The 72,089-nt window shown below is 35.4% G+C and overlaps 1 protein-coding gene and 1 long non-coding RNA gene across 3 annotated transcripts in view; one reads left to right on the top strand and one right to left on the bottom strand.

The window, feature by feature from the left end:
• The first annotated feature begins 36,742 nt into the window (after positions 1–36,742).
• Positions 36,743–38,062, top strand: LOC122297743 (F-box/kelch-repeat protein At3g06240-like). Its single transcript, XM_043107893.1, has one exon. It carries the CDS (start codon positions 36,813–36,815, stop codon positions 37,890–37,892), a length of 1,080 nt encoding a protein of 359 aa, XP_042963827.1. The 5' UTR covers positions 36,743–36,812; the 3' UTR covers positions 37,893–38,062.
• A 22,694-nt stretch (positions 38,063–60,756) lies between these two features.
• Positions 60,757–72,089, bottom strand: part of LOC122297780 — a 14,393-nt gene continuing 3,060 nt past the window's right edge. For both annotated transcript variants that reach the window (XR_006238893.1, XR_006238892.1), the window contains exons 3-5: positions 63,516–63,606; positions 61,191–61,429; positions 60,757–61,103 (exon numbers count right to left, since the gene is read on the bottom strand). This is a non-coding gene — a long non-coding RNA (uncharacterized LOC122297780). The remainder of the gene's footprint in view (positions 61,104–61,190; positions 61,430–63,515; positions 63,607–72,089) is intronic.

The following is a 72,089-nucleotide window of genomic DNA, read 5'->3' as shown; positions in this document are numbered from 1 at the left end:
TCTTTTGCTGTTGCTGGAAATTGGAACTCCATTCTCTTTTTCTTCCTCATGGCCATATCAGTCTTCTTCATTTATTTAGTTTTGCTTACTAAGAAAAGTCAAAGTTCCATACTCAATAGCTCTAATTAAGATTTAAATGAGTTGTCCACCTTACAAAAATGTAAGAGTTTAGTGTACGAATTTATAGCATTGCTTACACAAATGATATGATGACGACATAACAACCAATTATGGATCTGCTTAAGGTTTAAGGAAAAATATGTACTGCAAAACTTTAAATTTGTAAATAAATAGGAAGATTTAATTTGAATTGATACTAAAAGCAGTATTTAGTTGGCACAGAAAAAAGTACACATCTTAGCTATGTTCAAGTTTGCTTTTAGTAAATATACATCAGCTTTTTAGTCATTGTGATTAGGAAAATGATTTATTTCCGACTATTTTAAAATTCTACATAAAATGGAAGATAGTTGTATAACATTAAATCTTTTTTTAATGCATTGGCAACATTTTGGTAGTTGTTTAGAAATGAATTGAAAAATTATTGTAAGTGTATTATTACTGTTGTGTTTAAATTTAATATTTGAGAATTAGAAGAGAAGACATGATGTTCATTATCTTATTTAGTTGGATTGAAAAATTTAGAAAATGAATGATATCCTATATTAATTAAATCTGTAATTGTGCATAAAATATCATAATTATAATAAAATTATAATTTAAGATAAAATTACATTTATAATACAATTTGATTTTGAGTTAAAAGAGTTTATTGGAATCCATTTATATCAACTTTCAACACATTAATTTTATATTGTATTTTGTATTGAATTCAGAATTCACGATGATATATAACATGTTAAAACTGAAACTTTATGTGATAGTGACCGTACTTGTCCCTTGCCTTTTAAAACCAATAAAACAAATTAAATTAATGCCTCAATAAATCCAAATCATCAAATTGTCGACTCACACATTAATACTATATTATGTGTGGATCTGGCTTACCTCCTGTGCACAAATAATAGGACATCTCTTATTATAAAATTTAATGGACAATATTGCTTATTGACAAGCGAACCTCTTAAGTTTTTCCTCTTATGTTCTTTCCAGTTTTCCCCCATTGCGGTGTACCATTAAACTCATTTCAATCAAATTCTTCCACGCTTCCACTTACAATGACTTTACTCTCTTATGTGCCTAAAATATTTCATCCACTTTTTGTAATTTCAAAAAATAATATTTAAAGTCCTACTTGTAAGGTGTGCAAATTTGAAGTGATTTTCTTTAAAAAATTAGATAAATTTAGGATTCACATAAAAATGATATATTTATAATTGTAAAATATACTTTTTTATAAAAGAAATACGCGATATTTTCAAATTCTATAACTATATCTAGTATTACTCATATATGTTGCTTGTCTAAATTTCAATTTAGAGAGAGAGAGGCGTGGGATAATTTCCTATACAATATATAGTTTTTTAGAATATAAATCTCTAATGTTGGTAAGGAAGTTATAAAGTCGATGAAGACAAAAAAAAAAAAAAAACAATAGTATGTACTTGGACCCAAACTCATTTACGCAACATCCCGAAACCTTATAAATATTACTAGACCCGCATGACTGGCTTGAAACCTTATAAATATTACTAGATCCGAAACCTTGTTTATAAAATTTATTAAACCTCACTCTCTTTCTCTTCCCAGTGCTTTGCCATGGAATTGATAATCATATCACACTTTTGCTTGCTACTTTGTTCTTGTTGCTCACTAGTCCTGTGTTTACAACTACCGCTTTAGAAGATAATGCTTACATCTAAAACCCACTTTTCCCTTTTTTGACGAACAAAACTAGCCGAAAAACACTTATAAATCGCCAAGAAAATTTATTTCTAGTGAAAATTTGGTCGCTAAACTGTAGCCACAATTGTCTATATCAAGAAACTATTTCCCCGCTAATATTAGTGAGTTAGTCGGATTAAACTTTTTACCACCGAAAATGGTTTTCAAAAGCGCAATTAAATATGGTTTAAACCATGCTTAAATGTCTCTGGCAGTCTTTTCCAGTATTTTTGAAACGGAAAATGGACATTTCCCGCTATATGAAGCCCTGGAAATACGATATTTGAAAATTCTAGAATTTTATATAGTATTACTTATATATGTTGCTTGTCTAAATCTCAACTTAGAAAGAGAGAGACGTGGGATAGTTTCCTCTGGAATATATAGTTTCCTAGAATATACATTTCTAATGTTGGTAAGGAAGTTATGAAGCAGATGAAGATAAAAAAACAAAAACAATACTAAGTACTTAGACCCAAACTTGATTACCCAACATTCCGAAACCTTGTAAATATTCGAAGACCCGCATTACTAGCCCCAAAACCTTGTCTGTGAAATTCTTTACAACTTTATCTTCCCAATGCTTTGCCAAGAAAGTGAAAATTACACTTTTTCTTACTGCTTCAATCTTGTTGTTCACTAGTCCTACTTTTACAACTATAGTTTTGGAAGGTAATGCTTACATCTAACCCTCATTTTAGCTTTTTTCTGAGATCCAAAGTAGTCAAAAAACACCTATAAATCTCCGAGAAAATTTATTTCTGGCTAAAATTTGCTCGCCTAATTGTAGCCGCAATTATCTAGTACAAGAAACTATTTCCTGGAAGATCTTAGTGAGATAGTTAGAACAAGTCTTTTTCGACAATTTTTTACTACCAAAAATGGATTTCAAAAGCGTTACTAAATATGGTTTCAACCATGATTAAATGTCTCTGGCAGTCTTTTCCAGTCGGGTGTAATCACTGAAAAAGAATTTTTTCGTTAATGTTTGAAACTGGAAATACACATTTGTCACTATATAAAGTTCTAGAAATATACTTTGATTGGAAATTCTAGAACCGCATCTAGTATTACTCATATATGTTGTTTGTCTGAATCTCAACTTACAAAGAGAAAGAGACATGGGATAATTTCCTAGAAAATATATAGTTTCCTAGAATATACATCTCCAATGTTGATAAGGAAGCTATAAAGTGGATGAAGACAAAAAAACAAAAACAATATTATGTACTTGGACCCAAACTAGATTACCCAACATCCCAAAACCTTGTAAATATTCCTAAACCCACATGATTGGCCCCATAACTTTATCTGTGAAATTCATTACAACTCTCTCTTTCCCTTCCCAATGCTTTGCCATGGAAGTGAAGATCACTATTGCTTGCTGCTACGTTGTTATTGCTGACTAATCCTGCTTTTAAAGCTATAGTTTTGGATGGAAATCCTTACATCTAATCCCCATTTTGGCTTTTTCTGGCCATCAAAAGTAGCTGCAGAACACATAAAAATTGCTGATAAATCTTATTTCCAACAAAAATTTACTCGCTAGACTATAGTAGCAATTGTCTGGTACAAGAAACTATTTCCCAGCTAATCTTAGTGAACTAGTCGGAAAAATATTTTCCCTACAATTTTTTACGTCCATAAATGGTTTCCAAAAGCGCCACTAAATATGGTTTAAACCATGGTTAAATGTCTATAGCGGTCTTTTCCAGCAATTTGTAATCGCTGAAAAAATTCTTTTCCGACAATGTTTGAAATAGGAAATAAACATTTGCCGCTATATGAAGCGTTGGAATACCTGATGTTTTGAAATTCTAGAACTGTATCCAGTATTACTCATATATGTTGCCTGTCTGAATCTCAACTTAGAAAAAGAGAGAGACGTGGGATAGTTTCCTGTAGTATATATAATTTCATAGAATTTATATCTCTAATGTTGGTGAGGAATATATAAAATGAATAAAGAAAAAAAAAACAAAAACAAAAACAATACCATGTACTTGGACCCAAACTCGATTACCCAACATCCCAAAACCTTATAAGTATTCCTAGATCCACATGATTCGCCCAATAACCTTGTCTGTGAAATTCATTATAACTCTCTATCTTTCTCTTCCCAATGTTTTGCTATGGAAGTGAAAATCATACTTTTGCTTGCTATTTCGTTCTTGTTGCTGACTAGTCCTACTTTTACAGCTATAATTTTGGAATGAAATCCTTACGTCTAAACCCCATTTTGACTTTTTTTCGCCGATCAAAAGTAGCCGCAAAATACCTATAAAACACTAAGAAAACTTATTTATAGCGAAAATTTACTCGCTGGATTGTAGCCACAATTGTTTAGCTCAAGAAACTATTTCCCAGCTGATCTTAGTGAGTTAGTCCAAAAAACCTTTTTTTCGGCAATTTTCTACCACCGAAAATGATCTTCAAAAGCACTGCTAAATATGGTTTAAACCATGCTTAAATGTCTCTAGTGGTCTTTTTTGACGGTGTGTAATCGTCAGAGAAGAATTTTTTTGGCGAAGTTTGAAATGGGAAATACACATTTGTCGTTATATGAAGCGCTAAAAATACGCAATGTTTGAAAATTCTATAACTGTATCTATTATTACTCATATATGTTGCTTGTCAGAATCTCAACTTAGAATGAGAGAGACATGGGATAGTTTCCTATACAATATATAGTTTTCTAGAATTTACATCTCTAATGTTGGTAATGAAAAAACCAAAAATAATATTTTGTACTTGAACCCAAACTTGACTACCCAACATTCCGAAATCTTATAAATATTCCTAGACCCGCAAGACTGGCCTCAAAACCTTATCTGTGAAATTCATTACAATTCTCTCTTTTTCTTCCCAATGCTTTGCCATGGAAGTGAAAATCACACTTTTGCTTGCTACTTCAATCTTGTTGCTCACTAGTCCTGCTTTTACAACTACAGTTTTGGAAGGTAATACTTACATCTAACTCCCATTTTGGTTTTTTTCGAAAATCAAAAGTAATCGCAAAACACCTATAAATCATCGAGATAACTTATTTCTGCCGAAAATTTGCTCGCCGCACTATAGCCCCAATTGTCTAGCGCAAGAAACTATTTTCCAGCTGATCTTAGTGAGCTAGCCGGGAAAAAATAAATTTCGACAATTTTTTACTGCCGAAAATGATTTTCAAAAGCGCCACTAAATATTGTTTGAACCATGGTTAAATGTCTCTAGCAATCTTTTCCAGCGATGTTTGAAATAGGAAATACATATTTTTCGTTATATGAAGAGCTGGAATACAATATGTTTGTAAATTTTAGTATTGTATCTAGTATTACTCATTTATGTTTCTTGTTTGATTCTTTGCTTAGAAAGAAAGAGAGACGTGGCATAGCTTCCTATAGAATATATAGTTTCCTAGAATTTAATTATCTAATGTTGGTAAGGAAACTATAATGTGGATGAAGACAAAAAACAAAAAACAATACTATGTACTTTGACCTAAACTTAATTACCCAACATCCCAAAACCTTATAAATATTCCTAGACAATTGTGTTTTTGTCCAAGTACATAGTATTGAATTTAATATCTATTAATTTAAGTTCAACATTTAGCCCAAGACCTTTGCTTGCTTTTTGTCTAATCAGGTTGGTGCATTAACATATATACTAGCAGGTTGGACCAGTTATACCTATCCTAGTATGCAATATCTGCCACTTACATTAATGTGATGCATGCTTTCATTCCAATGATACTTGCATGTCTTACCAATATTGATATAATTCCACATGAGGATGAGGCTTCAATAAGTCGATTCAATAAAATTTAATTTGACTAAATATTAAGAATAAATAAATATATTTTCAACTTGTAATATTGGTCATTGATCTTCGTAATAGAAGATATCCATCGTGTGTATGTTAGTTGCTTTCATTTACTTTTACTAACTTTTAAGGAAATTGGAGAAAAGACAAACTTTTATTCCATTTTAATAAAACTGAACGTTTTCTTTTCTTTTGTTATGTTTTCCTAAAACCTTCCATTCTATTTAATTCTAGAAAAGTTTGAAATAGTACTATCCAGTAGTTCATAACTATTTGACAACTCTATATTTCTTATTGAGTAATTTTATAATACTAAAAGAAACAATTTATAATGGAATGAAACAATTTTATTGATTGTTTGAGAATGAGTTGTAAAAGACTTTTAATTATATCATTATCTGTATTTAAAGTTAATAGCTGAGAATTAAAAAAAGAAGACATGATTTTCATTATCTTATTTAGTTGGGTTGAAAAAGTACCAAATATATGATACATTATATTATATTTGTAATTGTCTATAAAATACTATAATTATAATAAAATTGCAATTTTGATATAAAATTTAAACGAGTTATTATGTTTTGATTTTATGTTAAAAGGGTTTACTCTATTATTAATCAGGTATTAACGAATCAACCTGTTTTGACCCAAACTCATTTATATGAAATCCAAATCTACTAATTTCATGTCGGTATTAATTTTATGAGTCGTATCATATATTAATACCCCTAACTTTGATTTGATTGCTTCTGACATTATTTGATGCGGACTTGTACCAGCCACATTCCTTTTCATGAACCCAATAAAACAAATTATTACTTATAAAAAGCTTTATGCAATATTTAAAGATATTTTGATAGCACATAAGTTTCAGTACAACCTTTTCACCATGAAGATGCTTCCATTTTTTCTTTTTGTCTTCATTACCTTTTTTTCTTTCTCTCTCTTTGAAATTCAAGCAATTTTAGTCATATCAAAATCCTCCATGCTACCAATTCTTTTTCTAAGCAATCAAATTTTTATTCAGACAAGGTAAAGATTATACATGAGGAGCGGGTAGGATTCCCCAGTAAATGTCCCAGCACAATAACCTGTTAGAGTTCTTTTTAGAGTGACCCTCTTGCCTATCAAGTTTTGATAAGATTTTATATGTTAAGAAGATAAGATTTTATCTATTAAGAAATTTAAATTTAAATTTAAACTAGGGGATTAAGAATTTCATTTTGAACAACTAGTAATTGATAAGCCCTATCCTATTTTTTGATGGGAGGAATAGTTCAAATTGATAAGACCTATCCTATTCCTTGATGGGAGGAATAGTTCAAATCTAACTTTGTTCAAGAGTCCCTAACCTAGCCTATAAATAGATAGCCTGTGTACACCATCAGTATGGCAATAAAAAGGCATAGGCCAGAAGATTCTTTTCCCACTCAAATATTTCTTTCTGTTTAAGTGGGTTTTCTTTAGGCTCTTGCTAGTTCTTGAATCACCATGGCAGAAGGTATGCAATTTAAATTTTTCATTGTTGTCTATTATGTATTTTATTATTCTTACATGTAGTATCAGAGACACCTTCATGCATGTTGATTCAAAATTTTGAGATATATATATATATTTTCTCATTTGAGCATGAAAATCTAATATTATTGTGTTTTCTTTGTGAGATCAAATTTGGTTTGATATGAGAAATTTTATGGCCTTTTACTGTCGGAGTGAGGATACGTACAATCTAAGGCGGTTCTATTTAAGAGATTGGAACTTAAGCGGGAGCATTATGACCCTCTAATCTTTGTTAGGAACCTTGAAGTTCTGTTTAGGAAAAAAGCATCTTTCCTAGGAACTTACGTAATAGTACTATTCATTTTTACGGTAAAATTCATCAAGGCATTGATCGGAACTACTTATTTATTTAGTTATTTATTTATTTATTTTTAAGTATGAACCTCAATTATGGATTTACTTTTGGTTTGTTTTTGCCTTCTATCGATTTTGGCCTTATTAGGCCTTTGGCTTTTAAGAAAGATTTTTTCTTATTAAAAGGCACCCCATAAAGGCAAGCTTTCGGAATGGGCTATATGTTCAGTAAGTATTGATCCATACAAAACAATTTTGACTAACCCAATTTAAAGGAATAAAATACTATTTTTTAAATAATATTTTATTTTATTTTTAAAAAAGAGGGGGTTTTATTCCTAGGCTTGTTTTTGCATTGTTTATTTATTGTATTAATTTTTGGTAGATCAATATATATTATTTTTCCTATGGTAAGATGTTAGAGGTTATGATTATTTGAAATATTTTGGGAGTAGCCAAAGCATCTTAATTTATAACGATAATCATATAAAGTTTTAAGTTCATAAAGATATATTAGCATCTGTGTTGTGAGTAAATCATTGTTTTAGTGACTCGGCCTCAAAGGGAGGTTATTATTTTGTGGTTTAATTAGAATAAGATAGATGGTTTCATGTTGGTGGTAGATTTTTTATGCCCAAAGGTACGGGGGATTTATTCATTAACATTGAATTATTCTAGTCTTATTATTTAGATATTTAGTAAACTTTTATGTGATGCAACCACTATTTATAGTTGGTTAAAACTTACTATTGGTTAAATTGACATTGGTTGATTTAAATAAAGTTAAAATTCATAGCATTAAAGTGTTTCTTGATTATTGCAGCTTTAACATTTCCCACTTTATATTTTGATGATATTATTCGTATTTCGATTCTAAATAGTAATAATTTCTCTAACTGAAAAAGAAAATATTCTTCTAAAATTGGGATGCTTAGAGTTTGATATGGCGCTCTGTGTAGACGAACCACCCGCCCTCACAGAATCAAGTACACCAGCACAGATTTCTAAAAATGAATGGTGGGAGCGATCTAATCGCTTATGTTTGTTGTTTATGAAATCTCACATCAACAAGAGAATTCGGGGTTCTATCCTTGAAACTAATAAGGCTAAAGCATTCCTAAGAGCTATTGAGGAACAATTTCTTCACTTTGACAAGGCTTTAGCCAGCACCCTAATGAAAAAACTATCAAGTAAGACTTTTGATAGTACTAAAGGTGTGCTTGAGCACATTATGCAAATGAGGCATATGGCAGCTCAAATTAAGTCCCTAAAGATCGAGATCTCTAAGTCATTCTTGGTACATTTCATTTTGAATTCTCTCTCTTTTGAATATTGTTCTTTCAAAATCTCCTAAATACACATGAGGATAAATAGTCGGTTAATGAATTATCGACCATGTGTGTTCAAGAAGAGGAGAGATTGAAAAATGAGAGGCCATAAAGTGTTCATGTGGCCACTCTTACTAATGGAAAAATCAAGAAAGGCAAGAATGCCCAATTGCATAAGCACAATGTGTTATTTAAGAAAAATGGCAATGAGGATTCTTGTTTCTTCTGCAAAAAGAAATGGCATATGAAGAAAGATTGCCAAAAGTTTAAGAGATGGCTCGAAAAGAAAGGTAATCTTCAATCTTTAGTGTGTCATGAATCATTTTTTGTAGAAGCTTTCAGAAACACATGGTGGATTGATTCTAGTTGTACAATCCATATGGTTAATACCATGCAGGGATTTCTCAAAACAAGGAAGCCGAAACCAAGTAAACAATATGTCTATTCACGAAACAAGATGTGTTCACAAGTGGAGGTTGTTGGGATCTTTAGATTATTTTTAAAAGTTGGTCTTGTTTTAGACCTTGAAAGAGTATTTTTTACTCCTAATTTTTATAGAAATTTGGTTTCAGTTTCAAAGTTGATTGAGATTGAATTTGAGTTTAGATTTGTTAATTCTACTTCCAACATTTTTAAGAATAGTTTTTACATTAGTGGTGGAATAAAAGTTGATGGTTTATTTAAATTTGACTTAGATCCCAATATTGAGAATAATTATTTATCCTTGCATATTTATGTTGGTATTAAACAGAGCATCATAAATGAGAACTCATCCATGTTGTGGCATAGGAGATTGGGACATATCTCCAAAGAGAGAATTAAAAGGTTGGTGAATGATAGAGTCTTACAAACTCTTGATTTTACTCACTTTAGGACTTGTGTGGATTGCATAAAAGGAAAGTAGACCAACAAGACCACTAAAGGTGCCACAAGGAGTTTGAGTATTTTAGAAGTCATACACACTAATATCTGATGACCTTTTTCCTACTCCCTTCCTAAATGGTTAGAGATATTTTATCTCATTCATTGATGGCCATACAAGGTATCAAGGTATATGTATCTCTACCTTCTAAATGAAAAGCCTAAAACACTAGATACTTTCAAAACTTATAAAGTTAAAGTAGAGAAACAAAAGGAAAATAAAATCAAGATCCTAAGATCTGATAGGGGAGGTGAGTATTATGGAGGTACATAGAAAATGGACAAATGATGGGTCCATTTGCAAAATTCCTTGAAGAAGAGGGCATTATTGCACAATAGACAATGCTCGGCTCACCACAACAAAGGGTGTAGCTAAAAGGAGGAATTGCACGCTTATGGACATGGTAAGAAGCATGATTAGTAATTTTGAATTACCATTATTCTTATGGAGTGAAACCTTGAAAACTGCTGTGTATATCTTGAACAGAGTTCCATCCAAGGTTATCTCTAAGACACATTTTGAGTTATGGGCTGGACCAAAACCAAGTTTGAGTCATTTACACATATGGGGTTGTCCTATTGAAATGAGGATTTGTCATCCTCACTTAAAGAAATTGGACCCAAGAACAATAAGTGATTTTTTCATTGGCTATCTGGTAAACTCCAAAGGTTTCAAGTTTTATTATCCTTCAAATAGTCCTAGAATTATTGAGAGCAAAAATGTCAAACTCCTTGAGGATGCTGAACCTAGTGGAAGTGTTTATCCTCGTAAGTTACAATTTGAGAAAGCACAAGAGTAGACTAAAACTCCTTCATATGAAGGACATATGATTATGCTAAGAGAATATCAAATTGATTACTCTGAATAACAATCATTTCAAAAACAATCTACTCATGAAGAACAGGTTCAAGCAGAACCTACTCCTAGTTTACAAACTATAGAGGAAGTAGTATTAAGGAGATCCTCAAGAGTAAGGAGATCAGCAATTTCTAATGACTATATGGTTTACCTTCAAGAATCTAACTTTGATGTTGGACCTAAGGAAAACCCAAGCTCGTTTTCAGGGCCATGAGTGGAGATAATTCCACATATTGGCATGATGCCATGAAAGATGAGATGGAATCCATGGCTAAAAATCAAGTCTGGGATCTTGTTGATTTAACTAATGGAACAGCAGCCACTGACTGCAAATGGGTTTATAAAATCAAGAAGGATTCATTCAGAATAGTCATAGTATTAGTAGCTCATTTTGATCTAGAGTTACATCAGACGGATGTGAAAACAATATTCTTAATTGGGGATCTTGAGGAGGAGGTATATATGTTACAACTTGAGGGTTTTAAATAAAACAGTCAGAGAGTTTGCAAATTAAAGAAATCCATATATGGACTTAAATAGGCCTCCCGCTAGTGGTATATAAAGTTTCACAAGGTTGTTAACTCATTTGGATTTATTGAGAACCTTGTTGATTAGTGTATACACCTTAAGGTTAGTGGGTGTAAATTTATCTTCTTAGTCTTATATGTAGAAGATATTTTGCTTGCAAGCAATGATTTAGGCTTGCTTTACGACACCAAGTAGTTTGTTTCTCAAAACTTTGAATTGAAGGATTTAGGTGAAGTTTCTTATGTCATTGATATAGAGATTCACAGAGACAGAGAACAAAGAATTTTGGAATTGTCTCAAAGGGTCTACATTGAAAGAGTTTTAGAGAGATTCAACATGAAGAGCTATAAGGCTTCAGTGACACCTATTGTCATAGGGGATGCATTTAGTAAAATCGAATGCCCTCAAAATGCATTGGAGCAGGAGCAGATGAAAGGGATACCATATACATCTGCAATAGGAAGCCTAATGTATGCATAGGTCTATACTAGACCTAACATTGGCTTCGCAGTGGGATTATTAAGTCGATATCAAAGTAACCCAGGATTGGGCCATTGGAAAGCTGCAAAGAAAGTTCTATGGTATTTACAAGGAACCAAAGATTACAGATTGACCTACAGACACACTGACTAATTAGAGGTGGTTGGTTATTTAGACTCGGATTTTGCCGGATGTGTAGACACCAAAAAATCTACTTCAGAATAATTTTCTACTTGCTGGGGGTGTTATATCTTGGAGGAGTTGTAAGCAAACTATTGTTGCTATGTCTACTATGGAGGCATAATTGCTATGAAGGTACTACACAAGCATTATGGTTGAGGAATTTCCTCAGCGGTTTTAAGATTATTGATTTAGTAGAGAGGCCACTAAAGATTTTCTATGATAGTACTGCTACAATTTTCTTCTCCAAAAAGCAATAAAAGCAGTAACAGAGGTATGCATATCGACATCAAGTACCTCAGTGTTAGAGAGAGCATTAAGAGGAATGAGGTGTTTATTGAGCATATAAGTACTGAGTTGATGATTGCAGATCCCATGACCAAAGGCTTACTAGTACTACAGTTCAAAGGTCATGTGGACTTGTCAACTTATTTTATGTTTAGTTTCTCTTTATTTGGTCTATAAACATACAATATTTATTTTATTTTGGAGAATAAAGTTGTTTTGCACATATTATTGTTATCCGTGGCGATTATGTAAAGTAGGACCTGAATGACTTATTGGAAGGGATGGCTTAGCTTCATAAAGGCTTTACCATCATGAATCGTATATAATATTCTTTATCTGAGGGGGAGTGTTCTATAACTAGTTGAAATAAACAATGTTTGGCCATATTTAGTTTTCTAATCACCCTATATGGAAACTTGTGTGACATGAGGGTCAAGTGGGAGAATGTTAGAGTTCTACTTAGAGTGACGCCCTTGCCTATCAAGTTTTGATATCTATTAAGAAGATAAGATTTTATCTGTTAAGAAATTTAAATTTAAATTTAAACTAGGGGATTAAGAGTTTCATTTTGAACAACTAGTAATGGATAAGCCCTATCATATTCCTTGATGGGAGGAATAGTTCAAGTCTAACTCTATTAGAGGGTCCCTAGCCTAGCCTATAAATAGAGAGCATGTGTACACCATTAGTATGACAATCAAAAGGCATAGGCCCGAAGATTCTCTTCCTACTCAAATTTTTTTTTTTTTTTCTGTTTAAGTGGGTTTTCTTTAGGCTCTTGTTAGTTCTTGAATCACCATGGCAGGAGGTGTGCAATTTAAATTTTCTGTTGTTGTCTATTCTATATTTTTTTATTCTTACATAAACACAATACAAATGTGAAGGAAAAAAAAAAGGATTTTGGGACCAATTTCTTGGTCCCCACTCATGCCCTACAAAGAGGACGTTGTCTTAAAAGACGGCTTTTACAATTTAGCTATGCGAACTGTGGAACCAGCACCGGAGGCGCTCCACGCTGCCACTTACAATAGCTTTATTTTCTCCCAACACATTTAATCAACTATAACGTTTTCAATAAAAATAAATAAAATTGTATATTTATCCATTAAATACACTAGTAATTATAAAAAATAGTCTATTTTTCATTAAACACTATAACTAGAATACTTTTTAAAAAATATTTATAATAAATACCATATTACATACCATCACGTAGGTACAATAACAAATGCAAGGACATTCTTGTTAGTCTCTTCAAATTTATTTTTAATAAAGTTTTGACAAAAAACTTATATGAATAATATTAAATACAGTCCTAGAATCTCCTAATCTCACATATTTCTTTTTAAAAAAGTATATTTTACTATTATGAATATAAAATTTTTATTTAAGTCCTAGATTCATTTATTTTTTTAAGAAAAATACTTAAAGTTTGCACACCTTATAATTAAGACTGCAAATATCACTTTTGAAATTACATGGAGTGGATGAAATATTTTAGACACGTAAGAGAGAAAAGTCATTGTAAATAGAAGTGTAGAAAAATGTGACTGAAATGAGTGTAATAGTACACTGTAGTGGGGGTAAACCAAAAAGAACAAAAGAGGAAAAACATAAGAGGTCCAGCTTGTTAACAAGCAATACTGGCCATTAAATTTTATAACAAGAGATGTCTTGTTATTTTTGCAGAGCAGGCAAGCCATATCCATATGGGATATAGTATTAGTGTGTGAGCCGACAATTTGATGGTTTGGGTTTATTGCAGCATTAATGTAATTTGTTTTATTGGTTTGAAAAGGCAAGGGGCAGGTACTGGTCACTTTCACAAAATTTGGGATGTAACATGTTTTATAAAATTATATAAAGTTAATGTGTTTGAAATGGATTCAGATCGGCTTGCTTAAACCAAAACCAGACTACAATAAGCTGTTTAAATTTTATTATAATTATAATAATTTATGCACAATTATAGATTTAATACATGGTATAATTTATTTCCTGATTGTTTCAATCCAACTAAATAAGATAATGAAAATCATGTCTTCTCTTTTAATTATCAATTATTTAATTTAAATACGAATAATGATACACTTATAAGTCTTTTACAACTCATTCTCAAACAATCAATAAAATTATTTCATTCCAGTATAAGTAAATTTTTGTATTATAAAATTACTCTCCATGAAATGTAGAGACGTTCTTAAATAGTTATGAACTATTGAATAGTACAATTTTAAACTTTTCTAAAATTGCATAGTTTTAGGAAAACTTAATAAAAGAAAAGAAAAAGTCCATATTTATCAAAATGGAATAGAAGTTTGTCTTTTCTCCATTTTCCTTAAAAGTTAGTAAATGTAAATGAGGGCACCTAACATACACGCGATGGATATTTTCTATTAAAAAGATCAATGGCCAGTTTTACTTGTTGAAAATATATTTATTTATTCGTGGCATTTAGTAATCTCATCCAGTACCCATTTATTTAGTCCAATAAATTATACTGAATCGACTTATTGAAGCCTCATCCTCACGTGGGTTTATATCAATAGTAAGACATAGAAGTATCATTGAAATGAAAGCATACATGAGAACATTAATGTAAGTGGTAGATATTACTTATTAGGATAGACATAATTGTTTCAACTTGCTAGTTTATATGGTAATGCACATACCTGATTAGATAAAAGGAAAGTAGAGATCATGGGCTAGCTGTTGAGTTTGAATTAATGGATATTAATCTCAACTTAGAGAGAGAGAGAGAGTCATGGGATGGCTTCCTATAAAATATATAGTTTCCTAAAATATCATCACTAATGTTAGGAAGGGAGCTATAAAGTGAATGAAGACAACAAAATAAAAACAATATTATGTATTTAGACCCAAACTCGATTACCCAACATCCCGAAACCTTATAAATATTCTCATACCTGCATAACTGGCCCTATAACCTTGTTTGTGAAATTCATTACAACTCTTTCTCTCTCTTTCTCTTCAGAATACTTTATCATGGAAATAAAAATCACACTTTTGCTTGCTGCTTCGTTCTTTTTGCTCACTAGTCTTGCTTTGTAATACTCGGATCTAGTGCCAAGCTATTTTAATAATTTTTGGATTTATTTGTGTGAAAAACTCATTTGAATTTTCAAATATTTGTTTTTAAATAGACTACGGGTTTTAAATCTGTGTTTTGGTGGATTACGTTTTTCTTTTGATTTGATATTTAAGTTAATTTATTTATTTATTTTATGGGTAGAGATAATTGCTTTTAAACAAGTTGGACTATTTTTTTTATGCTATCCAAACAATGAGCCCAAATATTTTGAAATGGAACAAAAAGTCCAAACCAATTCCCGTGAGAACCACCATAATCTTTTCCATGCACGCACGTCTCTCATACGCCTATCCTTTTTTTTGTGGTTCTCATCTAGGATTTTCAATCACATCTATAAATACACATCACATATTGTCTCTCAAAGAAGTTGCCGCATCCTTAGTTTTCAGTGAATCAAAAACCACTGCCTAGCCCCTATTTTGCATGAATAAAACAGAGCATGGCCTTCCTCCTCCGTAAGTTTCCAGCCACTCGCTGTAAGCCTTTGTCTCTTCCTCTCATGTTCTCATGCTTTCTCTCTCGTTAACTCTATTTTTTTCCCTCTCTTTCATGCTCAACTGCCACAATTTTCGCCACTAGGGTTCTGCCTTGACCCGTCTGGCTTAGTCACCTTTGTTGCCTTTATGTAAGCCTCTACAAACTGCCGCCGCCTAATTTCTTTTTTTTTTTTTTTTTTGAAAGGGTCATTCATTCATATACCGTCAGTTACACATAGTTTTTCGACGTTCAAGACTACATGTACAAGCTCAGGAGGCCCCTCCTCGAGCCATATCCTCTCACTCTCCGAACATTTTGCCAACTTAGCTGCTTCATGAGCAGCTCTATTACCAGACCTGTGAACAAAAGCCAGCCTCCACGATCTATGTCTTTCCAATATTTGCTGGATATCATCTGTTACTTGTCCTCTTCATGAGTTGTTCACCAAACCTGAATTGACAGCATCAATAACTATCTTCGCATCACCTTCGAACTCCACCAGATTAAGTCCCAAATCATGACACAGTTCCATAGCTCTTAGTAGAGCATTGCTTTCAGCTAGGAAAACCGAATTAACACCTTCCTTAGGAGCGATCAAACAAGCTTGCAAGTCCCCTTTGCAGTCTTTGATAACAATTCCCATACCCATCCTCTCATTCTCCTTGCAAGTCCTCACCGCCTAATTTCTTCTCTCTTGCTGTTTCCGTGTTTTATAATAATTGTTTAGATCTAAAAGCCTCCGTAAGCCTAGTGTTTGCTAAGGGTGGATCTTTTACCTTGTTACCCCTAATTAGTGAACTTGGCAAATTTGGAGTTTCCGATTATTTTCTTTTGGGCTTAATTTTATTTTATTTTCGGTTTGAGTTAACTCTTTTATTTTGGACTTGGACCGTCAGTTATTTTTGGGTCACGTGGTATTACTATAGTTTTACTATTCTAATGCCTAAGTGGATTGGACTTAGGATTTATTTCAATGGACTTGTCTTTTTTTTACTGGGTTTCTTTTTTTATTTTTGAGTTTGTTATCTTGGGTTATTTTGAAGTAAAATATTTTTAGGTTCTAAATTATTTTGGATTGGATAATATTTTTATTTCAATGACTTTTTATTTTTAAATGGGTTGGATTTTAATTTCTTAAATAGACTGATGTTTGAGTTAGAATTAGATGAAGTATATTAAGTGTATAATTGATCGTCTTGGAAAAGATGGTGTTTTAGGAATTTTGAGAATTTAGGTTCTTGAAGAATTAAAATAGGTTATTCTAGAATCTTAGACTTAAATATTGAAATACGTGATCGATTGTAAATTTACGGGAATTACGTGACTATTTTATAGGTAATGATTAATTTTTGCTCGATAGTGTTAAGGAAATTTTTGGAAGGCTAATGATGTTAAGGAAATTTTTGGAAGGCTAATGAGTTCAGGTAAGCGGGGTTCCTATGCTAGACTTTGCATAAAAAGAAAATGAAACGAGGTTGACTTTTAAATATGTATATTTTGGTTTTTGAAAAGAAATATGAAAAACAACCTCATTTATTTGTTTTAGCATTACTCAGGAATTGTGTATAAAAGGGAAAGTATTTTTGTCATGACTGGTGTAGACATGAACTTATTTTTTGACATTTTGTTTCTAAACTATGCAAAATAGAGCGAATAGGAAATTTTGTGCATAAATTATATTTTGTGCTCTGATTCTGTTCTGTTATGAAGATGTTATGAATTCTGATATGATATGATATGATTTCTGAAAACTTTTGGCATGACATTCTGAATTTGGGATGTGGTTTGTGGATGGTGATCTATTTGACCTACCATGGGTGCTAATAGTGGCTTCTATTTGGTTTGATACCAACCGTTTTGTTTCTGGTTCACCCACTTTGGAAACAAAGTGATTTTCTAGTAGTCTTTCATGTATGCACACTCGGGGTTCTGAGAATAATAGGGGAAGATTCACATTCTATTTCTGCTCGACTAGCTATCGGAGTTTGCACAACCCTACCACCAGGATTAAACATGGCATCTGATGTGATATGATGTTCTGGTATGATGGTGGCCAGTTATCCTATGCCAAAGGAACTTTGAATCAGAATATTTTCTAAAACTTTCGCTCTGATATTTTTGATAACATGCTCTGATTCTGCATTTTGAAAATAAAAAGTGTTTTTATTCTGCATTCTGAACTCTGTAAATGTTCATGTTTGCACACTAGTATATGATATTTGCTTACTGAGTTGTTAATATCTCACCCCCTATCTCCATAATATTTTTCAGATGATTTTGGAATAGTTCAGCTGAGGATCAGGATTATGGAGCATGGGCAAGATGATTATTTAAGCATAGTGGATTACTCATGGAATATTTTTGAGGATTAATAGTTTTTATTAAGAGATTTTGTAGTATTTTGAAGTCTATAAATATCTTGATGAAATATGAGTTTTAAGTTACACGAAGTAATTCTCTAACTCCTGCCAAACCGAGGCGTCACAGTTGGTGTTAAAGCCAGGTATGAGGTTTTGCAAACTATAATATTTGAGGTTTAGATATGTGTGGACTTCAGGAAATAATTTTCAGATTTGAGGTGTAGACATTTGTGGACTGTAAGATATGATCATGTTTTTAGAATCTGGCAAGCTTTGGGAATATGTTCTAGGAAATTTGAGGTTTTAGATTTTGTGGATTTTAAGAATTGATCTTCATGACATTTAAGGTTCTAAAGACTCTAAGTACGAGGTTTGAAATTTTGTAGACTTTATGGATTGATTGAGGTTTTAGGTAAATTGAGATTTTATATTTGATTGCCTTATTCTATAGGCTATAGGACATGATGTGGATATGATTTAAGGTTTGGATTTTGACGTGAACATAAGTTTGATTGAAAGCCAAGTTGGCGATTTGGCGGACTATAATATATGAAGTGTTGGATATCTGTGGGTTTAGGAGGTGACTTTCGATTTGAGGTTTAGAAACTTGAGGACTAAGAAATGATTATGTGAAAATTTAAGGTTTAGATTTCGGGTTGAATTCGTGGAATGAATTTTGGTTAGGAACTGTAGGTTTAGACTTGTGACATTGATGTTTGGAGAATTCAAACTTATTATGGTGGATTTGTGAATTTAAATCTGGTGAATTAAAGATGTTTGGATTTATATGTACAAAAAACTAATTATTTGAATTTTCAAATATTTGTTTTTAAGTAGACTGCAGGTTTAAAATCTCTGTTTTGGTGGATTATGTTTTTCTTTGGCTTTGATATTTAAGTTAATTAATTTATTTATTTATTTATGTTATGGGTAGAGATAATTTTTTAAAAACAAGTTGGATTATTTTTTTTATGCTATCCAAATCTTGAGCCCAAATATTTTGAAATACACCCAAAAGCCCAAACCAATTCCCGTGAGAACCATCATAATCTTTTCCATGCATGCACATCTCTCATACGTCTATCCTTTTTTTTTTTTTTGGTTCTCATTTAGGGTTTTCAACCACATGTATAAATACACATATTGTCTCTCAAAGAAGTTGTCGCAGCCTTAGTTTTTAGAGGGGTTTGCACAATCCTACCGTGGGAGTTGTACATGGCCTACCACGGGTGTTAAACATGATTTCTGATGTGATATGATATTTTGGTATGATGGTGGTCAGTTATGCTCTGCCAAATGAACTTTGAATAAGAATATTTTCTAAAACTTTCGTTCTGATATTTTTGATAACATGCTCTGATTCTGCATTCTGAAAATAAAATGTGTTTTCATTCTGCATTCTGAACTCTGTAAATAATAATGTTTGCACACTAGTATATGTTCTATGCTTACTGAATTGTTGATAACTCATCCCCTATCTCCATAACATTTTTCAGATGATTTTGGAATAGTTCAGCTGAGGATCAGGATTATGGATCATGGGTGAGATGATTATTTAAGCATAGTAGATTATTCATGGAAGATTTCTGAGGATTGACAGTTTTTATTAAGATATTTTGTAGTATTTTGACGATTTTATATTTTTGAGTCTGCAAATATCTTGATTGAAATGTGAGTTTTAAGTTACAGGAAGTAACTCTCCAACTCCTACGAGACCGGGGTGTCACATGCTTTTACAGCTATAGTTTTGGAAAGTAATGCTTACATCTAACCCCCATTTTGGCTTTGACTCTTATTTGTGCTTTGAGCTGGTTGATTGTGCTTCTTATTTTGTTTTGCAATTTTCTTCTGGTAGTTTTAGTACACCGAAATTGATCTACTTTTTTTTTTTGGGTCTCTTATAGCATTCTTGTGTTCTCTCCCTGATCCCTCTCTCTCTCTCTCTCTCTCTCTCTCTCTCTCTCTCTCTCTCTCTCTCTCTCTCTCTCTCTCTCTCTCTCTCTCTCATCTTTTCCATTTGGCTTTGTTCAGAATTTTATGGTATCCTCATCTATTTCAACAAAAGTTGATTTTCATTCTTAAAAAAAAAAAAAAAAAAAAAAAAAGTACTTGGGTTTCTACTTTCTTTATTTTTCATCATTCTAGTCTTAGCTTCTAGGAATGTTGCAGAGGAATTCTCATGTTAGACGTTGGCTTTCCAATGGCCAAATTCTCTATGCAATCCGGGTGTTCCTTGTTCAAAGAAACATGAGTAGAGTAAATGGACTATTAGAGATTTTTAATACACGAACTATGGCCTTTTTGGGAAAATAATGATGCGGTAGCTCCTTGGCCAGGAAAGGAATTGACAAGGAGGCAGGTAATTAGACTACATTACAGTCATGTTTGCCCGAAAATCATTTTACTTAGTTTAAATTTGATATGTATATATCTTGGCATGACTTGTAGGTGAAAGGTATAAAAAACTCACTGAAACAGTATTGGCCTAACCTTCTTGGCTCAGATGACTTTAGCTTCTGGAAGTACGAGTGGACGGCACATGGCAGATGCTTGTTCTAGAGCCATCTTTGTACTTCAAGGATGCAATTGATCTTAGAACTAGCTATCCCATGGATCTTGGTTTAGGTGTCCAAGGTTCGTTTTATAATTTTTCATGTGTTACAAGAGTAATTTGAAGGTAGTGAAAAAATTAAGATTTCTCATATGCCATCTAGTGCAAATTATTTATATTTATAGAGTTAAACTTCTCTTTCCTACGTTTGTATTAGAATAGAGTCATAGAAATGGTTAAATTATTTGTTGTTTCGATTAATTTTTTTATCGGCTGGTTTGACAAATGGGTATTTTAAATAAGGATATGCGAGCTAGTGCTACTTGATTTTTCATACTAACTAATTATTTACAAGTTCTTTTCCACACTTCTAAGGATGTAGACCGAACCGCAATCCATATATACAAACTAACTAACTTAACACTAACTTAACTAAACCTCTTCTACATGTGCCTTCTACATGTGGCTTACTAACTTAATACTCCCCCTTAAGATGGAGTGTAAATGTCAATGACACCCATCTTGGAAAGAATACTAGAAAAAGAATTAAAACCGAGAGGTTTAGTTAGTATATCTGCTAATTGATGAATGGATGAAACATGCAAAGTCTTCATGGTTCCTGCCAAGAGCTTTTCCCGAACAATGTGACAATCTATGTCAATATGTTTGGTTCGTTCGTGAAAAACAGGGTTGGCAGATATGTGGACAGCAGCCTCATTATCACAAAAAATTAAAGCTGGTTTGGTTTAGAAAATAGACAGATCTTTGAGCAAGTGTTGCAGCCATGTTATTTCACATGTAGTAGTTGCCATCGCACGATATTCAGCCTCTGCTGTGGATCTAGACACCGTGTTCTGCTTCTTGGATTTCCATGAAACAAGTGATTGTCCAAGGAAAATACAAAAACCAGTGATTGACTTCCTGGTGTCTCTGCAAGCAGCCCAGTCTGCATCATAAAAAGCCTTGAGTTGTAAGTCACTTGATGAAGAGAAAAATATTCCTTGGCCAGGATTGTGTTTGATGTATCTCAACACTCGATGAGCTGCTGCCAAATGAACATTAGTAGGTGCTGCTACATACTGGCTTAAGATTTGAACTGCAAATGACAAATCTGGTCTTGTTATTGTTAGATAAACAAGTCTACCCACTAATCTTCTGTAACAGAGTGGATCTTCAAGAGGTGTTCCTTCTATTTTTGAGAGTCTAAGATTTTGATCCATCGGAAATGAGGCAGGTTTAGATGCTAGGTACCCTGAATCTGATAGTATTTCTAAAGCATACTTCCTTTGTGAAACAGCTATCCCTTTTGTTGATTTTGCAATTTCAAGACCAAGAAAGTACTTCAAAGCTTCAAGATCTTTGAGCTTGAATTGAGAATGAAGAAAAATCTTTAAGTCACTTACTGCTGAATCATCATTGCTGGCGATGATGATATCATCGACATACACCAACAAAGCAATGAATGAACTGTTTTTCTGTGTTGTAAACAAAGTTGGATCAGCTGAGGATTGGATAAAACCATGTTTCAACAGAGGAGTGGAAAACTTAGAAAACCACTGCCTTGATGCCTGTTTTAGGCCATATAAAGATTTGTTGAGCTTGCATACAAGCTGGTTAGCATAGTCTGACTTGACAGTGGGCATGAACTCCCCCTTGGCCGCAGCACTATTTTGATTACAATAAAAACCTTGAGGAAGAGACATATAAACTTCTTCTTCTAAGTCTCCATGCAAAAATGCATTGTTGACATCTAATTGGTGCAATGACCAGTTTTTAGATGCGGCTATAGCTAAGAGTACCCTGACAGTAACCAGTTTTGCAACTGGTGAAAAAGTCTCCATTTAATCCAATCCCTCTTGCTGTGTATAGCCCTTAGCAACTAATCGAGCTTTATACCTTTCAACAAATCCATTAGAGTTGTATTTCACCTTATAAACCCATTTACATCCAATAGCATGTTTGTTAGGAGGTAAATGAGTAAGTGTCCAAGTTTTATTATCTTCTAAAGCTTTGATTTCAGCAGTCATGGCATCACACCACTGATTGTGTTTAATGGCTTCTCTAAAGGAATTGGGTTCTTTATGTGAGGATATAGCAAGTGTGAAAGCTCTATGTGAGGTAGACAGATTGGAATATGATATAAAAGAAGAAATTGGATATGGAATACCTGAGGATGAACCTTCACTCGAGTTAGATGATGAAGTGGCTTCTGCAGTTTTGGCTAAGCTGCAATGATAATCTGCAAGATAAGATGGCTGCTTATGTATTCTAGTAGACTTTCTAGTTGAGGGAATTATCTCAGGATTTGATGGTGAAGAAACTGGAATTGAAACAGAAACTGACTCAGAATTTTCTGAAATTGAATGAGAAGTAGTCTGAGTTTGAGGATAATCAAAAGTTGCATTATCTGTTTGTGGTATAGGTAGAACAATTGATTTTGTAGGAAGATCATAACCTGTTTTGAATGGAAAAACAAATTCTCGAAATATAACATCTCTGGACAAAAAAATAACATTGGTTTCTAAATCATAGAGTTTATACCCTTTTGTTCCATATGGGTATCCAATGAACACACAAGGGTGAGCTCTAGGTGCAAACTTTGAGTGATTATGAGATAGAGTTGATGCAAAACATAGGCAACCAAATACTCTAAGATTTGAGTAATTTGGTGGCTTAGAAAATAGAATTTCATATGATGTTTTATTTGACAACAAAGGTGATGGAGTTCTATTGATCAAATGAGCTGCTGTTAAAATGCACTCACTCCAAAAATTGAGAGGTAAATTGGCATGAAATCTGAGGGATCGTGCCACATTGAGTAAATGCTGATGTTTACGCTCAACTACACCATTTTGTTAAGGTGTAGCTCTACAAGTTTGTTGATGAATTACCCCTTTAGAAGCATAGAAATCTGACATATGAAACTCATTTCCCCTATCAGTTCTAATAACTTTGATATGAATACCAAATTGAGTCTCAATGAGATTAAAGAATGACTGAAGAAGGAATTGAGTGTCAGATTTATTTTTCATTAGATATACCCAAGTACATCGTGAGCAATCATCAACAATTGAAAGGAAGTATCTGAAACCAGTGATAGATTCAACAACAAAGGGACCCCAAATGTCAACATGAATCAAATTGAAAATTTTATTACTGATAGAATCACTCGTATTAAATGGCAATCTTTTATGTTTTGCCAATGGACAAGTATTACAGTCAAAAGTGGAAGAAGTAGTGACATCAGGAAACAATTTATGAATTATTTGGATCCTTTTTAAGGAAGGATGGCCTAACCTAAAATGCCATAGATCAAAAGAAGAGCTGTTTACAGTAGAATTAACAACAGAAATTTTACTAGAATTAGCAGCAGAATGTATATCAGATGTTTGAAACAAATATAACCCAGCCACTTGTTTAGCCACTCCAATCGTCTTCCAAGAGTGTTGGTCCTGTATGAAACAGAAATCAGCAAGAAAAACAAAACAACATGAATTTTCAGTAAGCTTTTTGATTGATATGAGGTTAAAAGAAAAGGAAGGTACATACAAAACATTATCAAGAATCAATGATTCTAATAATTTGACTGTTCCAATGTGTGTTACTGGAACACAGACACCATTAGGCAATTTTACTGAAGTATTTGCAACAGAGATAGTTGTTGCAAGAATGTGACCATATGAAATGCGAAAGGGAACTGACCATATGATCAATAGCACCACTATCAACTATCCAAGAATTTGACTTTTTTAGAACATTATCAGGAGAGTTAACTATACCTGATAGACTCAATGGATTTGCTACAGCATTCATTACTGTTGGTGTTGTGAGGAGTTTTGAAGAAATGAGAGAAGTTGATTACATTGTTCTTGAGTAAAGGGGAATGGAGGAGTGGAGTTCGGACCATTAGATGCTTCATCAAAGCCATTCGAAGATGCTGAAACTTGATTAACATAAGGTGTTCTTGGCTTTGCATTGTGTCGATACCCTGGAGGATATCCATGTAGTTTATAGCACCTATCAACCGTATGTCCAATGAGACCACAATGAGTGCAAACTGATCGTGATCTTGATTTTTGATAATTCTTGACATTAGTTGAGGAAGTCGATGCAGGGGCCACATTCTTGCTAAACAAAGCAGCAGATTCAGACAAGATTGAAGATCCAACAACTTTCCTTTGTTTCTCTTCTTGAAGAGTAAGAGATAGAACTCTGTCAATGGATGGAATTGGATCCATTAGGAGAATTTGACCCCGAATGTGTGTAAAAGAATCATTAAGGACCATTAGAAATTGAACAACATATTCATTATTATGTTGATCAATGACTGTCTTCAAAGCTCCACACGAACAACTTGGTTGACAAATACAACTGGGAATAGGCTTAACATTGGAGAATTCATCCCATAAAGCTTTGAGTTTTGTGTAATACAAACTAACTGAACTTTGATCTTGAATTAAGGATGAAAGATCTTTCTTGAGTTGAAAAAAACTCGGGCCATTACCTTGCGTAAACCTAGTCTTTAAGTTGTTCCAGACCTCTGCAGCAATAGAGGAACTGATAACACTTGCAGCAATCTCTTGCGTAAGAGAGTTTAAAATCCAAGAAAGAACCATATTGTTGCATCTAAACCATTGAACATAAAGAGAATCAGATCGATTTGCAGGACAAGAAAAAGTTCCATCAATAAAACCCGTCTTGTTCTTGGCATTGAGAGCCATTACCATCGACCTACTCCAAGTATAATAGTTCTCACCATTAAGAGGTTGAGAAATCAAAACAGATCCAGGGCTTTCTCTATGATGGAGAAAATAAGGATTTGAGAAATCTTCAACAAAGGAACTGGTACGATTAGGATTTGAGAAAATAGGATTTGCGGAAGCAGAGTTTTCATCTTCTGATACCATATCAGAATATGCAAGGAAGAGAAAATGTATTCCAAAATGTATTGAAAAATGAATTACGTCTCTGTTACAATCTGTTCAAGTCTATTTATATACAAACTAACTAACTTAACACTAACTTAACTAAATCTCTTCTACACGTGGCTTCTACACGTGGCTTACTAACTTAATATACAAACGGATAGATATGTATAATATGTTGGATCAAGCACTGGGCGCTCATGGCCAACAGTTGAAATGCAACATGAGAAACGGTGGGCATCAACTGTTGAGGTTCATATTTGCTTTGACAGTCAAAAAAGCATCTTGATTGTCCCTACCCGTACAGCCAATGCGGTAAAAATGATCAAGTATCAGTTCTTTTCCCCACCAGCGATACTGTGTACCCAATTAATGGGTATGCTATTCTTTTTCTTTTTTTCTTTTTCTTGGGTTTTCCTTCATTCCCCAGCCATTTTCTTTATGAGTAATATTATTTTATTTCTAAAATATTATCATGCTTAGTGATACTTGTTGATTTGACACATTTTAAATAATTTTATATTTCAACCACTTAGAAAATGATCTTTAACATGTGTTAAATTATTTCTTTTTACACTATAACTCGGAGCAAGTCTTTTTATAATCTTTATTTTTTTATAATCTTTATCATTCATTTATATTATTTTTCTAAATGAATGAATGTTACATAACATAAGAAATATCCTGCATATGTTCGTGGGATGACATGTAGAAATAGAGGATTGTTTTTTCTTTTATCATGCTGATCCAAAACTTTTGTAACTCGCTGAACCCACAGATCCAAGGACAATAACGACGGAAGGGTGTGAAAGTAAGTGAAGTATGAAGGGTTGGAGAAGTACAAAGACAGTTCAGTTCAATTAGCTAAATAGGTTGAGTTGCAGGTGGGCCATGAGCCTGAGTTCATTTATGTTTCAGGTACCTTCCAAAAATTAAAGCTATGTAGACTTGAGAAATGTACGCCACCCTTGATCGTTGGTGAGCAATAACTACCTCACGCGCGTTTCTCCATGCACTCTAACGACACCCTGGAGTTTTCTGGCTACATACATCTCGTCCCACAATTGTTCTTAGAAGATATTAACCCAGTACTTTTCTTCGGTTCCTGTAATGGAATAGTTTGTCTTGTTGGTATTTCTTCAGAGCGTTACCACGGTGGTCCTGATTCAGACCGGGCTTGGGAGATAGGGCTTTGGAATCCTGCAACCTGAGAATCAAAAAGGCTTCCTTTTGTCCCTCGCCCGCCTCATGTTGTCCCACTCCACCCTGAATTTTACCCCCCGAGTTTCGATTTTGGCTTTGGTATTGATCTCCACACCAATGACTTCAAGGTGGTTAAAATCACGTGCTTCATTTCTCCGCGGCATTACCAAGTTGAGGTATACAACGTCCTTACTACTGACTCTTGGAGAGTGATTGATGCATCCCTCAACTCAGCCTATTTTATTAAAACATCTAATTTTCATTCATATTTAAATGGATTCTATTATTAGTTGATTTTTCCTCATGGTTGCTACAAAGAGCATCGTTTAGTGCTTTCCTTTGATATGAGCAATGAGATTTTCCGGGAAATAATGTTGCCTGATGATATATGATCTCTTGTTGACACCATTAATGCCATTATCAATGACTCTGTAGCTGTGATTTTTCTTGCATATAGTAGTAGCAATGTAGGATTATCATTGGAGTATGAAATATGGGAGATGAACGAGTCTATTGTGGAATGTTCTTGGACAAAACTACATAGGATTCGAGTACCCACTACCCAGTCATCCTTTACGATTTCTGGACGACGGTTTGATTGTGCTTAGTGGCAACGATTGTGATCCAAAGAAAAGATGCTTGGTATTGTTTAATCCAAGAACACGATCTAGAACTAAAGAATCTTCCAATATGTGACGACTTCTCAGAAATGTTTGAGCTGGTTAGTTACAGAGAGAGCCTAGTTTTAGTTAATGGATGGAGGAATGTGCTTGAGCAACAAGACACTTGATGATTATGATATTGTTATGCATGGATCCTTTCACGGGGTACATCAACAAGATTCTTGATCATTTCATATAAATCACAGATTCCAAGAGGACTATAGAATTACTGTGAAACTAAGTGATTTCGGTGTTGTGAGTTGTCATGAGTTACTGCTTCTCTTTGCCTATTTATTCACCAATTAGCTCCTGTTCCTGGCATAGTTGGAAATATAAATTGTGCTCGCCATCTATTGGGTACTATTGTTGATGTATTTTGTGAACGTGTTGGAATTTGAAGATCTTCATAGGACATAAATTTATAGAACTTTGAATTATGAATGATTAGTAACCGATAAAACCAGATGGTTGATGAAAGAACTAGTCCGTTAAGTGGTCCAATGTCACAGAAACTGACATCCGCTGGTTGGGTCCTGGCTTGAACCTGTATGTACAAACCGTAAAATCGACCGATTACTTATATTTATATATATTTTATTTTATTCATATATAAAACGATCGCGTTTATGTAATGCCCCGATTTCAGAAGTCCGGAGAGTTAGCTCTTATTACTTAATATGATCAACTCCAATATTCCAACCATAAAATCTGACAAATTCCATAGAATGTTAACTTGTTTGTTCAATACAAATATCCATGTCTCTCTACAGAAATGCTAACCAAAATCCTCAATAAAATAGAGTAACAACTCTACAAAACTTGAATTACCCATAACTCAAAGTATCAAAATAACCGCCAAAAGTAAACCTACAAAGTATGATCCTCCAAAACTACTCATACCCTTAGCACTTATTCTTATATGATCATCAAACTTTTCCAATACTTCTTACTCATGTTCTTTAGCTGAACTATAAAAAATATTTAAAAAATATTGTGAAAATAAAGGGTGAGTTATCAACAACTTAATAAGCAGAGAATATATACCAGTAAGTAAACATAAATATTTACAATATTTAAAATGCAGAAGAAAATATTTATATAGTCAAAATACAGAATTATAACATATTATCAAAGATAACAAACCAAAAGTTCAAAAATTTTCTTATTCAAAATTCTTTCAGTGACCACTATTATATCACAACATCATATCACATCAGAGCTCTTGTGTAACTCCCGCGGTAGGATTGCGCAAACCCCGGTATCTAACCGAGCAGAAACAGAAGATGAGATGCTGGGCACTGATGAGAGAGTGAGAGAAAACAAAGGACGTGGTGGTGACTGGCTTACGGTTGCTAACCAGATTGGGTGGTTTGCAACGTGCATGAGAGGATGAGTTGCAACTGTGGTGGTGGGTAGAGCTGGCCCAGCTGGGTAGCGTTGGAGTCGTGGTGGGTCTTCGGTGGTGAAGGGAGGAGACATTCGGGTTGCTCTGTTTTTGGTGAGGAAAAACAGGCCACTTTGGACTACGGATGGCAGCGTGCATGGGGTTCACGGCACAGGGTGTCAACAGTTTGGGGTGGCTTCCGTTGAGAGGGTGGCATGGTTGCAGCGGTGTGAAAGGATGGCTCATTGGCTGCTGCGGCTTGGTTGCTTCCGGTGTAGGCTTGCAGTGGTGCGGGTCATGTAGGGGTGGTTTTCGTGAGGTGGAGGTTGTGGCTCACAGTTGGGGCGTTGCGGCGAAGGTGCCACTGATCTGGGTGGTTGTTTAATAGAGGGAGAAAGCGTGATGAGAGAGAAAAATAGTGAGAGAGAGAGAGAGAGAGAGAGAGAGAGCATAACGTGAGGAAGGGAGAAGTTTCGGCAAGGGCTTACCGTGTGAACGACGAACTGGGGGTGGAAACTGTCGGCAGTTTCTGTGGCTGCTTGGGTGGTTTCCGGTGTGGTTGGCCCATGGTTGAGGTGGTTGCAGTGATTGGTAGAAGGTGGGGTGGTTGCTCTGTTTCGGGAATCAAAAACAGGGTATAAACGGCCGGCGGCTTGCATGCGGTGGTGCTGCCGTGCGTGAAGGTTGCTCTCGGTGGTTGGGTGACTTGGGTCAATGGGTTTGACTGAGAAGAAATGAAGCTAGAGAGACCACAATGTCTGATGTTAAAGGGTAGGAGCCATGGTGGTGAGCGGCACTACGTGAAGGAGATTTTTCATGGCAACTCAGGTTGAGGTAACTACTACATGAAGGCTAGAAAACGTGCATGTATTTACAGATAATTGACTTCTGGTACTGAATATTGATAAGGTTCTGTAAAAACCACCGTTATTACTTCGGGTGGTGTACGTGAATATTTATAGTGTAAGTTTACATGCATATGATGATAAATACAGATTATAGCCGTTGCCTACAAAGAAAAGAATTTAATCTTGATCTTGATCTTTATCTTGATCTTGATCTTTATCTTGATCTTCCGTAATACCCCCCCGCAAGCCTAGCGTTTGAGAGTCCCGAACGCAAAGCTTGGAACGAAAGAATATAAATGCAGGACGACCAAGGCTCTTGGTAAGTATGTCAGCAAGCTGAAGGTTGGTAGGGACATATTGAAGCCGAAGTTCTCCGGAAGCCACCAATTCACGCACAAAATGATAGTCAAGCTCAATATGTTTGGAGCGATTGTGGGAGACTGGATTTGTGGCAAGAAAGATGGAGCTTTTATTATCACAAAGGAGAATCAGAGAAGATGAAGATGTCACTTTGAGATCACGAAGAAGATGACCAAGCCACTTTACTTCGGCAGCGGTGCTAGCAAGCGCTCGGTATTCAGATTCACAGCTTGAACGAGACACAGTAGGTTGTTTCTTGGAACGCCAAGAGACAAGGTTATCGCCAAGGTAAATAGCATAGCCAGAGATAGATCGGCGTGTATCAGGGCAGCCGGCCCAATCAGCATCTGAGTAAGCAAGAATATTGCAGGAAGAAGATGGAGTAAAAGATAGGCCATATCGTAAGGTGCCCTTGATGTAACGGAGGATTCGTTTAACAGCTTGAAAGTGGCAAAGAGAAGGCTTGTGCATATATTGACTTACGGCAGAGACAGCATGAGCAAGGTCCGGCCGAGTGATAGTAAGATATTGAAGAGCACCAACAAGGGACCGATAGAGTGAGGGGTCATCAAAGTCAGGACCATCAGTAGACAGATGACGTGCAACAACCATGGGAGTGCTCACAGGCTTGCTATCAATTAGTTTGGCACGCTGCAAAATTTCATGAACATATTTTGCCTGACTGAGAAAAAGGCCAGAGGAAGTCCGATGTGCTTCAAGGCCTAAAAAATAACTCAATGAGCCCATATCCTTGGTGGAAAATTCCTTGGATAATTTGCCAATAAAAGCATCAAGAAGAGTGGAGTTATTGCTGGTTACGACAATATCATCAACGTACAATAGTAGATAAATTAGGTCAGCACCCTTGGAAAACACAAACAAGGATGAGTCAGCCCGACTGCAAGAAAACCCAGTAGCAAGAAGAAAAGTACTGAACCGATGAAACCAGGCCCGTGGAGCTTGTTTGAGCCCATATAAAGCTCGACGTAACCGGCAAACATGAGAGGGATATCTCGAATCAACATAACCCGGAGGTTGCTCCATATAAACTTCCTCCTGAAGAATGCCATTCAAGAAAGCATTTTTCACATCAAGTTGACGAAGTGGCCAGTGATTAGAGACTGCCAAGGAAAGAACAACTCGAACAGTGGAGGCTTTGACGACTGGGCTGAAAGTATCATTGAAATCAAGGCCTGGTTGTTGGGTGTAGCCTTTAGCAACAAGCCGGGCCTTAAGACGATCAACAGAACCATTTGCAAGATACTTGATGCGAAAGACCCATTTGGATCCCACAATATTTGTATTTGAAGGTCGGGGCACTAAATCCCAAGTGTGATTATGATGCAAGGCTTGAAGCTCCTCATCCATGGCAGCAATCCACTCGGGATGCTTGGCAGCGGTCTTGAAGCCTTTGGGCTCGCGCATGGTGAGTAAAGAGTGAATGAGTTTGGAATTTGGAGCTGTGCATGTATAAAGGGCCCGAGTAGATGGCTTAAAAATCCCAGATTTGGCCCGTGTTTGCATCGGGTGAGTGCCAAGGACAGGTGCTGGAGCCGGAGCAGGAGATGGAGCGCTAGAGATGGGTGCAAAGGAGGAGCTTGGCCCATCAACAGTGGATTCCTGCAAAACTGAAGGTGACACAGAACTACAAGATGGATCAGTTAAACATGGGCCACACAAATTCGGGAAAGGACCGGGCTGAGAAGGTAAAGAAGCTTCTGATGGGACCGGTGGTGAAGAGGGGGGTGCAGTGGGCTCTAGAAAGGTAGAAATTGGGGTAGAAGGTAAAGGCCCAGAGCAATTGTTATTTTTGTACGGGTAGCCATGATCATCAAAGACAACATGTCGAGAAATAAATATTTGATTTGTAAGGCGATCAAGACAGCGAAAACCATGATGAGACATACTATAGCCAAGAAAAACACAAGAACGACTACGGGGAGCTAATTTGTGAGGGGCATAATCACGTAAATAGGGAAAAACAAGACAACCAAAAGGATGAAAATGAGAGTAAGAAGGAGGCTTACCGAAGAGAATCTCAAAAGGAGAGCGACGATCAAGAAGAGGTGTGGGCAAGCGGTTAATAATGAAAGTGGCAGTGCTGAACGCATCAACCCAAAATTTAAGAGGGACATGAGAGTGAAAAAGCATAGCAAGACCGGTTTCAGTTATATGTCTATGTTTACGTTCGGCACGACCATTTTGAGAGGGAGTGTATGGACATGACATTTGATGACGGATGCCTGAGGAAATTAAGTGATTTTGAAATTGATGATTAGTAAATTCAATTCCTCCATCACTTTGGAAAATCTTGATTTTAGTCAAAAATTGATTTTCAACAAATTTCTGAAATTGGAGAAAAATGCGAAAGAAGTCAGATTTATGTTTCAGAGGATAGAGCCAAGTAAACCTGGAATAATCGTCAATAAAGATAACATAATATCGAAATCCAAGATTGGAAGTGATAGGTGATGGTCCCCACAAATCACAATGCACAAGATCCAAAACATGCGAAGCACGTTTGGTATTTAGAGAAAAATGAAGTCTTTTACTTTTGGCAAGTTGACAACTAGAGCATACAGTAGGATTTGGAAGTAAAGAAGTGACACATAGTTGACGATTTTTATTCAAAAGAGAAATGATATTATGAGAAACGTGACCCAAACGAGCATGCCAGTCATCAAAGGATGCACGTGGACAATTATTAGGAAAAACAGAAAGAAAGGATTTATGGCCACGTTTAAGCACATAGAGGCCATTTTCACGTCGACCGGTTGCCACCACTCTTCTTGTGTCGCGAGTCTGCACAGTAAAGCGATCATTAGTAAAAGTAATAGAGAAGGGAAAATCAGAAGTGAGTTTACTAATGGAGATGAGATTTTTAGTGAGGCCCGGCACAACTAAAACATCTTTTAAATGAAGAGAGGATGTGGGAGAGAAGGTACCAGTGTGAGAAATTGGAAGAGAGGCACCATTTCCAACTACAACACAGTCCTTACCAGAATATGTATTTGCGTTGTCCAACTGCGCAGCATCATGAGTCATATGGGCGGTAGCGCCGGTGTCCGTATACCAATCGGAATCTGGTACGTCATTAAGAGAACAAGAAGTGAAAGCCTCGGCTAAGTTGGCAGCAGGGGAAAACCGAGTATAACGATCTCGGCATGAGGAGGCATAGTGACCTTCTCCACGGCAAATTTGACACCGGATTTGTCGATTTCGATCTCTATGATTGCGGGCACCACGACCACGTCCTCCACGAAAGAAACGGCCTTCTCGTCGTCCACCGTTATGGGGAACAGTCTTGATGTTTTGAGAAGCAGTAAAGGCAGCAGCAGGGGGGCCCGAAGGAGAAGTTGACTCCAAGGAACGGACAAAAATCTCATAGCTCTCGGCTTTGGGCACAATATCATCAAAAGTAGGGAGAGGAGAGAGAGACAATTGAGTAGTTGAAAAGATTGAAAAAGATGAACCAAGACCACGTAAATACCAGTGGATTTTGTCAAGATCATCAACCGGACGCCCCATGGCAGCAAGCTGATCGCAGATGGCTTTGAAATCTCGGGAGAACTCAGGTACAGTTTTATCATGCTTTTTCATGGTCTGAAGATCATCTTTCAGCCGAAGTTCACGAGACTTCGATCGATGGCTGAATGTAGTTTCCAGCCGAGACCAAACAGCACGGGACGTGGGCAATCCAACGACAGCAGACATGGCTTCCTCGGTTAAAGTGGAGAGAAGGAGACTAAGCACAAGTTGATCGGTGCGTTGCCACTCAGCCAGCTTGGGATTCGGTAAAACAGAGGAATCGGAAACAATGGTTGCAGGGGGCTCGGCAAGTGTACCATCAATATAGCCGAGGAGAGTCTGAGATTGCAGCAGCGGCAGAACTTGACTGCGCCAAAGAAGATAGTTGGAGGATGATAACTTGATGGTGAGAAGATGAACCATGGTGGAGAAAGGCAGAGTGGGGTGGACGGAGGCCATGGGATCGAGGATGTTAATCCAAAAAAAGGCTCTGTGATACCATGATAAGGTTCTGTAAAAACCACTGTTATTACTTCGGGTGGTGTACGTGAATATTTATAGTGTAAGTTTACATGCATATGATGATAAATACAGATTATAGCCGTTGCCTACAAAGAAAAGAATTTAATCTTGATCTTGATCTTTATCTTGATCTTGATCTTTATCTTGATCTTCCGTAATAAATATTAAGTAACTTGTGAATTTACCAAGAAACATAATTTCTATAATACCACCCTATAGCACCTCCAACCTCTACTTATGACTTTAACGACCCGGTCCAGCATTATTAAAGATGAAATAACATACGGATTATGATGAAGTTGATTTTCACGGTCTTTCCCATGGTTGGAAGGAATGTCAGTCTAATGCTAGCATGCTTTTAGTTCGTCTAATTATTTGGAGAATAATCGTTTTGACTGTGAGAGAAAGGACAGGGCGAGGGGTTGAGAGAAAGGGAGGACAGAGAAATGAATTCAAAGGCGAAAGAGATATTATATCTTGTATGCAGAGACATTGTAAGTATAATAGACTAATACTGTGTTACCTTTTTATTAGACGGTGTGAAACACACAAAAACACCTCATCCGATTTGAAGAATATAAACTCTTCCTAACAAATCACAAAATGTTATGGTCAAAAATACTTGTCGTATTTAGCGGTTTGGCCTGATTATAATATATACCATTTGAATTCCATTTTGAAGCTTAACAAAACTTCATGGAGCGATATGGCATAGATGAGCCAAGTATTAATCTTGAGAGACGATGGAACATGAATTGTTATCCCTATGAAAAACGTCGTATGTGAAGAATACGCCACGTCGTATGTGAAGCACGTTATAGTTGTCACCACGTACTTCGGATTTATGAACCGACCAACGGAGAAAGAACCAAATGCAAGCAAGGTCGCCATATTCAGACAGTGGAAGGCTGTGGGTAATTTTGAGTGAACTTGAACGTACACAAATGCTACATCAATTGCTGCAGTCAGGCAGAAAGGAAGGATGATATTACCCCGGCCAGTCCATGTTGTGGCGTTCAGCATGAGGTTCAACCACCAAGCCAACAGCTGGTGGTGGAACTCCTGCTTCTATGTCAACGACTTCATCAGTAGAAGGTTGCGAAGGCCATGGAATTAAGCAGTAGCTGCATGTTAAATTTAAAGAAGACTCGGAGGAAATATGTCATAATTATGCGATTGAAGAATGCGCCGAAAGGATTTTCCATTCACGCTATTTGGTGAGAACACTGGTGAGTACTATTTTGAAAGGGTAGGAGAACTGGAGAGAGACGTATATTTATAGGGGATGAGGAGGAGGATTCAATATCAAAAAATTGCGAGGCGATCTTTCCTTGAAATTACCGTAGCCATCAAAGTATTCACTATTCACATTTGTTTAAAGGTTTTAAATTTTAGTCTAATAAAATGTCAGTTTTTGCCTTTTACGTACTCAAAATTTAATCCCATTTTGAGTTGGGTATTTCATTTTCTATATGAATAAATATTATTATTTTTTAATTTGTCTAATTTTTTATTTACTTTTGTTTTTTCTAAGTTTTTCCTTTAGCGTGTTAGCTTCGTTCAGATCTCAATCAAGGCATCAAGCAGAACAACACATACAGATGTAAATTGCAGGAACCAAATTCCCAAACTAAGAAACAAAAAGGAACAAATGATGAAAAAGAGACGGCATACCCGTGAAGGAGGAGAGGAAAGCAGAGACAATAAAGAGGACGGTGAAGAATAATTTTGATTAAATAATTTCACAGCTTATGAGACAAATTACCCTGATCAAGCTATCCTCTTGTTGTAATAGATCCCTGCATAAACCCTAAGATCACATAACAGAATATCAGAAAAGCTAACAATTGCTTTAAATATAGAAAACTAGATGTCTAGTATGGGATTAGAAAAGTTATCATCATCAAACACAAGACATGGCACACATCATGGTAAATACAACTTAAAAATATCGTAATGAACATGAGCCAAATAACAACTTGCTCCCAAACCTAGATGACAAGAAAGAAGCAAAGCCAAATTGCATGGATCGAGATTTTCAGGTTATTCTCCAATGTTTCCTCTGAATTTCCCTTTCTAACTCCTCTTCTAACTCAATTTCCGCGTCCCCCACTGTCCTCTACCTGCAACGCATAAACTTTTGAATTTTTCCATAATTGGCTGGGACTCTATTTTTTTTCACAGTGATAACAAAGTCCCTTTCTTTCCCATCCATCTGAACAGATGCAATTCTTCTATCAACATTGCTTTTCAGAAATCTGTCATCAGACCCATAAGACTCATGAGTATCTCCTCCATACCCCCTACTCTTGAAGCTTTTCTTGAGCTCAAGACGTATTCTTCTTGAATTTTGGCCAAGCCAAAGGCTTCACTAAGATTAACAGGATTAAGCATCCTAATGGGCAACCTGATTTCGTCTTTCAAGCCACTCAAGAAGCAACCTATTGGAAAGCCTCAAATTTGGCTTTATAGGCAGCTACAACGTTTGTTTAAGCCTTGTCTAGCCCTCCATGGCATCATCAAAAGCTGTGGGGCCAAATCTTACAATCAAAGCTTTAACAAATGAATCGCATCCTGAAAATTGCTTAATGTCTAAGATAAAACCTTTCAGAAAAGCGTCTTTACAGAAAATCTTAATTAAATTCAAATTCACTATAAGTAATACCTTTTTGTACTCTCAAGTCTCAACCGATAGTGAAATTAAGAATGTTGAGCCGTCATCTCCATCTCCCAGAAGGCGTGGTGACTGAAATTCTGTCGACGCTGCCTGTAAAATCGTTGATGCGATTTAAGTCTGTGAGTAAAGCCTGGTATGCTCTCATCGGAGACCCTTATTTCATCACGAAGCACCACACTTTCGCCATTTCTGATCACAATCGCAATCAATACCGTCGAGTCATCCTTGAGCGTTGCCGAGCAACAACTGCCCCACGTTTCTCCATGCACTCTAACGACACCCTAGAGTTTTCCGGCAACATACATCTCGTCCCACAATTGTTCTCAGAAGATATTAACCCTGTACATTTCATCGGTCTCTGTAATGGAATATTTTGTCTTGTTGGTATTGCTCCAGAGCGTTTCTATGGTGCTCCTGAACCAGACCGGGCTAGGGAGATAGTGCTTTGGAATCCTGCAACCAGAGAATCAAAGAGGCTTCCGTTTGTTCCTCGCCCGCCTGGTTTTTGCCCCTCGTTTATCGATTTCGGCTTTGGTATTGATCTCAATTCCAATGACTTCAAGGTGGTTAAAATCATGTACTTCGATTCTCCGCGGCATTACCAAGTTGAGGTATACAACCTTACTACTGATTCTTGGAGAGTGATTGATGCATCCCTCAACTCAGCCTATTTTATGAAATGGCCTCATTTTCCTTCATACTTAAATGGATTCTATTATTGGTTGATTTGTCCTGAACGTCGCGAGGGGGGGCATCGTTTATTGCTTTCCTTTGATATGAGCAATGAGATGTTCCGGGAGATAATGTTGCCTGATGATACAAGTTCTCTTGTTGAACACATTGCCATTATCAATGACTCTTTAGTTGTGATTGTTGGAATATTGGCGTTTGATATATGGGTGATGAACGAGTCTATTGTGGAAAGTTCTTGGACAAAACTATTTACGATTGAATTACCCACTCTTCCTTTACAATTTCTGGACGACGGTTTGATTGTGCTTAGCGGCCACCATTGTGATCCAGATAAAAAATGCTTGGTATTATTTGATCCAATAACACGAGAACTGAAGAATCTTCCAATATATGACGACGGCTCGGAAATGTTTCAGCTGGTTAGTTACAAAGAGAGCCTAGTTTTAGTTAATGGATGGAGGAATGTGCTTGAGCAACAAGACACTTCATGATTATGATATTGTTATGCATGGATCCTTTCATGGGGCACACAACAAGATTCTTGATCATTCCATATAAATCATAGATTTGGACTATCAACATTTATGTAATCCAAGAGTACTACAGAATTACTGTGAAACTGACTGGTTTCGATGTTGTGATTTGTTATTAGTTACTGCTTCTCTTTGCCTATTTATTCACCAATTTGTTCCTTCTCTATAGAGTACCCGTTCCTGTTCCTCACGTAGTTGGAAATATAAATTGTGCTCGCCATCTATTGAGCACTATTGTTGACGTATATGTGAATGTTGGAATTTGAAAATCTTCGTAAGCCATGAATTTGCAGAACTTCGAATTAAAACTGGACGGATGGACAGCAGTCCAATGAGGCCGAAACCGACATCAGTGAGTTTGGTCCCGGTTTTGGTTAGAGCTGAAACCGTAATCCCCATTCCTTCTCCTTTCTTCCGTTCTTCGACCTTATTACCTCTCTCTCTCTATGTTTTCTCTCTCGTTTCCCTCACTCTCTGCTCTCCCTCCGCAACCAGCCATTCTACCGATGGCCCAGAACGACGGTCCCACAAGCTGCTCGTTACATCCCGACAGCAACCCAGCAGACGCCGGAAACCCACGTACGCACGTTCAATGGTTTTCATTCATAAGAAAAGAACGAAAAAAATAAGCAGAAATACCCACCCACCCCTTCGTAGCGCTCTTGCGAAACCATTGGTTGGCTAGGAGTAATAGTTCTTTTCATAGGCAACTTTAGACTGCGTTTATATGTTAAGGTAAGCTGAGCTCAATTGAATTGTTTATAAATAATAGTGAATTAAATTAATGGAGTGAATTATGTAGGATTCATTTCAAATGAGTTTAGATATATTTAAATATTAAGATGAGTTTAAAGATAATTATAAGAAGTTGAAAAACGTTATGAGTCTCATATATAAAAAAGTATTGAGTTGAAAAAATTTGTGAGTCCCATATATAAAGAGGTTTTAAGTTAAGATAAGTTTAATAATTTGAGAGTGAAGTGCTTGGATATTAGACTCGGCTTAAAATTACTAGATTAAACTGAGTTGATTTTAGTTGAGTTTAACAGCCAAACAAGTTTAACCATTTCTTTTACTTAGGGCATGTGCTTGGGATTGCGGTAGGAGTTTTAAAAAATGTTTAAATAGTTTTAAGAACTCTTTAAGAAAAAAAGAAAGTTATTTGGGTATTACATATTAAAGTACTTTTAATCTCAAATAAACTAAACAAGTACGTTTAAGGAAAAAAAATTTTCTCAAACGTTCTTTTCCGTATAATGCAGAACGTAATTCAAATTTTAAAAACACTGTTAATGAACAAAAATACTCATATAACTTTAAAATAATTATAAATTTTAAACTTTCAAGAATATGGACATATATATAATTTTTAAAAATTTAAATAATCGTCATTTCAATCTCAAAAAGTATTTTTAAAGTATAAGAATTGGGATATAAACATCTCGAAGTAGTTATATGTGTTGTGCATGCTCGATGTGCTGTTTGTGGTATCTTGCCCAGCTACTCCTTGTACGCATATTGGTGTTTGTGTTTCTACAATTTGTATCACATAATCGTAAGTATAAGAATTGGGATCATGTAATTCTGTTAAGCAATGTATTTTTTATTGCGGAGACTTTTTTCTGGACAAATATTCACTAAGAAAATAAATAATACCAACAGGAATTAGAACGAAATCGTGGATTGCACGCAAAGAAAATCGGACCATACTTGAGAAAGGCCGAAGGCATAAAACAGAGAGATATACAACTTTCTTATTTTAAATCTTATCATCTCAAGTAAATGCATGACGTTGCTGATACCGCACATGTTTAGTAGTTGAAATATGAAATTATTTAAAATTTGTCACATCAAAAAGTGTGAATATTAAAGTATATAGGAATAGTTTTAAGATGAAAATTTGAATTACTCACAAATAAAAAAAACTAGGGAATGATTGGTGATTAAAGAAAGGGGAGAAAAAGAAAAAGAATAAAACCATACCCTTGATTAGGTGCGCAAGGAAAATGACTAATGTTAGGTCGGATTTACCACATTGGATAAACTGATATGGGCAACAAAAATGAGCTATTTGTCTATTGTTAATGTGTAAATTTATACAACAGACCGAAATAGAAGAAAGAATTATTCCCGACTCACGACAATGATTCGGGAGTCAATTAGCTAGGTGCTCTCCACCCTATAAAATTAATAGTAAACAAGCAAATAAAAATAAATAAAGAGAGATATAGAGATTTACGTGATTCGGCATAAAAACCTACATCCAAGATTGTTTAGGAGCACAATCCACTATGGTGGATAATTTTACTATCTTTCATTGCCTCACATATCTCACAATACAAGGAAGGAATTTAGAGTTTCTGAAAGTTGAAGATGATGCCTCCCTTGAAAGAAGATCCTTGGGAGCCATTAAGTGTGGAGTCTGTGCATAGAAAGCACTCATAGATTTGTGGAGATCTCCTCCTTATATAAGGATCTATTTCTTTGGAGTAATTGAGTTCGACTTACCTTGTGAACTCACAGACGAGCAATCGACGGTCGCCTAGCCACCAAACTATAAAGCCCATAGCCCTCTGTTATTCAATCGTAAACCACCAAGCCATTGCTGCCATTGTTTCAATGAACTCAACCTCCAACCACTCTGAATTGTCATGCCTAGCAATCGTGAGCTCAGTCGTGAGCCACCCAGTGCTCCACAATGAAACATCCACTCGGTTTGGGTATAACCTCTATCCCTCTCTATCCTTACCCCTCTCATGGACTAATTTACTTGGGCAGTAGGAGATCATGAATTGAGTTTGAGAATATAACCAACTACAACACACGACATAACAACCCCATCACTTCACACTATGCACAGTTATAACGCAAACTGCACAACCATCCCATCACTTCACAAAGCATAACCACATCACAAACTTTACATTTAATTTCGTCACTTCATAATATACTGTCATATCGCAAACTACATCACAACTGCACAACAACCCCATCACTTCACACTATTTATAGCCACAACACAACTACACAACAATCCCCATCACTTCACATTTCACAGCCAAATCACAACTACTCCATTCGCAATCTAAAGTTCACAATTCACAATTACCAACAAGAGTGCACCATTCACAATGCCAATTAAGATGCATAAACGTAATAACTTATTGACGGAAAGATATAGAAATCATACCATGATTAGGGGCTAAGAGCTTGCTGCATACTACGTGGCGCTGGCTAGATGTGTATGGTGAAGACAAAGAGATTGTTGGCCTTGTAGTGTGGCAGTGCACAGTAGACAATAGACTGAAGATAGAAGCAAAAGTAAGAGATTGAAAGAGAAGTTTAGAAAGAGAGAGAGAGAGAGATCATAGATGAAAATAGATTGCAAATAGAGTGAGAAAGAAGATGCACAAAGAAAAAATTACATTTGTTGTCACATCTCCATCTCCCTTTGCTTTGCTATTCATTTATACAAAATTTTCACCATTTTCATATCTTCAAACTGTCTCTTCAGGATTTCAGCCAACCTGTACATTTTCACCTTCTTTTTATAATTTTTTTTCATCTTTGGTCTAGAGCTTCTTCAATAGTGTTGAAGTGAGTTGAATGAATAGTCTGGTCAAGACCCAAGGTTGCGGCGAAGTGGGTTGAGAGAAGGAATTTTTTGGTTACAGCGGCCAAAATTAAAAATAAATAAATAAATGATGGCAACACGAGCTATCAATCACAACCATTAAAATCGAAAAGAAACTACTCCTAATTTCAACCTATCCCAATATCCAACTTTCAGCCAAGGCGTGACTCTTTTGTACATATGGGTATTTGCATTTGAAGGGAAGGGATGAAGAACATGCTATGTGAAGTTATTCTCTTATTGGAATAGTTGGAGTAAATTTGCAAGAAAAGTTTGAAATTATATTATCTTGAAAATATTGACTTTTCCATCTGTACAGTGCGGCATGTATTATTCAAAACGGCCTTAAAATACAATTTTTTTTCTTAATTATTGTGAGAAGGTCGTACCATGAAAGACAAGATTCGATAATTAATTATTTTGAATTTATATCATAAATGAGTCAAGATTCCTAACCCTCTAACCATTATTATCTTTGCATATCTATGTTAATGAGAAAATACTAAAGTTGGATTATCTCATAATTTCATGAACAGTAATTAAATTATTTCGGTAAAGAAATTTTATTAAATTTTAGAAAATAAAAAAGAAAAAATTGAATAAAAATATTATAAAGTTAAAAAAGTTATTTTAATCTAATTTTTGTTTCGAAATTCATAAAAGTTATATTATCTTTTGTTTTGTTTTGTTTTAAAACTTGTAAAAGTTGTATTGATTTTTGTGTTTAAATAATTATTAGGTAATGATTATATGAAAATATTAAAAATTAAAAATTAAAAAGTATTTTTCACTGAGCTAATGTTTGGAAATGAGATTATGAGAAGTTTTGAAAATATTGAGAATTATAAGAATCCCCATAGTGTCCAAACATGCCATAAGTTTGCGGAGAGAATTATAAAAAATTGTTTTATTGACATATTTCATGTGATTTATAGGATTATAAACTTATTTTATTATTAAATGAGTTCTTATTTATAATGCTATTAAATACGACACTAATATGCTTATCAATAACAATGAAAATTTCAGTCAAGGTTATGGGCCAGTCTTGCAGGTCTGGAAATATTTATAAGGTTTCAGCTTGAGTGTTGGGTAATCCAGTTTGGGCCTTTTCATAGATCTTGGGTCTAATTTTGGGCTTCATACATTGATTTTTGGGTTTTCTATTACGATCTCATTTGGGCTCTAATATAAAGGGTTGCATAATTTAATATTAAATTATAAGATTTGTCTCTAATTTAGTGGGTTTTTCTTTTTTTAAAGAAATCAGAAACATTCTCATTCATACCTTAAGCATTACACAGTTTTTCAAAATTAATACACTGCATAATAACCTCAAGACCCTCTTCAATCCACACACACTCTCTTGTTCACAAGATAAAGCTAACTTTGATAGTTGATGTGCAGCTTGATTATCATCTCTTTTAATATGTTGAATTCTCTACGTTCCCTGCCATGAAAAGCAGCCTTTATATCTTCTATAATCTGACCATAACATGAACAATCCTCTTCATTCCTCTTGACTAATTTAATCACTCCAAGAGCATCTCCTTCAAAGATAGCATTCCCTATCTCCATTTCAATACAAAACTCTGTTGCTCTCTCCAATGCCACAATCTCAGCCTATAAAGGATTATTCACAAATCTCTTAGGCATACAAACAGCACCCATCAACTCAACTTCCCAGTTCCTAACCACAATACTTTTCCTCCCATTTTCGAATTTTTGCTATCAAATGTGGCATCCTAATTAATCTTGTACCAGCTTATCTCAGGTTTGTTCCATCTAAGAGATCCTGATATGGTCCTCTGGCCTCCATCTTCTACTTGTGTGTGACTGTTGAACTGTGCAAGCTAAAAACCCTCATCCTCTTCCCTACTTTCAGACTTGCCTTAAAATACAAACCTATTTCTTCGAAGCCAACTTCTTCTCAGAGCACTGGCAACCTCCTCAAGCTAACTCTGCTGCAAACCTATATTAGTCTCTACACATTTCCACTTCTGAAGACAGCTTAACGAATCTGCCCAAACATCTTGTGCCGCTACACACTACCATAACATATGACTGCTTGTTTCCTCAGCTTGTTCATCGATAGGACATGGATCACCACCAGTAAGTTTCCTAATAAACATATTCCTTTTTGTAGGAAGTACATCACCAACAATTCTCCATAGAAAGACTTTAACTACATTTGGAACATTCAAATCCCAAATCTTCCTCCAAACAATTGAAACCTTATTGCTATTTGATGACTCGCCTCTATAAGCATTCTTTAACTGGTACGCCAAATAATATGCAGATTTGACTGAAATCTTACTTGAATTATTAGGACCCTAGATCAGTTTGTCTTCAGAACCTCGTTTAGTCAACAGCAAGCTCGTAACTATATCTGCTTCTTCTACATTCAACACAGCATTAACTAGGCTTTCATTCCAGCAACCCCTCTGGCCCTCTCATCAATCAACTCCTTAACATAAGCTTTCCTCTGAAAAATTTTCACTTGAGACTGAACCATAAAAGTTGAGGGAGTGGTTTAACTATCTATCACCCCAATTTCTGACTTGTTCTCCATTCCCTACCATCCATCTCATCCATGCTTTGAAAAGGCCCCAGACCCCCAAATATGAAGGCCACAACCAATCCTAATGGATCCATCTTAAATTTTAAAATGACTCCAACTCGTCCACTAAATTTGGGCTTTTAATTAAATTATTGAGCCTAGTACTTAATAAATATGAGTTCTCTTACTCCATAAATATTAAATGGCTTTTAAATCCAATTATTTGACCCAATAAAAGTCATTAATTCATTATAATATTAAATGGAATTATGACCCATTTAAAATAATCCAATAAACCTCAATTGGTCTTTTCAAAACATATTAACCTATTAACTCCGTCCAAAATTATCTACTAAATTTTAAACGGCCTTAAAATAAACTTTTAGACTTATGAGCCCAATTAGAAATCCTAACCAATCTCAACTAACGAGAGTTTGCAGGCATATCCAAAATGCCACATTAAACATAATTTTGACCCAATAAAATTATACATATTTATGCCTCGATGAATAATACACATCATTCCATATCATATATTTTATATATTTTAATATTATTTTAATTCTTTTTTTATTATTTTTTATTTTATTTTATTCTTGTTTTTTAATAAATGAAAATAAAAAATTATAATAAGTATAATATATGGAGTGTAGAGATGATAAGTAGAATTATTCTTATCCCTAATGATGTTGGCCGGTGTGTCACAACTATCCTATTAAATAAGACAGTTTTTACTTTTTGAGGAAACACAAAAATTATGGATCGTTCTAAACACGAAAATTCTCAATATATAATTATATCAAAACTATTAACTTATCGCTTACCATATCAAACTTTCCAAACATTGCATAGAATTGTTGATTTCAAGAACAGCTTAATTTTATCCAAATGGACGTTTTTCACCATTTTTCTTGGAAGTTTTTGAAAAGAAATGAAGACACCTAACATATACATATATAGACCTACATTGCATATAAAGCAATACAAGTTTCGTATTTCTCATGTAAAACATAAAATTTTCAATGATCAATAATCTAATTATAGTATTGTTTGAGCCAACAATTATCTCTTTCTTTTTTAAAATTGGACGTTGACCATGTCTAATCTATATGCCTGCAACAAGGCGCTTTATGCATAATATCAATGGTTAGAAAGTCAATTCCAATTTTAGCATGACTTAATCCATATTTCTATTTCCTACTATCTCCTTTCTTTTCTTTTTGCTAAGTTGGTCCATATTCCTTGATGAAAAATTATACTCAACAAACCTACAGCACACACCTGATAAGGGTTTTTCGGCAAATGTGTGGTATAGGATTACTAAGTAGAATAACTCTTCTTTGATTATAAAATATTATTAACAATTTAACACACCTCCATCGTTACATATAGAAGTCTTGTGTCACAGTCTGTACATGAACAGTGGTGGGTTGAAGTTCATTGTGAGCTTTGGTTGGTTTAGTCCTGTGGTTGTATTGGCCTGTGTCTATTTTTTTTTAAATTAATCTCGAGCCAAGCCATGGCCCATTTATTGTTATTAGATTTGTTTAACTGTCCTTACTTTATAGTCTTTTTATGTTGGAAAATTCTATTGGTAACCATCCCCGCGCAACCACGGCGCACCAATATGACGTGGCAAGTCAAAAGTCAGTCTTGACTTTTTTAATGAAACGGTGCGGTTTGAGGAATTAGCAAATAAGCGGTAAGCGGCATCTTCTTCCTTCCCCTTCTCTCCTCCCTTCCCCTTCCTCTCCCCCTCTCGCACCCTTCCCTTTCTCCTTCTTGTTCTCCTCCCTTCTCCTTCCCCTTCCCCTTCCCTTTCATATATTTTCTTTAGATTTCTCTTCTCCTTCATCCATTCCCACACCCTTCACCTTCTCCTTCATCCATTATGCACCACTCTCTCAAATCCCCTTCTTCGTCTAGAAGCCCCATTGGATGGTAGCTTTGCTTGCTACATCCGAACCCAGCGCTAGATTTCATGCATTTTCAGTTTTTTTTTTTTTTTTTTTTTTTTGCAATTTCTGTCAGACCCATCTGTTCATAATAATTTGTCTATGTCATTTTGAATTCTAGTTTCGCTTGCAGACCATAAACGATCAGTGGAATGCATATTTTACATTTTTATCGAGATCTGTTTGCATATATATGCTCATTTCAGCACTTGTAAATGGGTTCTGCGTCGACGAGAAACCAGAAAAACCAGCAAAATGGGTTCGGCGTCCAGAAGAAGAAAGCAGAGATAAAAAGTAGTACAGCGTATTTCTATTTCGATTTCCCCCCTCCCTCTTTTTTTTTTTTTTTAATACAATAACCATCTGACAACATCACCTCAGCATTGGGTGCGCAATGGTTACGCACCTTTTGTTGTACGTAGCACTACTGTTTTATGTTGGCCCTTTAGTTAGCAAGGGGAGAATTGGTAGTGGGCGGACGAACCTGTAACTGCATGTAAAAACTTAATGAAAATCTTATTTTCTTTTTCTCTCATCATCTTCTTCCTCTCTTCTTTGGAGGCTCCCTTTGGAGGTGCTCCCCTAAGTGAGCAATTTCAGTGTATTTTTTTCAAGTGAGTTGAGGTGTGTTTCATCTTGAGTCTTATGGGTTTTCACCCTTTTATGAGCAACTTGCAAAGTCCTAATTATCCCGTATTTAAAAAGATTAAAAGCAAGCGTAGGGAGATAGGCCGTGAGCGGGTTGAATTTAAATTAATCGTTCTTTGGATATTAATATGTTAAATAAGGTTTATTTGTTCTACAATATCGCTTGAATGAACTTGAAGTTATAAACAAAACAAGTAGAGCCTTCTTAAAAGCCAGAATGATGTCATAAACACCTACAAACTCTCAAAATATTTTAATTGCATTATTAATACAAAAAGCCTTTTTATAGGAAATAATTGTTTTATTGTTTGGAGAGGAAAGAGGTTGGTATGGGTTAGTATCGCCAAATGTTCGAAGCAATCAAATCAAAGTCATATTCTTCTTTTGGCACCCTGCTATTAATACGAGCATAGTCTACAATTTTAGAAGAATGTTAATTTTATTTGCTTTTGTTAAATGAGATTAGATCGAATTATTTTAAGTAGCAGAACTCCCACAAGGTTGGATCGTTACTCATCTTATTTGCTGCTCACATCATTTTATTGTTTGCACATCTATGTTAGGAGGCTACTAGAGTCTCCTAATAGATTTTATGCTTCAATCAAGATATCTAAATGGTTTCTTTAGGAAATTGTAAAGAGATATGTGAGTTTTTCTATTTTATATGTAGAATTTTTTCACACACCTCTAATTAATGTACGTAAAACTTATACTCTTTTTTTCATCAATTTTTATGTCGATAAACCTCTCCAAGGTAGGGCCTTTTGAACCCACCCCTATAAAGTAAATCTCGATCCCTATACTGCACCCTCGAAAGTTTCCCTACACAAAATTGGTTAAATAGCTGGCTTTTCTTGAGGTGTTGAACCTTGAAGGGATTGATACCCTAAGACCAAGGCCTTCACCACTTGGGCCAACCCTTTGTGGTAGTAGGTGGTTAATTAACTTCCCTGAAATTAAGTGATAGTGGTAGGGATGTAATTAATAACAATCTCCTCCTAACCACTCAATCAATTATTCCTCATATAGAAAATGAGGCGTGCGACTTGACAAGAACACAAAGGGTAGGAGTATTATATTAGATCATTTATTGATCTCGTCTATACTCTAAACTATTTGATCTCACTAGGTTAAGGGTCCTGAATCCCTCATGAGTTCATAACTCAAAACAATTATTGGGCTCATATTATATAATATGCTCATCATTATATCAAGCCAAAACAATATAATCATATGAGACATAATAACAAGTAAAAATCCAAACGATCTTCCCTAGACACTCATATCAATTCAATTAGACTTGAATGCTTTCCTAAACATGCTTTGTGAGACTGTATCATTCATGACCCTAAGAAAATATACTAAAGTAGCAACATCAAGTATTTATTTCATAACATAGTTTCAAGTTTAAGGGCATATGAATAGATCATTTATTGATCCATTAGGGCACACATAGTGATGAAGCAGGGACTCATCCAATCACTCTCTCATATAGTCATCTATAATATGTATAGTATGAAATGTATGTAATGACTGAACTTCCACTTAATTGGGCTTGTCACATTCAAACGCTGTAAAAATCTTAGTTTAGTTGCCACAAATACGCTCTAACTTGAGTTTCTTAGCATAGCTACTCATCTAGTGCCTACCTAATATTTCACATACAACTTTAATCAGGCTTCAAGAAATTATTCAAATATTTCATATATGACTCTTGAAAGTCTCATTTTAGCCAAGCTAAGGTAACATTCTTTAGATTTATCTTGAATGCTCCAAAAGTATAATGATGTTTACCTGCTTGCTTTCCAAGTGCTAAAATAATCAATTTGTCCCGCCTTACTCACTATTCAAGTGCCAAGGTGATCATCCATGTGAGTGAAATGATCTTTGCCTTGGGACATCTTTATAATATATGTTTTTCACTTAGTATCAATTAATTAATAATATAAGATAAACATAATAATAGGGGTGCAACCGATTCGATTCGGTCCGGTTTTGGATAAAATTTAAGACCGAACCGGTATGTACCGGTTTTGCATTTTTCAAAACAAATTACGCATAGGTTACCCTCCTAAACCTATACTCCAATTTTACCGGTTTCTGATCTGATTTTTCGGTTTTAATGTATTATATTATATATTATATAATATAGTATATTATAGTATATAATACTATAATGATAATATATTGTAGTATATTATAATATATAATATAGTGATATATTATAGTATATTATAATATATATTGATATAATATTAGTATAAATATTAAAATGCACTATATGATATTAGTACAACTATTCATACATAAACAAAATGATATAAGATTTTAAAATTTAATATTATATTAATTAGTAATTTGTCACATAATACAAAACTATTTTATATATAATTATATATTATATATAAAAATTATATACAATAGAAAAAATTAGAATATATATATGAACCGGTCCGGTTTTAGAAAAATAAAAATAAAATTGAAACCGAACCTATTTTGACCAGTTTTAAGAAAAATAAAACCAATACCGGACTGATCCCACCAGTTTGGTTTGGTCCAATCCGGTTTACTTGTTCACTAGTTTTTTTTAACATCCCTAATAATAATCTCAGTGAAATAAATGCTAACAATGTCAAAAATGCAATAAAGTCTAAGGTATAAGATATCCTCAATACAACATATATTAAATCCAATGAAGTCTCAAACTCCTAATACAAGTTTGGAAAACATTTTAACTAACAGCCTTAGTAAGAGGATCAGCTACCATCTTATTAGTAGAAATATGTTGTAGGATCAGCTCACCTCATGCAACATCTCAAATATAGTGAAAATGAATATCTATGTGTTTGGTTCTGCCATAGTATTTGGGATTCTTGGCATATGCCAAAACTGTCATACTATCACTGTATATCTTAACGGCTTCATATGCAATAGACGTAACCTCTAGGGCCTGAAAAAATCCTCATCAACCAAATAGCCTCTTGTACAACTAGTGAACAAGCAACGTACTCTGACTATATTGTGGACAAAACAATGGATGATTGTTTCTTGCTACACCAAAAACTTCCCCCTAAGCATAAATGCGCAACTCATCGTGGATTTTGTGATGACCCGCTTTTACGTGTATTTTCACTGAATGATTGTTCTTAATTTAATTAATATATTAGTTTATTTATTTTAAATTAATGTATTTTAATTGGTTTTAATTTATTTGATGTTGTGTTTAATTTATTTTAGTCGTTTTACGGTTTTTAATATCGTTTTCGGCGGATCTGTTTTGGTTTCCGGAGTGAGGACTGGACCTCATTTCTTTTCCCTTATCTTTTCTTTTCTTTTCTTTTCTTTCTTTTTCTTTTTTCTTTTTCTTTCTTTTTCCTTCTTTTTCTTCCTTTTCTTCTTCTTTCTTCTTCCTCCTCTCCCGCGTACGCACAGTAGCCCCTTTTTCTCCTTCCGTCGCCGCCTGTTTGTCAGTCTAGTTCTCCGCCGTCCGGCCACTGTTTAGTGCACCACCACCACCATTCTCTTCCCCTTCCACCACATCCCCACCAATTTTCAGAGCCATCGGACCAGCCGTTAGCCGCCACGCACGGTTGGAAGTCACGGCACCTGCCCTGTTTTTCTCCCCTGTCGCCGGTTGCTTTCGCAGCCCAGAACCGCCGCTCGCCGGCGGCGTGGCCTACACCACTCACACAGTTTTCTTCCCCTCTCACCGGTGAACATCCCCACCAAGTTTCACCTCCATCCGAGCCACCGTTAGCCACCACGAGCTCCTCCAAGCCACACGGTTTTTCACCGTTTTCGGCACTGTCACACCACCTCCGACCACCATCTCTTCACAGCTTCTTCCCCCACCTCTTGCCGACCTAAACCACCCATTTCCACCCTCGATCCGTTGCCGGAACAACTCCCACGAGCTCAACTCCGTTCAGCCCCTTTTTGGCTTCGACCGCCATTTCCACCACCACCGCCAAAACTCGTTTCCTTTAGCTTCATAAATATCTTAAGACCATTCTCTATCAATTTCATTTCTTAGTTTGTCCCCGTTCGAAAGTGAGTAATTTATTACCCACAACAATAGTATAAATTACACTATTACGTTACTTTTCTTCCGCCGTTTGCGACGCCACGAGCTTTCAAAAATTACCGTATAACGCTGTAAGTATTTTCCAGACTCTACTTTTAGATTTAAATATATTTTACTCTTACAATAAATTATCTGGTTGGTTGGTTGATTCCAGACTAAGTCCAAGGAGTTCGGGGGTCGGATGGATTGAGGACGGAGTTGTTTGATTGATGTTGTTATTTGTTTGAGATAATTGTGTCTCGATGTTTGCTTTGTATAGTGCACACATGTTCATGTTTAAAAAGGGAAAACCGGATTTTTTTGTGAAGTTGCATGCATGTACATGTGTTTAAAAAAATGAAAGTTGTGCTGGTAAGCGAGAAATGATTTATGGTATATGTGAACGGTTAGACTGACTGGTTTGAGTCAGAGGCACGCGTAGGGATGGTGGTAAACAGGAACGGTGGTAGAATCCTGCCTGTGATTCCCGCCTACGGTGCACGCATAGGGATGGTGATGAGCAGGGATGGTGGTAGAGTCCCGCCTGCGATTCCCGCCTATAGATGGACTTATAGGGATGGTGGTAAGCATGGATGGTGGTAGAGTCCCGCTTGCGATTCCCGCCTACAGTGCTCTAATGGTTTGGTTAATGGGCCATTTTCTGGGAAAATGGCAAGGTTTTGTATGAAGATATTGTGATCCATTTTCTGAAAAAATGGTGGTTTGGGCCATTATCCGGGATAATGGCGAGGTTTGGTTTTAAACGATATGTCTTTGGGCCAAATGAGATTTTGGCGTGCGTGGAAAAAAAAAATGATTTTATGGGTTTTGTGCATTGGCATCCTTTCATGCATATTGTTTGAATTTTATATGTTTTTATCTGGTGGTGTTTGGATTTTACTTACCTGCGACACCATTTTTGGTACCGTAGATTTTGGTGCAGGAATCAAAGAGGAAGAGGAGGAGGCTGAGCCCGAGGATGCGGCTCCGCTGGAGTTCTGAGTTGAAGTTATTATCTTGTTTTTGCTTTGAATAATATTTGTATCTTGTAATATTTTAATATGTATGTTTTGAACAGCTTTGTATTATATTAAGAAAAAAAAATTTTGGTACTTAGTTATGACTTCCGTTATCCGCTGCGTTTTCTTTTGCACATTTGTTGCTTTTACGCACATTTGTTGCTTTTACACACACTTGGCACTCGTCGATAGGGTGGTGACCTGGGTTGTCATCATCCAGACGTCTCGATTTCTCCGTGTCCGTGCGTGGGGATTTGGGAGCGTCATAGGTGGTATCAGAGCAGTTGGCTCTGGGTAAAACCACATGTCCCGTAGATAGTACCAGAATGTTTTTAAAGTTGTGTTTTAAAATTTATTTTAAGTAAAGTTGTTGTTTGACGTGTTTTATTTGTTTTATGTATTTGAGCTTGTTTGCTTGTTTTTATTTATTTAGTTATGTTGTTGCATGCTGGTTTCTTTTATTTCTAGCTATGTGGTGTTGGTTTATGTTTTTAGTTTTATATTGTGGGTTTTTATTTATTTTTCTTAAAGGGGGGTCAAGGGTTGTGTTGTGGCAGGAAAATGGTGAGACTAAGGAAATCTACTCAAGGGCCACAGGACGATACATCGAGAGATGATTCCATAGCCCAAGCAATACGGCAGATGACTGAATTCATGCAACAGAATTTTAGGCCACAACAAGCAGGGCTTTGGCCACAATCAGGAGGTCCTTGGCCACAAAAAGGAGGTCCTTGGCCACAGCAAGGAGGGTCTTGGCAACAAGGAGGGCCTTAGCAACAAGGAGGGCCATAGCTACTACCTGGAGGGCCTAGTGGAGGGGTGCAAGCTGGGTGCACCTATGAGCACTTTCTGACGCATAGAACTTTACACTTCACTGGAGAAGATGATCCACTTCAAGCTGGAAAGTGGGTCAAAGACTTGGAAAGAACTTTTGAGGTGTATGGTTGCACTGAGGCGCAACAAATACTCTACGCTAGCTATCTGTTGCAAGGCACCGCTTCTGAGTGGTGGGATACCAAGAGAGTAATGTGGAATCAGAACTGGGGTCTTTCGCCGCTGTGACATGGCAGCGCTTCAAGAAAGAGTTTAATGATCGCTTTTTTCCCGCTTCTGTAAGGCTGCGAAAGGCAAGAGAGTTTTCAAGCTTGGTCCAAGGGAGCATGACAGTGGAACAGTACGCCCGAAGATTTATAGAACTTGGGCGATTTGCTCCCCACCTCATTGCCACAGAGGAAATGCGAGCCGAGCGTTTCCAAGAGGGTCTACGTCCTGATATATGCCGTATGGTAGTCAGCCACCAGATATCCACTTTTCAGGATTTAGTGGATGTGGCTACTCTTGTGGAGCGAGAGAATAATTTGAGAATGGGCTCCCCTCCAGGACATAAGAGGCGGAGTTTTTCTAGTGAAGGAAGTAGTTCGGGTTCGCCTCAGAAGTTTGTTCAGCAGACTGGGATTCGACCATTAGCAGTCTCGGGAGTGCGTATGGGAGGACGAGTGCCAGTTTGTGGAAGATATAATAGAGCTCACGGAGGCGAGTGTCGTCTAGGTAATAACCAATGTTTTGAGTGCGGTCAGACGAGGCATCTTGCTCGTGAATGCCCTAGTCGAGTTCAAGAAAGTCGTGGAGTTCATTGCAGTAGTAGAGCTAACCAGAGGCATTTGGCTCGGGCTCGAATGTACGCAATGACTCCTGGTACCATTGGAGGCAAGGTTACAGAGACTCAGAATGCTGGAGTCATGGCAGGTATGGGTCTAATTTAATCTTTCGTGATGAATGCCTTGTGTGGTTTTATTTTTTTTTTTTTTATATATATGTATATTATCGAGGCTTGGAGAGAATGGCATGATCTGGGTGATCTTTTAGGGAAGTAGAATAATTGAGTTCTTTGGTTCCGTGGAGTTTATGAAATGGTCTATAACGCAGTAGGTTGTAAGTTCAACAAAATTCGATGTTAGATTTTATGAAGTTTTAGCAAAGTTTTAAAGTTTGGGGCCTTATAGATTTTAGGAAAATAAGTTTATGGCAATTTAGGTGTTAGGTTCGACAAGCTTTGGGGGGGGGAATAATTAAATTTCGAGTTTTAGATTTCGTGACTCGGATGAATAATTTGGTGGCAATTGAGGCTTTAGATTTTACAAGCTTTTAAGGTGAGTGTTTTGGATTAAAGCCACCAATCTTGAGAATTTCAGAAAATAATTTATTATCTATTAATGTTTTAGAATTTGAAAGATTTGGGAGTCGATTTTTCTATTATGGGATGTAAGTTCTTTGATCTTAGAAGTTCCGAAGATGATTCTTATTTGATTTAAGGTTTTAGAATTGCAGAGTTGAAGGACTGATTTATAATAAGAATTGAGTTCTTAATTTTACAGACTTAGTGTTGTAGCTTGATCTACTCTAGTGAGTGATTAGTTTGTAACCATTAAAATAGGGTTAATTGGAGTTGAGTTATTAATATGAAAATTTTCTAGAGTAGATTCCTTTATGAATTGGAGGTAATGATCTAGTTCGTGTATTTCTTTGAGGATTGAATATATCGAGTTAGTTTAGAAAAACATTTATTGTTAGCCTGAGGTTGTAGTGGCAGATTTTAGGAAATGATTCTATCGACTCGAAAGATATAGGTCCATCAGGGTGTTGGAAATAATAGATTTTATGTTGGTATTGAATACGATTGAATTTGAGGCTGTATGATCCATAGACTTTTGGGAATGGATTCTTAACAGGTTTAAGGTCATTCTCGATACCAAACTTTAAGCAATGGCTAGTTGCTGATTTAAGGATATAAGTTGAGTAGATTCCGAAATAATTCTTGTTGAGTTGAGGATATAAATCCAAGTGATGGAAATGTGATAATGGATCGCTTGTACGTTTGAATGATTTGTGGTGTTGGCTAAGAGTACGTGAGATCGATAAGTAGTAATGGTAAGTGAGTATGGATTCTGGGGAGTGCTGGTCCTAGTCTCAGCTATTTTTGGCTTGGTAGGAGTTGAAGAGGAATCTGTGTGGTAATATTAAATTCAAGAGATTTTGACTCTGAGTTGTTTGGTAAGTTGAACGGAGTGTGCAGTCGAAGCAAGTTGCCCATTGGGATGATGGTTTGAAACAACTGTTGTGTTTATCTTGAGAATTAATTGCGAATTGAAGTCATAGGAATTTAAATTGGTGAGGCTATACTTTTCTTTGGAGATCAAGTATCCAGTTGGGAGAATTGGGGATATGGTTATTTAACTTGAAAGGAGATAGTTAGGTCACCATATGTGGTGTATCAAGTAATAAATCTTGGAAGTTGAATTTTATGCATCAAAGGTGAGTAGCATGATCATATGTATAAAGTAATAAAGTAGTAGGATCCTTGAATGTTGTTTAATAGTTTTTGATGGATTGAAGATTTAAACAGTATGGCCTGTCTTGAGATTTATTTGTGAAGTGCTATTGAAGGAATTAGTTGTGCCAAAACTAGAGTTTTTAAGAGTACAAGTGGGTGAGTTACCAAGTGCGTTTTGATTATGTCTAGGTGAAGTCAGTGGTAGTTTATAGTGAGTGAGTTATTGCAAGATTATATGTTATTCAAAATATAGGTAATGAGTTTGAAGTATAGGATATCAGATAGAAGTTATAAGTGCTCTCGTTGGTTGGCCAGGAAGGACTTGGGCCTTTTGGAGATGTTCCTTATCTTTAGAAGAGACATGTGTATTTTGGGATGATGTTATGCAAATTGGGGCCTGGAGGTTGATTAGCACTGGTTTCCGTCATCAATCATTGGATGTATTTTTGCGGAATGTTGGTTTTCGTTAGGGCAGCGATGGCCAACTGAGGAATGAGTGGAGATTTGTAGTTTCTGGAAGTATATGATTTTCTATAGAAATGTGGTAAAAGTTTTCTTGTGATTAGGTGTGGATTGAGCTTGTTCTTCATGATATTAATTTTTGAGGATATAGCCTTTTATGTATGTTGGTGAGTTATCAGAGTGTGCGCGAAAGCATGATTTTTGGAGATTTTTAGAAGTTCAAATTTTGTATCGATTTTGAGGAATTAGTAGTGATTCGGAGTTTTAATGTGAGATTAATCTTTTGGTCGTGCAAATTTTATTTATTGATGGTTAATTTTGGGAAGTGGCTATTAGGTTACCAAGGTTGGAATAGGATGAAAATTCGGAAGGTAAAGCAGAGGCGTCGCCGATATTAGCAATTTATGGTGTGAAGATAATAACATTTGGATTTGTTGGGAGTTGTCGATGATATGTATCTCTCAATTAGGTTCAGAGTTGTATCTTGTATCTTTTTGGCGTTGATGGTTGATCTTGCAAATTTCGAGGACGAAATTTGTTTTTAAGGGGGGAAGATGTGATGACCTGCTTTTATGTGTATTTTTACTGAATGGTTGTTTTTAATTTAATTAATATATTAGTTTATTTATTTTAAATTAATGTATTTTAATTGGTTTTAATTTATTTGATGTTGTGTTTAATTTATTTTAGTCGTTTTATGGTTTTTAATATCGTTTTCGGCGGATCTGTTTTGGTTTCCGGAATGAGGACTGGACCTCATTTCTTTTCCTTTATCTTTTCTTTTCTTTCCTTTTCTTTCTTTTTCTTTTTTCTTTTTCTTTCTTTCTCCTTCTTTTTCTTCCTTTTCTTCTTCTTTCTTCTTCCTCCTCTCCCGCGTACGCACAGCAGCCCCTTTTTCTCCTTCCGTCGTCGCCTGTTTGTCAGTCCAGTTCTCCGCCGTCCGGCCACCGTTTAGTGCACCACCACCACCATTCTCTTCCTCTTCCATCAGAGTTCATCCCCACCAATTTTCAGAGCCATCGGACCAGCCGTTAGCCGCCACGAACGGTTGGAAGTCACAGCACTTGCCCTGTTTTTCTCCCCTGTCGCCGGTTGCTTTCGCAGCCAAGAACCGCCACTCGCCGGCGGCGTGGCCTACACCACCCACAGTTTTCTTCCCCTCTCACCGGTGAACATCCCCACCAAGTTTCACCTCCATCCGAACCACCGTTAGCCACCACGAGTTCCTCCAAACCACACGATTTTTCACCGTTTCCGACGCCGTCGCACCACCTCCAGCCACCATCTCTTCACAGCTTCTTTCCCCACCTCTTGCCGACCTAAACCACCCATTTCCACCCTCGATCCGTTGCCGGAGCAACTCCCACGAGCTCAACTCCGTTCAGCCCCTTTTTGGCCTTCGACCGCCATTTCCACCACCACCCACGGCCAAAACTCGTTTCCTTTAGCTTCATAAATATCTCAAGACCATTCCCTATCAATTTCGGGTCTTAGTCTGTCCCCGTTCGAAAGTGGGTAATTTATTACCCACAGCAACAGTGTAAATTACACTATTACGTTGATTTTCTTCCGCCGTTTGCGACGCCGCGAGCTTTCAAAAATTACCGTATAGCGCTGTAAGTATTTTCCAGACTCTACTTTTAGATTTAAATATATTTTGATCTTACAATAAATTATCTGATTGGTTAGTTGATTCCAGACTAAGTCCGAGGAGTTCGGGAGTCGGATGGATTGAGGACGGAGTTGTTTGGTTGATGTTGTTATTTGTTTGAGATAATTGTGCCTCGATGTTTGCTTTGTATAGTGCACGCATGTTCATGTTTAAAAAGGAAAAACCAGATTTTTTTGTGTAGTTGCATGCATGTACATGTGTTTAAAAAAATGAAAGTTGTGCTGGTAAGCAAGAAATGATTTATGGTATATGTGAACGGTTGGACTGACTGGTTTGAGTCAGAGGCACGCGTAGGGATGGTGGTAAGCAGGGACGGTGGTAGAATCCCGCCTGTGATTCCCGCCTATGCTGCACGCGTAGAGATGGTGGTGAGTAGGGATGGTGGTAGAGTCCCACCTGCGATTCCTGCCTACAGACGGACTTGTAGGGATGGTGGTAAGCAGGGACGGTGGTAGAGTCCCGCCTGTGATTCCCGCCTACGGTGCATGGGTAGGGATGGTGGTGAGCAGGGATGGTGGTAGAGTCCCGCCTGCGATTCCCGCCTACAGTGCTCTAATGGTTTGGTTAATGGGCCATTTTCTGGAAAAATGGCAAGGTTTTGTATAAGGATATTGTGATCCATTTTCTGAAAAAATGGTGCTTTGGGCCATTATCTGGGATAATGGCGAGGTTTGGTTTTAAACGATATGTCTTTGGGCCAAATCGAATTTTGGCATGCGTGGAAAAAAAAAATTTGATTTTATGGGTTTTGTGCATTGGCATCATTTCATGCATATTGTTTAAGTTTTATATGTTTTTATCTGGTGGTGTTTGGATTTTACTTACCTGCGGCACCATTTTTGGTACCGTAGATTTTGGTGCAAGAATCGAAGAGGAAGAGGAGGCTGAGCCCGAGGATGCGGCTCCGCCGGAGTTCTGAGTTGAAGTTATTATCTTGTTGTTGCTTTGAATAATATTTGTATCTTGTAATATTTTAATATGTATGTTTTGAACAGCTTTGTATTATATTAAGAAAAAAAAAATTCTGGTACTTAGTTATGACTTTCGTTATCCGCTGCGTTTTCTTTTGCACATTTGTTGCTTTTACACACATTTGGCACTCGTCGATAGGGTGGTGACCTGGGTTGTCATCATCCGGACATCTCGATTTCCCCATGTCCGTGCGTGGAGATTTGGGGGCGCCACAAATTTTCGCTCATCTTTGTCACTAGCCGAATCAGCATTACTATAACCCTTTAATATCATGTCTTCACCCTAGTAGCGAAGAACAAGATCTACTATCCCGTGAAGGTATCGAAAAATATTCTTAACTGCTTGCCAATGTACAGGTCCTGGGTTACTCTAATGACGACTAACACTCTAATTGCAAAGCAAATGTCAAGTCGTGTATACAACATAACATATATTAGACTTCCAATTGCACTTATATAAAGAACTCTAGTCATTTCTTTTTTTTTTCTCATTATTCTTAAGGCAATGTTGCAGGCTCAATATATATAACCCTTCTTAATTAGAGTGTCTATGGGTTTAGAGTTGTGCATATAAAATCGTTCTAGAATTTCTTAATGTAAGTCTCCTAAGGCAAACCAAGAAGCTTCTTAGATCGGTCTCTTGAAATTTTATAATTTGCTTCACATATATCCTTCATCTAAAAAATATAGGACAACCACTCTTTTCTGGCGATAATTATCTCTATATCATTTCCAGCTAATAAGATGCTATCCACGTATAAAGACAAAATTAGGAAACTCTTCCCTATATGTCGACATACACATAATGGTCTTCTTCCGACATCTCAAAGCCAATTGAAGTAGTGGCCTCATGAAATCTAAAGTTCCATTGCCTAGACCATTGTTTAAGGTCATAAATAGAACGTTGCAGCTAGCATACTTTGCACTCTTGTCCCTCAACCTCAAAACCAATAGTTTAATCCATATAAATCTCCTCGTCTAGTTCTCCATCAAGAAATACAGTTTTCACATTCATTTAAAAAATTTTCAAATCTAGATTTACAACTATAGCTAGAATGAGATGAATGGAATCAAATCTCACCACAGGAAAGAATGTTTCTTCGTAATCTATATCCTCTCTTTGGGTATAACCATTCACCATAAGTCAGGCCTTATACTTGTCAATTAATCCATCTATCAGGCACTTAATTTTTAAAACTCATTTGTTTCCAATAGATTTGTGCCAAAGTGGAAGATCAACTAACTCACAAACTTGGTTCTTTACCATAAAAACTCATCTCATCCCTCATAGCAGCCAGCCATTGATTTCAAGCAGTTGAACTTAGTGTTTCCTAATAAGAAAAAGGTTTATCAAAGTCACATGGAGCACACACGAAAGATTTTCCTTCAATCTAAAAACGATGATGAGGAATGGTTCCACGTTCGTTTCTATGTAACTGACACTTTTGTAAGTCACTTTCTAGTGGTACACTCCCACTAGGAGATAAGTCACTTTTATTATCTTTTGTGAGTTTAGAAAGTGATAATTCTTCACTCTTGCTAAAAGTTGGTATAACTCCCTCAAGTTCCTGCAACTCAAAAAATTCAATATCTTTCTTTTCTTCATCAATATTGGAAAAATCATTATTGATAAATGTAACACCACATTACTCTATTCCTGTCATCCCTCCATTAGGATGTTCACCAAACATTACATAGTCCTTTGAGCTATCCAAATATCTTATCAAGATATGCCTATTTACTCTAGGGCTAAGATTTTAATATTTATGAGAAGTGGTGTGAACATAAACCAACTAAGCTCCAAGGCCGCAAATGTTCAAGATTTGACTTTTTTGTCATTTCATAACGCATATGGGGTTGAAAGAACAGCTTTAGAAAGTATACAGTTCAAAATATAGGCAATAGCTAGAAGAGCATCCCCCAAAAATGATCAAATCATCATTGATCAAACATTTCCAATAAGGTATGATTCCTCCTTTGCGCAACACCATTTTGTTATACTGTGCCAAGAATCGTTAATTGTTTCATTATCCATTTTTACTAACATAGGCCTTAAAACTCTTTAGACAAGTACTCTCAGCTCCAATCAGTTCATAGAACTTTTAAATTCAATTCTTTTTTATCCTCAACCTCAGCCATAAAGCATTTGAAGCAGTCCAATGCTTCAAAGCAAAAGAAGATCTAATACACAACTGAAACGTGAGTAATCATCTATAAAAGTGAGAAAATAAAAGGGGTCATGGCGTGCATTCACATTCATAGGGACCAAATATTAAAATGGACTAACTCTAAAAGATAAGATATCTTAGTAGTCTTTCCAAAAGACTTTCTACAAGCCTTACTAGCTAAGCAAAACTCACAAACAAGTATTCTTATATTAGCGAGAGACCCCAATAGGCCTTCTCTAGCTAGTCTAACATTCTATCTTTTCCTCTGTGGCCTAGTCTAGTATGTCATTTCAATAAATTAGAAATAACATCATTATCATTTGAAACCATAAAAGAAAATGAGAAATATCTAAATCCAACATAAAAAAAACTATTTGAGAGAAAAACATGTCCATAAAAAGCCCTATCCAAATAAAAGTCCAGCTAAGGACAATCAAAATGAAAAGTAAAACCAAGTTCCAACATAGAAATAACTGAAAATAAATTACATTGAACATCAGGTGCATAAAGCACATTATGAAGAAGTAACAAGCACCCCCAACACATCTTAAGTTGGTAGGTGCCAACTCCAAGTACTTCCTCTCGAGTTTCGTTACCCAATCTAATGAACAACCTGGCAGTTGATATTCTTCTATAATCTATAAACCCAACTCATTCTCGAACTGCATGTTTGGTTGCTCCTGTGTCTACAATTCATTCAGAGATTGAGTGAGTAAAACAAATATGTGAACAAACATAAGTAATGAGCTGTGTTTATTGGATATCTTCTTTACCTCAATGCACTCACTAGCAAAGTGCATCACTTTTCAATAGTTATAACACTTCAATTTAGAATTGTCCTTGTCAGCATGCTTGCATTTGCGGTGCATTGCTACTTTTCCATCCATTGGCCTAAGACTATTTTCCACTCTAGCAAATCTTCCATGTTGTTTGCAGTTAGGACTAAATGCCTTGCATTTCCCAGCTTAGGCAACAAGAAGAGTATTACGGTGCACATTTATGCACTCCGCCTCTAGCTCCAAATAACAAGATATATCAGAAAAAAATCATAATATTCTCACTGCATGTCAAAACAAAGATTGTACCACAACGGTAACTTGTTGTTCATCAGTGACATTACTGCTAGCAACTTTTAGATAATGAATCAGGGTAGACATCAACATTAAATACTCAATCATAGTATGATTAGGGTCCATAACATACTACTCAAACCTAAAAGTGAGAGCACAAAGCCTAATAGTTGATATCCTCCCATAGATATTTTTTTTTAGGTTTCAAATATCTTGGGCGGTTTGGCGATTCTCAAACTCCCTAATAAGATCATTTTGCATGCGGGTAAGCATGGTAAAACATGAGCACAGATTTTTCTTTACCCAAGCCTGATAGGCTTCCATATCATGACGATATTGGAAAGTATTCCCTTCCGTACGTTGTGTCATAAGGTGGGACAAACTTTCAAGGACCTCTTGTTCATTGAGCATGTATTGGATTTTCCTATACCATGTCATAGCTGGTTCCATCCAGTTTCCTTCCTTTAGTATGGTCAGCAACTACCTTTTTAGTTGCTATTATCACTACATTCATGACGCAAGATTGACATTAGCACACATTTAACTTTATTCCAAAATCTAACTAGACCATAGAATTCTTTCCTACATAGTGAGATCGAAAATTTCACAAAAAGCCACTATATAAGTCAAAATACCAAATCTAATTCATTTTGGATAAAATTTATAGAAGAATTTGGTAAAAAAAAAATACTCAACACTCATGCACATACAATCAAATATGAAAAATCCGTAATCATTGCACTAAACATATTGCGCATAGACTCCGCCCAAAGCCTCATTGGTAACTTGGTGTATCATATTAAGGTGAACTTAAAGCATATTGGTAGATGTGAAACACATCCCTTTACATGGTCTCAATAATAAAATTGCATTCCCAATATTAAATTTTCAAAGAAAATCCTATTACAAATTTTTTAAGAAAATAATAAATAAATAGAGATGCCACGTCATCAATATACGTATAAGCTACACCTTATACATTCACATAAAAATAAATATATACATTAAACATGAGCCCAAAAAATTACAAATGTCAACTCTATCAATTTTAAATAAAATACCAATGAACTCAAACATGTATCCACAAATAATCTATATAAATATTCATATAACACAGAAAACATTTGACTTGAGGAAGTATGACAAGTGTCCCAAAAAAATATATGAAGCAACTTTGAACACCATCACAAGACTACACGTGCCACACGTGACAAAAATTGGACATTGGAAGTCATCACACATGCCACCATGCTCCTCCTAGGCATGTGGGCTTTGTTTTGGCTCTAGATGTAGTTTTGCCTCTATCTCACTTATCGCAGTGGAGAGTGTCCATCACCTTTGCCTCTCATTGTGCTTTTGGACGTCCAAACACAAAGTTCAATCATTTTGATGTGTGTGGGTGTCAATACAATGAGCAAAAATGCAACCCAAGTGGAAGGGTGTCTTAAACTCTCAGTAGCTAAGAATGGAACTAGTAAACAAAATATTGTTCATCATCTTCTTCTTCAATCCAAAATTTTTTATTTTTTGGTTTTTTTATTTTTTTATTTTTTTTAATTTTGACCCCCTCAATTCAATCAGTCATAACTTACTCTTACTAAGTCTAGATTAAGCATATGATATGCTAAATTAAAGCTCATGAACTTAGCTTCTAATCATATAAGATTTATTTCCAGAAAATAACATTTGGTTGATTAAAAGTTGCCTCAAACTCACAGTCTAAACATAAACTTTAAAACTAAGGTTTTGGATTTCTTCATCTATATGCAACGAAACTTCACCAGATCGATTTAATAGACTTGTTTTTGAAATTATAAGGAATATTTTCATGTAGATAATTTAGCCTTAAACACGTCATACCATAGCCTCTAATGAAAAATTCAAAACACAAACAATCATTGCATATCATCAATTACATGCTTTCAAACCCATTCCAAAGCATCAAATAACATTTAATCATATTCATAAGGGCAAAAACAAGTAGCATAGACTCTAATACCAATGCTAAATGAGGTTAATTTGAATTACCTCAACTAGCAGAATTTGCACAAGGCCGGATCTTTGCTCGTCTTATAGCTCACGTCACTTTGTTGTTTGCATCTCTACATAGCTTAGGAGGCTATTAAAGACCCTCATTAAATTTCACGCTTCAAAATCAAGAGATCTAGATGGTTTCTCTAAGAAATTAGAGAGAGAGAGAGAGAGAGAGAGAGAGAGAGAGCGAGTTTTTCTCTTTACGTACATAGACTTTTTCCACACACCTCTTAATGTATGTAAAACTCTTATTTAAAAGTTTTATCATGTGAGGTTAACTAACTTCTCTGAAGTTAAGTGATATTAGTGAGGAGTTAATTAATTACTTCCCAACCCATGTGAACACATCATTGGTCATGGGATACCCACAACCAACATCTTTCATCATCCTAGTCTCAGCTACTAACAATGTTGCAGAGGAATTCACCTATTACAAGCAGGTAGTACAATAGCAAAATTCTCTACGCGATATGGATGTTCCCTTTTTTTTTTTTTTCTATTATAAATCCTTGTCAAGGAAATGAATTGAAAAATGGTCAAGTAATTAAACTATATTTCAATCCTATTAGCTCCAAAAAATTTTGATCTACTTTATATTTGTTGTATAAATATATAAATAAATATATATATATATATATCTTTTCACAGTTCGTAGTTGAAAGAATTAAAAAAAGTTTATGCACAATTAAATTGCAACCTGAGAAACAATTAAACTTTTTTCCTTAAATATATTCATACTTAGTCACATTTATTGATGTGGTACATTTTAAGTAATTTCATATTTCATACATAACAATTACTTATTAACATGTTATGCCATATAAACATAAATTGTGACTTGGGAAGACAAAATTTAAGAATAAAAAAAAAGTATGTCTTTCCTTTTGCCCTTTGTCATTACTCAATTACGGTCTGATTTCCCAAGTCACAATTGTTGTGACTACTGGGACCAATATTGAACCAATTCCAATCGCATATGATTGACCCAAAAGGAATCATGAGATGTTCATTTCTAAAAAGAGTTTGAAATAGATACTTATAAAGGGAATCGGGGAATCGGGATCCTAAAGTGACTGTATTATATAAATTAAATATATAAGTTACATTTAGTTCACAAAATTTTCAAGTGTGGCTTACATTTCCCAGGTCTACATAGCTTTACTTTCAATCATCATTCCGCACAGGAATCAAAATGATATCAACCTTGCAATTGAATCCCAAGTCTTACATTCAGTTTCAACATTCAGTTTCAAATTCAAATAATATCTCTTTGAATCCATTACAAATCAAAGTGTTTCTTTTTATTTACTCAAGAAGTAATCATCTTAGCTTCTAGTAATGTTGCAGATAAAATCTCGTGTTACAAGTTGGCACTTCAATGACCAAATTCTCTATGCAATCTCGGTGTTCCTTGTTCAAAGAAATGTGAGGAGATTAGAACGAGCTTTCAGAGATTATTAATACACGAACTGTAGACTTTCTGGACAAATAATTCCATGGTAGATCCTTGTCTGGGAAATGAATTGACAAGTAGCCAAGTAACTAGACTACGTTACAATCATGTTTATACCAAAATCCTTTCACTCGATTTAAATTTGATATGTATATTTCTTGGCATGACTTGTAGGTGAAAGGCATAAAAAATTCGCTGAAGTAGTATTGGCCTAACCTTCCTAGCTCAGATGACTTTAGTTTCTAGAAGTATGAGTGGATGACACATGGCACCTACTCTAGTCTAGACCCATCCGCATACTTTAACGATGAAATTACTCTTATAAGACACTTTCACTGATCTTAGTTTAGGTAGCAAAGGTTCGTTTTATAATTTTTCATGTGGTTACTGAAATGATTTGAAGGTAGTGAGAAAATTAAGATTTCTCACATGTCATCTAGTGAAAAAATTTTATATTTATGAAGTTATATTTCTCTTTCCTCTATTCGTACTATAGCAGAGCCATAGAAATGCTTAAATCATTTGTTGTTTTGATTATTTTTTTATCAATTGGTTTGACAATTGCAAATGGATACTATAAATAAGGATATTCGGGTTAGTTCTAATTGATTTTTCATACCAATTGATTTACAAGATCTTTTCCATGCTTCTTAGGATTTGAACTAGGCCCCCGGCCAAACAAACTGATAGATTTATATAATAAGTTGCAAGAAGCACTTAATGTTTATGCACAGTTGAAATGCAACTTGTGAAATGGTGGGTATCAATTGGTCGAGGCTCATCTTTGGTTTAACCAGCAAAAAAAGCGTCATGATTAGCCATATAAGTTCAACCAATGCGGTAACAATGATCAAGCATTAGTCCTTTTCCCCAATGAAAATACTATGCCCCAAATCAATGGGTATGCTTTTATTTTATTTTATTTTTTTCCCTTTGTTTGGTTTCCTTTGTTCCCTAGCCATTTTCTTTATGAGGAATGATATTTTACTTCTAAAATATTGTCATGCTTAGTGATACTTATTAATGTGACATATTTTAAATAATTCTATATATTAACTACTTAAAAAATTATCATTAAACATATATAAACAATTGTAACTTAAGGTAACAAGATTTAAAAGAAGAAATAGTATCTATTTTTTTTTGTTTTGCCCTTTTCATTTTTTTTTTCAAAATTTCCGTCCAATTTTTTTGCATACAACCTGAAATTTCATTTTAATTATAGTTGATCTTTTTGTTACTGAACCATTATTAATTCCATTATAGCCACATATTGGTTGATGCAAATCCAATCCTCCTTTTAGTACTACCAATAAAAACTATTAAATGAATTAATCTTGTTGACAAACCAAAATGCAATTTGTGGGAGAAAACATGTTAATTTATATATCATGTTTAACTCTAGAAAGTACTTGAAATAAAATTACTTTGATAGTATTATGATCATCATGAAAATCTATTTATTTGGTAGATATTAATGCTATACATAAATTTTAAATTGTCAAGCAATGAAGATGTCCACTCCATAACAATGGGTCAATTATTATTTGTTGTACTTGATGTATCTTGCATCATGTGTTAGTGGATGACATGTAGAAATAGAGGATTGTTTTCTCTTTTATCACATTGATCTAAAACTTTTGTAACATGCGAAACGCATAGATCAAAGGAGATCCAAGGATAGGGACGACGTAAGAGTCTGGAAGTCTTCTAAGAGTGAAGTACGAAATATTTGGAGGAATAGAGAAGTAGTTCAATTCAATTAGCTAAATTAGTTCAATTGATGGTGGGCTTTGGGTATGAGTTCATTTATATTTCAGTTATGTTCATTTATGCTTGTGTTATCTACTGTGGATCCTGTGAGTCACGGGCCTTAGTTTTAGTTTTGGGCAAAAACTTTTCTAGACTAATTAAGATTATTTACTTTCCTGTGTTTTGAACCCATCTAGGGTCAGCTACTCTAGAAAAGATATTTTGAGAGTTTGTAGGTGTTCAATACATCATTTTCACTTTCTAAAGATGATTATTTCTTGAATAAATAAAAAGAAACACTTTGATTTCTAATGAATTTCAAGTCATATAATTTGAAACTGAATGTAAGAACTTTATATTTTGACTCCTGTGCTGCATGATGATTGAAATTAAAGTTATGTAAACCTAGAAAATTATGTACGCCACCTTCGAAAATTTTGAGAAGTCATTATCTATTTCAAACTTTTTTTAGAGATGGACATCACATGTAAAAAAACACAGACATTTTCAAGTGTAGCGTACATTTTTCAAGTCTACATAGCTCTAATTTCAATCATCATGAGGCACATGAATTAAAATATAAAGTTCTTACATTCAGTTTCAAATTATATGACTTGGAAATAATTAGAAATCAAAGTGTTTCTTTTTATTTATTCAAGAAATAACCATCTTCAAAAAGTGAAAATGATATCTTGAACACCTACAAACTCTCAAAATATCCTTTCTAGAGTAGCTGACCCTAGATGGGTCGAAAACACAGAAAATTAAATAAATCCTAACTAGTCCAAAAAAGGTATCAGCCTAAAACTAAAACTAGGACCTATGACTCAGAGGACCCATAGTAGATAATACAAGCATAAAGAGACATAACTAAAACATAAATGAACTCAGACCCACGGCCTACCAGCAACTGAACTGATTTAGCTAATTGAATTAAACTTCCTTTATACTCCTCCCAACACTTCATACTTCACTCTTAGAAGACATCCAAACCCTTCCGTCGTCCCTATCTTTAGATATCCTTTAATCTATGCGTTCAGCATGTTACAAAAGTTTTGGATCAACGTGATAAAAGAGAAAACAATCATCTATTTCTAAATGTCATCCACTAACACATGATGCAAGATACATCTAGTAGAACAAATAATAATTGATCCATTGTTATAGAGTGGACATCTTCATTGCTTGACAATTTAAAATTTATGTATAGCATTAATATCTACCAAATAAATAGATTCTCATGATAATCATACTACTATCAAAGTAATTTTATTTCAAGTACTTTCTAGAGTTAAACATGACATATAAATTCATATATTTTCTCCCACAAATTACATTTTGGTATCCTAATAAGATTAATTCATTTGATAGTTTTTATTGGTAATACTAAAAGGAGGATTGGATTTGCATTAAACATTATGTGGCTTTAATGGAATAAACAATGGTCTAGTAGTCACATTACTCCAATAACAAAAAGAACAACTACAATTAAAATGAAATTTCAAGTTACATGCAAAAAATAAATAAATAAATGATTGGACAGAAATTTGAAAATAATGAAAAGGGCAAAAAATAAATAAATAAATAAATACTATTTCTTCTTTTAAATCTTGTCACTTTAAGTTACAATTACAATTGTTTATATATGTTCAATGATAAGTTTTTAAGTAGTTAAAATATAAAATTATTTAAAATATGTCACATCAATAAATATCATTAAGAATGACAATGTTTTAGAAGTAAAATATCAATACTCATAAAGAAAATGGCTAGGGAACAAAAGAAACCAAACAAAGGGTAAAAGAGAAAATAAAAGCATACACATTGTTTTGGCGCATAGTATTTTCGTTGGGGAAATGGACCAATGCTTGATCGTTGTTACCGCATTTGTTGAACTTACATGGACTATCACAATGCTTCTTTTGCCGGTCAAAGCAAAGATAAACCTCGACCAACTGTTACCCACCGTTTCGCAAGTTAGTGCTTCTTGTAACTTATTATATAAATCTATAAGTTTGTATGGCCGAGGGCCTAGTCCAAATCCTAAACAATATGGAAAAGAACTTGTAAAACAATTGGTAAGAAAAATAAAGTGGCACTAGCCCAAATATCCTTATTTAAGTACCCATTTGTAATTGTCAAAGCAAATGATAAAAAATAAAAAATAAAAATTGAAACAACAAATGATTTGAGCATTTATATGACTACTTTAGTACAAACAGAGGAAAGATAAGTATAACTCTATAAATATAAAAAATTTTCACTAGATGGCATGTAAATTTTCTCACTATCTTCAAATCATTCGAGTAACCAAATGTGAAATTAAACGAACATTTGCTACCTAAACCAAGATCAGTTGGAAGGCGTCATATAAGAGTAATTGCATCGTTGAAGTATGTGGATGGGTCTACACCAGAGCAAGTGCCATGTGTCACCAGCTCGTACTTCCAGAAGCTAAAGTCATCTAAGCCAAGAAGGTTAGGCCAGTACTATTTCAGCAAATTTTTTTATACCTTTCACCTACAAGTCATGCCAAGAAATATACATAACAACTTTAAACCGAGTGAAAATATTTTAGAGTAAACATAATTGTAACGTAGTCTAATTACCTAGCCACTTGTCAATTTCTTTCCCAGACAAAGATCTACCACGGAATTATTTGCCTAGAAAGGCCACATTCCGTATATTAAAAATCTCTGATAGTTCGTTTTAATCTCGCGTTTTTTTTAACAAGGAACACCTAGATTGCATAGAAAATTTGACCATTAAAGTGCCAACTTGTAATATGAGAATTCATCTGCAACATTGTTAGAAGCTAAGACTAGAATGATGAAAATAAATAAAAGAGACATTTTGACTCCCAATCACAAGTTATTCTGCTTTCAAAATTCAAACACTAAGCTCATATTTATAGAGGGATGACCTTGGGTTATAACCCCCACCAAAATATGATGGCAAACCAACGCTAGCAGTAGTACTCTTACCTTTTGTAAGGTGAAAAACTTATTTAAATCTTAATTAGAGCCATTAAGAAGGCTTAGTATAGAGCTCTGACCTTTCTTAATAAGGAAAAGCAAATAAAAGAAGACTAATATGACCACAAGGAAGAAAAAGGGAATGGAGTTCCAATTTCTAGCAATAGCAAAAGAGGAAGGCAGCAGCCTTTGGAGGGGCCTAAAAGAATTCTATTTATGATTTGGTGGAACCCATTTTTGGGCCTTTGCATCTTTTAAAAAACTTGATGGGAAGTTTTGATAGGGCACATAGATGGAAAATTAACCATTCTATAAGGTATAACCTTTCTGCGATTTATTGTGCATAGTAAAACAACCTTTTTGGGCCATTTCTTAAAAAGCCGAAAGCAAAAAGTTGTGTAGACTTGATTTTGGTACATAAGTAGTGTTCAGGAGGGAAAGGCCATGCATGTGGAAATGTCCCAGTCCATTTTTCACAACCAGGTCATGCAATCCTCACAGTCCCGACAAACTTTCTTACTTTCAGTTGTCAATGTGTTCCCTTACCTTGATATCCATGATGTCTGTTTTTTTTCCTTTGCTTTTTGTTTGAATCAATCAAATAAGTCATGGGTTTCATCAACCCACAACCAAAAACACGGTACGAGCAAAATCCTGTATCAACTGTTTGTGTGTACCAAAGCATGTGTGTGTAGGAGAGGAGAGAAAGAGGGAGAACTAAAAGTGAAGATCTAACAAAACTAATCAGGTTCTAAAGCTACTCCAGAAGAGTGCACACAAAAGAACAACTTTTGTTTGTCTGTTTGTTTTTTTTTTTTTTTTTTTTTTTTTTAGAATGAAACCCAACTTTTGTTGAAATAGATGAGAATACCATAAAATTCTAGAACAATCAACAAAGCCAAATGGAGAAGAATAGAGAGAGAGGGGGGAGGAAGGGATTAGGGAGATACCACAAGGAAATTGCAAAATGAAATAAAAAGCACAATGAACCAGCTCAAAGCACAAATTAGAGTCGAAGCCAAAATGGAAGTTAGACATAAGCATTGCCTTCTAGAAATGTAGCTGCGAAAGCAAGACTAGTGAACAACAAGAACAAAGTAGCAAGCGAAAGTGTGATTTTCACTTCCATAGCATAGCACTGGGAAGAGAGAGAGAGAGAGCTGTAATGAATTTGGTGTGAGAGAAAGATGAGTTCTTGGATGCCAACTCTAATATTTATAGGGGAAATGGAAAAAGGTGAGGATCAGAAAATGGTGGCTTTTGGTCCAAGGGCAACTGAGACTATGAGAGAAGAGGGGATGGCATGTGCGTGAAGGAGCCAAACGAGAGATAAGAGGGTAGAAGGTGGGAAACAAACTACGTGTACTTGGGTAGTAGACAGATAGCAATGGCTAGAACATTGGCATTGGATTAGCCATCCCAACTTTAAAATTTGAATAATACATAAATTTTTTGCTTTTAGCTAATCAATCAAAACTTGAAGTTTACATTAGATTAGCTATCACTTTCTATAATAATAAAATATTATTATTTATTATTATTTATATTTCTTTAATTATTTTTCATTTTTTATTTGTTAAAGATTTTTTATTTTTACTTTTATAGTCAATTAGAGAAACAACAACATAGAGATGCTAACTATCATGGGATTGACAGCTTTTGGATGCACGTTCATTTTTTATGCATCAAGAAATTGCCTGACAATTTTTGGACATTCACAATGCTATGGGGAAGAAGTTATCCAATTTAAGTAAATTTACTGATCACTCACTAAATTTACAAGTAAATTGTTAGCCTATATGAGTTATTTGTGAAAATAAATTTACAACTTAAACTTACAACAAACACAAACACATATAACAAACAATCGCTTCTGTTATAAAAATTTTAAAACATGGATTGGCTATAAGAATGGAATAAAAGGACACTTGAAACTTACAGCAAACATTTGAAGAAGACAAGATTCTCCAATACCAGAATCCCCAATGAGCAAAAGCTTAAACTCAAAAGACACTTTAATAAGAAAATATCATGGGAGAAAATAAGTAGCATGTTACTCCAATTTTAAAAAGAAAACATAGATAAAAAGCCATAAAGCTGATCATAAGCAAATGAATTACACTGCAACACATGCATAGATTGCCTTCAAAACCAAAATTAAATTTCATGCGTACTACCGTAGCCAATGAATTCATACAACCATAGTCAAATCATAGCAATCACAATACTCAAAAGACCTCAATCAAACTCGTCAACTACCATCTATGTCCTCATTTCTTTGTCGATAAAATTCAGAATGCAACTCTTCATAACAAATGTAAATCACTCCTAAAATTGGAATGCTCCCATACTCATATCAATTTTCATTAGGCTTTTCCTGAATAATAT

Source organism: Carya illinoinensis, chromosome 15, assembly GCF_018687715.1.
Source record: "Carya illinoinensis cultivar Pawnee chromosome 15, C.illinoinensisPawnee_v1, whole genome shotgun sequence".
In the NCBI taxonomy this organism is placed as follows: domain Eukaryota; kingdom Viridiplantae; phylum Streptophyta; class Magnoliopsida; order Fagales; family Juglandaceae; genus Carya; species Carya illinoinensis.
The sequence above is the reverse complement of the archived record's forward strand: the minus strand, read 5'-3'. Positions and strand labels throughout refer to the sequence as shown.

What these genes read in the sequence shown, in the direction of transcription:
- LOC122297743 (XM_043107893.1), top strand. Translation starts at nt 36,813, where the DNA reads ATGCGATTTAAGTCTGTGAGTAAAGCCTGGTATGCTCTCATCGGAGAC.